This window comes from Grampus griseus (assembly GCF_964374135.1).
Source record: "Grampus griseus genome assembly, chromosome: 15".
Lineage (NCBI taxonomy): Eukaryota > Metazoa > Chordata > Mammalia > Artiodactyla > Delphinidae > Grampus > Grampus griseus.
Genome location: NC_139009.1, coordinates 37,819,959 through 37,891,413, shown reverse-complemented (window position 1 = coordinate 37,891,413; position 71,455 = coordinate 37,819,959). Strand labels below are relative to the sequence as shown.

The 71,455-nt window shown below is 48.9% G+C and overlaps 1 long non-coding RNA gene across 1 annotated transcript; it reads left to right on the top strand.

Annotated features, from left to right (window-relative positions):
* Positions 1-18,470: 18,470 nt before the first annotated feature.
* LOC309833605 lies at positions 18,471-26,740 on the top strand. The gene is made up of 5 exons (XR_014297785.1): positions 18,471-18,527; positions 19,064-19,168; positions 19,841-20,067; positions 20,735-20,839; positions 26,554-26,740. It is a non-coding gene; the product is annotated as an uncharacterized lncRNA (long non-coding RNA).
* The last annotated feature ends 44,715 nt before the right edge of the window (positions 26,741-71,455 follow it).

Genomic DNA, 71,455 nt, shown 5'->3' with positions numbered 1-71,455 from the left:
CTGCCCACTAGGCCTTTCGCTTTGCCCCCACTCACAGCCTCACCCTCATCCCTGGTGTTTCCCTCCGCTTCACATTCATCCCATTTTAGACCCTTGCAGTTCTCCCCTATGCCACGCTGTTTCATAGCCTGTGCATTTGCACATTCTATTCCTTCTGCCTAGAGTATTTTTTTTAGAGGTTTTTTTTTTTTTTTTGCGGTACGCAGGCCTCTCACTGTTGTGGCCTCTCCCGTTGCGGAGCACAGGCTCCGGACGCGCAGGCTCAGTGGCCATGGCTCCCGGGCCCAGCCGCTCCGCAGCATGTGGGATCTTCCCGGACCTGGGCACGAACTCGTGTCCCCTGCATCGGCAGGCGGACTCTCAACCACTGCGCCACAAGGGAAGCCTTTAGAGTATTTTTGTGCTTTAGTTTATTGAACTCCTATTCACCCTTTAAAACCCAGTTTAAGACCCGTCTCCTCTGTGAAACTTTCCCTGACCTCCCTGACTGAGCTATTTGTTTCCTTCCCTGACCTGCTCTCTTACCCTATGTCAGCGAGCTTTTATTGACCGTCTCCCCTACTAGACTAAGAACTCCTGGAGGGGAGTTCCTGAAGCTCAATGATGCCCAGCCCCGAGACAGGCACATGGCATGGCCCAGTCAATGTTTGTTGAGTGCAATTTAATTCGGAGGCAGAGGGAGATTCAGCCCCTGTTAGCAAGGCAGAAGCCTCTCCCCTAGAAGGTCCAGACATGCCAAGAGAGAAAGGCTGCCTTTCTTCCCATGGGAGCTTTGAGGACACCCAAATATAAACCAATTTAGGAATACACGGCAAGCCATTAATGTGGCACCCCTGGTTCCGAAAGAGGAATCTAGAACCTTGAAGTTGAAAGGTGGCTCCGAGATCTAGCATTCTTGTTTACAGGCAAGGAAACGGAGGCGCAAAGAAGTGACGTCCCTCTTCCGTAGCACATCAACTGGGATGAGAATGCAGTCCCTGCAGTCCCAGTTTGGGGACTGTGACCGCTCTGAGTAGCCCTGAGTGACTCGCTGTGGGGTGAGGCTCAGCCTCTGCACAGTGGGAACGGCCCCCGCCCCCCAGGGAGTCAGGGTGGGCGTCCTGCAGCCCGTGCCACACGGCAGACCTTCACAGGGGCCAGTCTCCCCTCCTGCTCCGTGTGGGGAAGGTGCCAGCGCAGAGGCCAGGCAGTTCAGAATCGGGAAGTCTGTGGGAGGCGACGGGCCAGGATTTACAACAGGAACTGCTGTTTCCTGAGAACACTGTGTTCCCAGGGGCCTCCCCTCTGCTCCCTTCAGAGCCCTATCCACTCCACCCCACCTCAGCCAGTCGCCCATTACTGCAGGTTCAGCCTCTGCTTCCGAACCTGCAGCCTCCCTCCTGAGGACCCCACCCACCCACCTTCCCACTGGCCGGCTGGACCTTGGCCTTGGCTATCCCATCGTCACCCCAAAGGCCTGAAACCTGCTCTGGTGTGAGTGACACAGGGCAGTTTGTCAGAGCTGCCTTGGTGTCGTGAGAGCTTGTATTATGGGACCAGAACAGGGCACAAGACACAGGCTCCCTCCCCAGCTCTCGGTCACCGCTGCTCCCCGTCTCCCCCCTCATTTACTCCCCTACCCCCAGTGTCTTCATTTCTCTTGCACTTGTCCCCCTTGCTAAGTTAAATGCCACTGGGTTGTGGGTCGCATGTCAGGGAAGTACATGGGCTTTTAGGCTGCCAGACTTCCAGGAGCCGGGGACACGGCTTTTTATCTGCAGAGGCTCAGGGACATAGCCCACCTTCCTGTTTCTTTCTCGCTTTCTTTTTTCAGTATAGCTGCCACCTCCCGCTGTCGATGTCACAGTGAGACTGAGGTGGCCATAAGATGGAGGTCAGATCAGAGGACCCAGAAGTACCCAGACCTTTCCCATCCTCCCAGCCCCTCTCAGAAAAAGGTCAAGCAAAGTAACAGGATACTTTGTTACCAGCTGGGACCTTGACCCTAAACCTAGGAACCAACACAGGACTACCTTTTTCCTCAGAATCGGGGCCCAGAGCCTTGGACCAAAGGGCCTCTTAACCCCACAAGGCCACACCTGGGTCTCAGGGAAGCAGAGGCCAGCACAGAAGCAGCAGGGGCCGGACATGTGGGCCTGCACGGCCCAGGTGGCCTTCCTGGGATCAGACTCGGGCTCACATTTTCTGAATGGAGCAGGCTTGGGGTGGGGCCGGAAGAACCGTCTAGGGCTACTTGCAACAAGTGGGGAGAGGGAGACGCATGGAGAGACATCTGTTCTGAGGGAAAGCGACCCCTGGGCCTTTCGTCTCTAGACTCAGCCCCCCGCGGGGCACCGTTCTGGCTTGGCCTGCAAGGGGCCACACCCTAGTGCACAGTGACCCCACCCACTAGCCCATAGGCCCTATCGACATCCTTGAATTGGCCCAGGAGGGCGGTGGGAAGGGACAGAGAGAATTTTTTTCCTCTCCAGGCTGAGGGCCACACCTGCACCTCCCTGCCCTGACATGCCTGGCTTTCTCTTTCTTTTTTTTTTTTTTCCAGCCTCCTTCCATGCAGTGACCCTGGACCATTCTCCTTTTATCAGGTTTCCCAGGATCGCTGTGGAGCATCGGGTGGCAGACAACAAAAGTCACAGACGTGGGAGGTTGTGAGTGTTTTCCAGACCCTGCCTTCTTTTCTCAGGAGCCCCAGGATGCCTGGTGATCTCTGGGATTGTGGCATTGTTTCCTAATTGGGTGACGTCCCTTTCCCACATCTCAGATTTCTCCAGTTGCCCCCAAATCCTCCAAAAACATCCCTTGGATAAAATGGAGTTGCAAGGCAGTTGCTGTAGTGAAAAAGTGGACCCGGCCAGATCTGGGATGCAATCTCCGTTTTCCCACTTTCTGGCTGTGAGAACCTGGACCAGTTCCTAGCCCCTCGGACTTGGGTTTGCTCAACTGCAGGATGGGGGAGCTGTCTTCCAGGGAGGCTGTGAGGACCACTGGGATCCCACTCAGAGACAACCTGCATCGTGCCCGGTGGGATGAGATGCTTAGTGAGTGGTACCCAACAGTCGCTCTGGATTAGCAAATAAACACCCATGATGGTAAGGATAAAAAAAGAACATTGAGAGGACACTGACTACATGCCAGATACTACGCTAAGGACTTAAATCTAATCCTGTTTAATCCAAGAATAGCTCTATGGGGTAGGTACTATCATTATTCCCATTTCACAGAAGGAACTTGGGATACAGAGAGGTAAGTAACTTGCTGAAGAAGAGACCTGGACTCAGAGTGGTTACTTTAGGAAGAGGCAGCAAAAGGGGCAGAAGTGAGGCTGGGGTACTGATCAAACATGGCCCAGGGTTTTTTCTGTTCTTAAAGATGGGAACCCTCTGAAACATATGGTAAAGATCTCATTAGGGAGGTACCAGCCCCCTTGACTGCAGACGCTGCTCTCTGAGCCATCCCAGGTGGCTGTTTGGTGGGGAGAGCCGCCTTTCCTGTCTTTTCGGGTCTCTGTTGAAAGACATCACCTAAGCTCTTGCCCCACCTCTGATATATCTGGGGATGGCGGGGGGTGGGGCGGGTGGGGAGCAGGGCCTGGTATCTCAGAATGTGGAGGGAAGGGTCCTCCGCAGCACTCATGCTGGGGATTTGAGCCAGGAGCTGGGAGGGCAACGCTGCTGACTTGCAAAAGATATCTTCTGGCATGCGGACTGCGTGAAGGAAAGCTTGTAATTGTAGCCATAAATCAAGTGCAGACAGAGGAAAAACTGTCAGACTTTGGGGAGTTGTTTTGTACGGAAGAGGTGGGAAAATGCAGCTGTGGTGTGAGAGCTGGGCTGGCTGGATGTTGGCAGAGGTGGGACTCACGGGGTCACCATGGAGTGGAGGGGGGACCCCTGCTCCAGAAAGCTATTGCTGCAGCCCTCACTTGCAGGATGACGAGAGAACGAGGCCTTTCGTCATGGGAGCTGTCCTGGGGGACAGCTGTGAACAAGCCCAGCGTATCTTTAGCCCTCTTGTTCTCCTCTCTGTGGATCTGTGTTCTGGCCGGGCCACTTATAGCTCTGTGCCCTTTGGCAAGATGCTTAAAGGGAAATGACTGTAAGTATTTGGTGCCTGCTATGTGCCAACTCCTGGAATTGGCCTCAGCTGGCGTGTAGCTTCTTCCTCAGTAATAGCACCTGACTTAATCCAAGCACCCGCTCTCCGCCAGCCAGCCTTGTGCCTCAGCCCAGGCTGGGCCTATCTTTAGCTTCACAAGTTGGGTCCCGATTGGTTCAAGCCAATCATGAAGGTTCCATTCCTCTTGTCTGTGATTGGCTCAGGCATGGACATGTGACCCCATTCTGGCCAATGAGATATAAGGGGGAAGTCTATTAGGGGTGCTTCAGAAGAAGGTTTCTCATTCTCATAGGAGGAGATCTCTCTTACACCTCTGGATATCGTGCCTGGAACCGCTGTAAGCATGTAGTTACCAGCCCGAGGCTCACAAGAGCACCAAGGATAGCCGAGCAGAAATGTGGAAAGAACCTGGGTCCTTTGTGATGACATTGAGCTGCTAAATTAACCCTTGCCGGAGCCAGCCTAACGTGAGATTTCTTGTTATGTGAGATGGTTTAAGCCACTTGGAGTTGGGTTTCCTGCTAAAGGTAGTTATGTGTCCCTACCACTTCTTGCTTCACTGAAAAATGGGTAGAAGTATGTTCTCTTCCTCGTGTTGGAGGGTCCCTAGCTGGGTCGTTTGGTCCCTGTGGTGTCATTCTTTTAGCTTTTCACGTGACAAGTCACTCCCTCAGGTGCAAACATATCCCTAGGGTGTCAAGTTGGGTGGCTTCAAGTAACAACCACTTTGCCCCTGCAACTCTCAAGCCATTTTGCTAGACAGTGCTCATTACGGCAGGTGTATTCTCTTAGGCAGACATAAACTGATCTTAGGAAGTGCCTGTTCCATAAACGTCCCTCCCATAATACGTGCTATTAATTAGAATTATGAGATATCTTATATTGCAAGCTTGCGTTGGGCGATCTTGGTGATTATTAAGCACCCACTGTCTAGTATTAGTATCGGAATGTCTTGCGTTTTCTGAATGTATATGAAATGGGGACTGAAAACTCCACAGATGCCTGTTGGAGATCTCTGGCTTTCTAACAAGGGATAATGTCAGAACTGCCCCCACCTGCGTCTCCCTGCTCAGCGCTTTGCCTGGAGGGAGAAGCTGATGAATGTAGGACCATCAATTCTTTCTGGTGTCAAGAAGAGGAAGATTAAAGGCCTACGTCTCCCCCTCCCCCAACACCTCTAAGCCAGACAGCTGGGGCCATTCTAGTGCTGGGGGTGGCCAGGCAGTGGTTAGGGAGGAGTCCACTTCCCCCCGAGAGGACTCCCAGCCCGTGTCCCATATTTGACTAATGCGTCCTAAACATGTAGACCTCTGCTTAATATCTTGGGGGTCAAGTACTCAAGTCAAGCAAACCCCAGGTTGGACTCAGAAGACTGGAGCTGTTCCTCCTGTTACCCAGAGTTCATCCCTCCTGTGGAGATCTGTAAATTCCTGGTTGAATCTGGGGGTCGATACTGAGGAGGGGAAGGGATGGGGAGTGGGGGGAGGGGCAGGGCTGCAGGACCTCTGAGCCCAGCTGAGCCCCAGTGAGGTAAGAAAGAGCTGGTCTCTCCAGGGACAACCTCCACAGGCTGGGGACAGAGGTGGACCTCAGCCAGTAGGAGGCAGGGAGCTCCTTTGGACTTCACAGAACCAGTTGTGTCGTCTTCAGGTGGGCCTTTTCTTATTCTTTTGGAAGCGGTGAGTACATTTCCGGCTACCTTCAGCTACAAGGAAACTGAGCCAGTGACTCAGAGAGCAGCCCCTGAATCTACTGGGGTTCAAATCCTGGCTGTGTCATTGCTGTATGCCTGACTGCATGCTGGGTACACGACCACTCTGTCCCGCTTGTCTCAGACTCACAACGGGGAGAACCACAGCCTCCCTCTCCCCCTCACCCACCCCCAGGGAATGATCAGGAGTGTTATACGAGGTGGGACGCGGAGAGCTCTCAGGTCAGCACGTGGTGGTGCCCTGCAGATGGGAGGGCACCGTGAACTCCGGCCATCCAGAAATGGAGCCGTCCAGCTGTGTTCCCTCCCAGAGGCCTCTGTAATCTGGTTGTAATCTCCCCGTTTGTCAGAAACGTCTGTACGCCACACACTCTGAGCCCCAGTCCTGATTTTCATGCGGCCCTCACGTTGGCTTGGTGAGGTAGGTGATCCTGTGTTATTGGTTTCCTCTTATCGATTCCTGTAACTTAAGGAGACTCGGGGAGCAGCTGAGTACATGTCAGCTCTGGGTAAGACAGGTATATTCTCAGAACCCCTCCACCTGGCCCAGCCTGAGGTCCCCAGGAGGAGAACCTATAAGGACAGTCGGCATCTTCTAATCTGAAAAACCCAGGCTTGCGGGGCTAGGGGCTGAGCCAGGGAAGGGGCTGGCAGGGAGGGCAGGCTGGTGAGCTGTCCTGGGACTCTGACACGAGGGCTCCAGTGTGGAGAGGGAGAAGGGCTGGGGTGGGCAGCTGGCAGCCTGGCCTGTCCCACCCAGTAGGGAGGACACACACGGTGCTCAGAGACCTAAGGTGGGGACACCGGACCAAGTCTAGAATGACAGCTCCTCAGGGACTCTGGGGGCAGAAGTGAGGGGTGAGGGGCATTTAGTGCAGCTCCTCTCTGAACTGTGCCCTGGGTGTGCCCCATGTTGAGATGGAGTCCAGGGCTGGGGAATCAACTGTCCTATGCAAGAAGGGGGCTCTCATGCACAAAATACCTGGACACCTTTCTTCCAGTGGCGCTTGTAATATTTCAAGGGAGTTGCCTGCCCTCATCCACTATACACCTGCCCCTGCAGCCTCCCTGCCCCCTAATAGCTGTCCCCCAAGCTAGACTGAGCTGCTTCTTCTGAAAAGTCTGCCTCTGGATTTTCTCTTTTTAGGCTAAAAAACCTAACCATATTGGTAAAGAAAAGTTTGACAAAAAAGTCAGCCACCATCTTGCCAAACATCATTTTTTTCTGTTTTCTCCCAATCTTGGTCCAAGTGGTGGCCTACTTTCCCCACACCATCCTGTGTCCTACCTGTAAACTTGGTGTCAGATGCCTGGTCGCCCATCCTTTGATACATTAAGTTGGCTCAACGCCCCTCCCAAGTAGATGGACACCCTCTGTCTGTAGTTCCAGGTCCAGGCTCCATCTTCTCCCCCCTGGGGCCTGACCTGTATGGACCATGCCCACTTGCTCTCATGCCCCCCTGCTTTTGGTGGGGTTTGGCCAGTAGGGGTGAGGCACCAGCCAGAGCTTGTAAAGAGGGAGGAGGGTAAATTTGGGGTATTCATCTATATTCCTTTGCAAGGGCTGCCATAACAGAGTACCATAGGCTGGGTAGCTTAAACAACAGAAACTTATTTCTCCCAGTTCTGGAGGTTAGAAGTCCAAGGTCAAGGTTTCAGCAGGTTGGGTTTCTTCTGAGGCCTCTCCCTTTCGCTTGTAGATGGCCACTTTTCCACTGTCTTCTCACTCAGTCTTTCCTCTCTGTACTTCTGTTCCTGGTGTCACTTTGTGTGACCAAACTTCCTCTTCTTGTAAGGATCCCAGCCAGATTGGATTAAGGCCCATCCTAACGACTTTGTCTAAAGTTAAGCACTTCTGTGAAGGCCTTGTCTCCAAATACAGTCACATTCTGAGACACTGGGGTTTATGGCTTCAACAGGAATTTGGGGGGATGAAATTCAACCCATAACATCATTGCCCCTACTCCCTCCCTGTGGGGTCACTGAGAGCTGTCTGTGCCCCTCAAACAGAAGATCACAACTCTCGGCATGCGGCCCACAGCCTGTTCTGTCCCCATCCCCGCAGGCCTAGTGGAGTTAATGGTGCTGGGCTGTTACCAGCTCCATGGTGTCCACACACACACAAAGCTTCCCACGGCTCTGTAAACAGTCCCTTCTTTCAACTCTCTCACGTTATCCGTTTTGAGCGTGTCATCTGTTTCCTGCTGGGCCCCTGCCTGATACACCAGGTACGGTGGTAGACCCGGCAGCACTCCTGGCAGCTCTGAGGGCGCCTGTGCGGTGGTGTGGGAACCGGCCTGGAACAGTTGTCCTGTCTCCTTGGCATTGGAATACTCTGTCCTGTCACTTACTAAAGGCACGAGGGTGGAGAGGGAGGTGACCCCATGCCATGACATAGCAAAGACCTTAAAACAGAATGTCACACTTTTTTTTTTTTTGGCCACACAACATGAAGGACCAGGGATCGAACCCGTGCCCCCTGCAGTGGAAGCGCCTGGTCTTAACCACTGGACCACCAGGGAAGTCCCTGTCACACACTCCTAAGACTGTCGATGGCTATTCCTTCACACACATACCAGTTGAATGCCTGAATGTTCTCCCTGGCAGTGCCTCTCTCCTCCAGCTGCCAGCCCCAACTCTCCAATTTCTGGTATTTCTTTCGCATGAGACAATTCGGTAGCCCTCCTCCACACTTTCAGCCCATGCAGGCCGTTCCCTGGGGGCTGCACGCTTCACACCCAAAGACACCTCCTAGTCCTGGCCAAACAGAGGCTCTAGTTCTCTGGGGGAAGTCGCCACCACCTGTAAACTAAATTCCCCCTTGTGCCTTAGGGCCTCATTAGGCGTCAAGGACTGGAATTATCCACCTGGTGTAAAAGGGCCCCAGGCCCTCCCACAAGCAGGGTCTCCTCGTGGGCTTCATGTTGCGATCACCTGGGAAACCTACAAAAAATACTGATGCCTGGGCCCCATCTCCAGAGGTCCTGATCGAGTTGGTCTGGGGTGTGACTGGGTGTAGGGATTTTAAAAAGCTCCCCAGAGGATTCTAGTGTGCGGCAATAGCTGGGAACCCCTGCCCTGCAGCGTTCTGCAGCTTTTTAGGCAGCAGTGACGCTGAAGTTGTTCAAACCTCCCTAAATCAAAGTACTTCCTGGAGACCCCAGGGGCTGACTCTTGCCATTTGAGGTGATTGTAACACTAAGTATCTTGAAATGCCCTGAGGTCCTGAGAGGAAGCATCCTCCTTTCTCACCAGAACCTTCTGAATCCTGACACTTCGAGGGCCCTGTCCGCAGGCCCAGTCCCCTCCTGTCCATCACAACTATCCTTTCCTGCCCTGAGGCGGGATTCTCCTCCCAATCTGACTCCCACACCAAATTGTTTCTTTTTGACAACCATTAAAGATAAAATTTAAAAAATCATCTAGGAAGACATGTGTAACCCACTGGAAATTTCAAGGCAGTGAGTCACACTCCTGGGCCCCCTCAGATCTTATGTAAGGTTGAGTCACTTTTTGTGAAGTCCGTGCATAGCAGAAGAAAATTGGAAGGCTCTCAAGATATGTGAGTGTGTGTGTATGTGTGCGTTTGTGTGAAAGAGAGAGAGGAGAGAGATGTCCCTTGCAGCTTTAAGAGACTGGCAGTAACTCTGACTTAACTTCAGAGATTCCTCATCCCGTCTCCACCACCAGGAGACACAGATGAAAGATAATCAGGAGAGACCCAGAACATGGAGTGGGTGGAGTCATTGGGGAAATGCCACTCCTGGCCCTCCCCCGACCCCAACCTCCCCAGGGACATCCCCTGCATCACCATAGGCCTCACTCTTTTTTTCTAATTTCTTGAGCCGCGCTGTCCAACAAGGTACCGCTAGCCACCCGCGGCTGTGGAGCACTTGAAACGTGGCCCGTCTGGATTGAGATGTGCTGTAAGCGTCACATACATGATATTGAAGACTTAGTATGAAGAAAAGAATGTAAAATATCTCGTTGATCCTTTTCCGTATTGATTAGGTATTGAGATAATATTTTGGAGATACTGGGTTAAAGTTAATTAATCTTATTAAAATTAATCTCACTTGTTTCTTTTTACCTGGGGTCCTGCCCCAAGCACCACCAGAGTGAAAACAAAGGGACAAAGACAACAGGACAGAAACTTAGGAGCCAAACATCAGATGGGGGAGGAGTCATGGACTTTATTGACCAGGTCAAGTTGAATCGGACATTGCACTGGGTTGAATGGCGCGCCCTCTAAAATTCACGTCCACCTGGAACTTCAGAATGTGACCTTAACTGGAAATAGAATCTTTGTAATTGTTTAAGTTAAAATGACACTTTACTGGATTAAGGTGAGCCCTAAATCCAGTGAATGCTTATAAGGAGGCCATGTGCAGATCAAGACACAGAAGGGAAGGTGGTGTGGTGAGGGCAACAGAGACTGGAGGGAGACAGCCGAACACCCAGGAACACCAAGGACTAACGAACAGAAGTTAACAAGAGGCAAGGAAGGATTCTTCCCCAGAGCCTTCAGAGGGAGCACGGCCCTGCCCACACCTTGATTTTAGACTTCCAACCTCCAGAATTATGAGAGAATAAATTTTTATTATTTTAACACACCCTGTTTGTGGCACTTTTTTCTAGCTGCCCTAGGAAGCGAATACACTTAGCATGGAAAAAAAGAATGTAAGCTATCTCATCGATAATTTTTTATGTTAATTAAAGGTTGAAATGATAAGTTTCATTTGAGTTAATATAAATATATTGGGTTAAATGAAACGTAACATTCAAACAAATGTCACCTTTCTTTTTTTTTAATGTGGCTATTAGAAAACATTAAATTACAGATACAACTCTCATTTATGGCTTGCGTTTTATTTCTGTGTTCCAGAGTGAAGGAAACACTGTCCGATGCTGGGGGTCTTTATCTGGAGAAGAGAAAGCGGTGAAGCTTTGGAACCCGGAGTCACAAAGGTAGGAAAGGTTTTTTCACAAAGCCCAGCGGACGGGGACATGTCAGCATTTCAGCATGAGGTTAGGCCTGGAGGAGCGTGGGGGACCTTGGATGGGATGGCAAGAGAGATCAGGGAATTTCTTCCTTTACCTGTAGAATAGGGACTCTGGGCTGCATCTGGCAGGGGGCAGGGAGTGGACCCCTGCTCAGAGGACCATCACCCCTCCCCAAAAGGGGTTCCTGCTCAGGGAAGGCCAAGCAGGCAGGAGGCAGGCCGGTTGAGGTAGTCTCTCTCCTGAGAACCAGAGCCCCGTACTTCTCACCCTTTCAAAGGCAGCGACCCACAGCCAGGCCACAGTTCTGGAATGCTGCCGGAACACCGGTGCTGGCTGTAGACAGTGTGGAGGGGGATCTTGGGGTTACCCAAACACCTCACTGGCTCCAGAGGATGGTAGTGAGGGCGACTGAAGGTGGGGAGAAAGAAGCCACCTGGCTTAGCCAGTCCCGACTCCTCTGTTTACCTTGGCCGGAGCTGAGATTCCTCTCAAGGTTTCTGCCCTGAGGCAGCAGCGCGCTGAGCTGGGTAGTGGCGAGAGGCTCTATTTCACCCTGTCCAGGCTGGAGGGGAACCAAAGGTCATCCGTGGGATGTGTGAGGTGTGCAGATCTCCCTTGAAGCGCTGGCTGCGTGACTGTCTTTGGAGGTGAGAGTTTAAGGGGGTAGGGATTCAATGAGCGGCCAGCCCGGAACCCCAAACAGCCCACTTTTCAGGGGTTCTCGGGTTACAGGGCAGCAGGCTGAGCTGCTCCAGTTATTCTGAAGGTTTCAAGGGGGGCCGGAAGTGACCTTGAAACTACACTCTGGAGCCCATCAGAAGATTCCCCCCCAACCCCGCCACCTCTGCGCTGTAGCACCCATCATTACTCTTATTGTTGTTGTTGTTGGATGACTTTCCTACAAACACCTAAAAACACCCCAGATGGGTCAAGAGCTCGGGTCATCCAGATTCCCCCACGCAGGCCACCTACACTTAACCAAGCCCCTCCGTGTTTGCTTTAAGGGACGCCGGTTATCCTTTCTGCCTCTGAAATTCCATCCCTGGGGAATTTGTCCCAGCTAAAACGCCAGCTCCCTCCAGGTGGAGTAATACAGCAAGTCATTCTTTCCCCAGATATATATTGAGCGCCACAAGGCCATGAGCCAGGCCTGGTCCTGTAACTGAAGCACAGAGGGAACAGTGCTTCGTTCAAACCCGCTGATAGGATTAGCTCTGCCATCGCCCCTCTGGGCAGCTCTGCAGGAGCTCCTGGGGCACGGGGTGCTGGTGGGGGCAGTGCCTGTGCTCGGGCTGCTCAGGGGAGCACGAGTTATGACCACAGAACTACTGGCCAGGCCAAGGGCTCTGGCTCCCGCCGCTGTGTGGCTCCCACTCAGCGTGGTGTCAGAGCCAGGGTGAGAGCCGTGCTCCGGCCTCGTCCAGTCCCCTGTGGAATCTGGGTGCCTCGACCTTTCTCAGCAGGGAGCCTGCTTTCCTCCTGGGGCCGTCTCCAGCTCCCAGGCCTCTCCTCCCGTCTGCTTCTTTCTCCAGTGTTTAGAAAATGCCATCTTGAGTGGCCAGGGCTGTGAGGGGCTCTGGGAGCAAGGAGAGGTTGGCTGCGGGGTGATGGGCATCCCCCAGGGCCTGGTTTCAGAGCTCAAAGCTTGTCAGAGTTGGAGGAGCTGCCAGAGCACGGCCGCTCCTGCCAGATGCCTGCTCCCTGGGCCCCGTCAGCCCACTTCTACCTCACCTTGGGGAAGTCGAGATTTGTAGATTTGATGGATGAGGGAGAGGATGAGATGCTTTCACTCTCCCCCAACTTCCCCCTACCCACCAGCACATCTTCAAACAGGAAATCAAGGGCCACCCCCTCTGTTCTTCTTGGTCAGCGCAAGATGCCATCTGCTTAGGAGGATGCCGCCCTGGCCATGCGGTTCAGACAGTTGTCCTACTGAGGCAGTCCTGGATCTGGGGCTTGCCCTTTCATGGGACGGTAGAGATTTTAAGAACTAGGTGCCCTGGGGTGACAGAGACCCCCCCAGCCTGCTTTCCCTCAGAGCCTAGAAGGACTCAAATCACCAGCTCTTCTAGTCTCTTGGTCATTGTCTAGTTCTCACGACAATTGAAAGGAAAGAAATGGACTTTAATTCCAGCAATGGGGATGTGACTAGAATGGGGGTGGGGTGTCTTGAGACTGGGGGCCCTGGGGCTGCTGATGGAGCTCTCCCCACCCCTGGCAAGGTGTTCACAGAGCAGCACCTCCCTGTGGGCCTCGCTGGTACCTGGTGGAGGCAGAACCAGGAGACAGAAGTTTCCTCCATATCTTTCCAGACTTACGGTTTTTATAATTAGACCTGGAAAAACTTCTTTTTCTTTCTTCATTTCTTTGAAAAAGCAAGATTGGCTTAAATACAAAGTGATCACGGGGGCTTTATGAAAGCAGAAAAAAGAGAGAGATGGCCTTTTGAGAATAATGCTTCATTTCTGTGCTCCGTTTCCCCAACCCACCCCCATGGCTCCCACCCCTGCCTCATCAGGAAAAAATGCCCCTGCTGAGACCTCGCCTCTGGAGGAGATGGAAGACCAGGTAACCTCCCCCCCACCCCGCCATGTGTCCAAGACATTTCCCCCAAGGGCCCAACTGCTTGCAAAGCCTCTAAGAAAACCTTGGCCAACCTCCTGGCCCAGCTGCTGGCCTCAAACCCAAGCTGCTTGGCCCATCCAGGAAGCCCGTAAATCCCCCAGTCGGCAAGAAGCCGCACTGGAGCTTGCTCGCCCCTTCACTCAGATGCCTGGCTGCAGGCCCTGGGCTGTCCTCAGCCAGTCTAGAAGTCAGTGTAAATAAGCACATTTCTCTGAGGCAGACCTCATTTTCTGAGGAATGGTATTCCCTCAGAGGCATCACTAATCAAAAAGTCCATTGTTCCCTTTGGGGGCCACAGCTCTTCCCCACCTGACAGTTGATATTTAATTGATGGCTGCTGTCCTCCGTAGAGTTTTTAGCATATCACATGGTGTTAGTACGGTTCCAGCAAAGTGTTAACTCCTTTGCCCCCAGGGCAGAGAGTGGTGGTTCTCCTAATATCTATTGAACCTGTTATAAGCCCCCCAAAGGGTAGATGCACATATATCATAGGTGAAAAACTCAAATGTCCTGCTTCTCTGAGGCCAGAACCCAGCACAGCTTGCAGATGGGTGTTCTGGGAGTTGAGGTAGACTGGGAGAAGCGTGCTGCTCACGATGGCTTCAAGTCTGAGCGGAAAGGAGGAACTTTAGTCTCGAGGGTGGAAGGGCTGCAGAAAGAGTGTAGAAGCCTCAAGGATGTGAGACGTCATTATTAGGGGGGCAAAAGCTGGCAGCTAGGGTGGAATTTGGGACCCCACCAGGGCCATGCCGCTGAGGTAGGGCAGATGAACACGACAGTTCATGGAGTAAGTCTTCAGATGCTGGGCATGGCGCTGGGCAGGAGAAAGCAGGGGAGTCCCAGGCACAGCCCAGGCTGCCCCGGGGCAGCTCAGGAGCATCTGAGGGAGGCTGTGGGCCAGCCTGGCCTGTGTCCTAGCCCATCCCAACTCCTCTGGCTACCCGGCCTCGGGCCATCCTTCATCCTTGCACCTCAGTTTCTTTATCTGTGGCAGGGGATGGTGATGTTGAAGGAAAGATAGAAACACAAAGGCTGTGGAAAATTCTTACTGCAAGAAAGGAGCCTACAGAGGAGGGGTGACTGCTATGGGGACCCCCGGCCAAGTCTTACCAGCTGAGTTCCATCTTGGACCCAGGAGCCGGCAGGGTTTATAACCACAAACAATCCTGAGATGGCTCTTGAACCATCATGCCCAACAGGTGGGCAGTCCTGGTCCCCTAGCAGGCACACAGCCTGTTTTTTCTCTGTTGGCCAGGGGCATTCTGTCTCCTCAGGAGCTATTGGTGGACTGACATTGCCCGAGAAATCCTGGCTGGCCTCTCCCTCTCACCCCACTCCTTCCCACTCGTGTGTTTGAGATTAACATGTATCCCTTGAACCTATTCATTTTTCTACTGAGATGGAAACTTGGCCAGCGACCAGGCCTGGATGTGCTTGTGGTGTGGCTGGGCTCAGGCCAAGCCCACGGTAATTGTAATCACATGTGAGGCTCTTGCTGGCTCACTGGCCGCTGGGGTCCTGGGAGCTGCCAGAGGGAAGGGCGCTGGGCTGGGTGTCGGGGCTGTGAGCAGTGTGCAGACAGTGTGGCCTTGGGCTCCTCCCCTTACCTCTCTGACCCTCAGTTTGCCCACTGATAAAATGAAAGGACTGGCTCACAGGACCTCTGAGACTCTAGGATCTCAGGAGATATGGACCAGCTCTCAAGTGCCCTCTTTGGTCTTCCCAGCCCTGGACTGGCCTTACATGTACACAGAGAGGGACCATGGCCAGGGTGTGGCTGGAGGGCTCCAGGAAGACCTGCCACTGCCCTGCCTCCTCAGCCTAGATGCCTTCTCACAGGACACACAGCAAGGACGGGCTTGCTGAGTCATTGGGGGCTGAGGATGTCATTATCTCATGATGGTAAGCCCAGGGGTAGCTGGGGGTATAGGATACCAGGGTGGGATTGAGGGTGCTTAGAGAAGGGCCCGGAAGGAGAGGCAGAAGAGTGTCCAAGACAGTCTTCATGAGCCACCCTACGGCACAAGGGCAAACCTGCTTCCCATCCCCTGTTAGCCCAGAAGCTGGGGCTGCCGCTCTGCTGGATTTAATCTACCCTCTGGTGTAACATTATTCTGAGCCCTGATGGGGCAGCCCAAAGAATTCTTTACCCAGTGGATTGTTGTGGCTTTTTCCATTCACACTGGAGGCTCAGAAAGCCTGAGAATAAGGAGCAGATGAAGGGCTGTGAACAGCGGCTACCTGGCTAACCAGTACAGCTGAGAGCAGAGGTGACATTCTGAAGAACACGGTCTGAGTAGAGGTGCTGAGGAGATGAGTTTCTCCACCTTCGTACAATCCCTGGGCCTTCTCTCCCCTTTCTTCTTTTTTTTTTTTTTGCAGTACGCGAGCCTCTCACTGTCATGGCCTCTCCCGTTGCGGGGCTCTGGACGCGCAGGCTCAGCGGCCATGACTCACGGGTGCAGCCGCTCCGCGGCATGTGGGATCATCCCGGACCGGGGCGCGAACCCGTGTCCCCTGCATCGGCAGGCGGACTCTCAACCACTGCGCCACCAGGGAAGCCCTCCCCTTTCTTCTTATACACGTGTCTCCCCTCACTTCTCCCTTTGTCCGTCTCTCTCGTTTCCTCTTCCTGCTGCCTTTCTCTTTCCCTCTTGTTCTTCCTTCCTCCTTTCTAGTAAAAGAAGCCGACTGACTCAGGGAAAGGGGATGGCTCAGGAGTCAGGCAGTTTTGACCTGTTTGAGCCTCAGGCTTCTGTGAACCTGGGCAAATGCTGTCCTCACTTTGACATTGTTGGGAAGATTAAATAGGATAATATATAAAACAGCTTCAGGCAGTACAGAGAAAAGTGTCAATAAAAGGCAGCAAATACTATGATTTAGCCCAAATATCAACGGCAGTGTGTCTTAAAAGATTAGCTGTACTTGATTAACTTTTATTCCCATTCTTCATGGAAATCGGGTAATGTAAACTTGTTGTTCTCCTTGCTCTTATGAAATAGAATGGCCATACTCAAAGAGATTGCTCTGGACTTCCTTGTGGCTTCTGGTTTTTTCCCTATGTGTCATCAGTTCTGGAGGGAAGGAAGACTCACCCTTGATCTGGCCATGTTGACCATGATTCTCTTGGATCTTGTGATGGGTGAGGGTGGGACAGAGGGGCTCTCCTGCCTGGAACACGTCTCAAAGGAGAGCTTTGATGTTAACCTCGTGGTTCCAATGTCACGCACCCACGATGGCTCCTACCAAACAAACAAAAACAAACCTAGGAGAACATTTGTCACTTTATATAAAAAATTTCACTTTCTAGGAGGAACCTTTTACATTCCAGAGGGATCCTCCCCCCGCCTCCCACATCCTTTTACACAGCTTCGTTACTTGTGCCAATTGGGGTTTGGTCAGAGAAACAGAAGCTACTCTGTATACCCCAAATACACAAGGTTTAATACTGGGGATTTAGAGGTTTTCCTAACTGATGGGAGGGCTGGATGAGGGCAGGTCAGGGAAGCTACCGTCAGACTGCACAAAATCGGGAAGTACCAGGACTGCAGAGAAGATGCCGGGATCGCCCCAGCACCAATGTGGGCAGCTTGCAGGGGCTCGTCTGGAGGCCACGGTCAACCTCACGCCTTTCCATGCCAATTCAGAGAAGGTGGGCTCTCCTATCTTTGGTTTATCGAATCTTGTGCAAGTGACTCTATTGCCAGGATCTTACTTAGAACCATGCTGGCAAGGAATGCCGGGAACTGAAGACCCCAGGGCTCTCCACTGGAGGCAGAGGAATGTGCAGAGTTAGGTGGAGATGCTGCGGCCCCGGCCAGGCTGGAGGACCAGCACCCCTTCGGCGCATCCTTTCCTGTCTGCTCAGCCAAGCGGCCGCTCCTATTTCCTCAGCTGCACTTGGCAGGAGCAAGGGGTTCATGAGCCACTGTGTCCAGGGAAGCAGGGAAAGGGCACAGGAATAGAGAAGTAGAAGAGGCGTTTTACAACGGGTAGAGACATGAATAAAGTCAGTTAAAAAAATAGTCGTCTTTGCCAAGGGCACACTGGGAAGTCCTAGCCGCACAGGAAGAGGAAGGGATTGGATGTTGGGAGCAAACAGCTGTGGGCCCTGGGTAAGTCACTCTTCTCTTGGACCTCTGCTTTTTTTGTTTGTTTGTTTGTTTGTTTTTGCGGTACGCGGGGCTCTCACTGTTGTGGCCTCTCCTGTTGCGGAGCACAGACTCTGGACACGCAGGCTTAGCGGCCATGGCTCACGGGCCCAGCTGCTCCGCGGCATGTGGGATCTTCCCGGACTGGGGCACGAACCCATGTCCCCTGCATCGGCAGGCGGACTCTCAACCACTGCGCCACCAGGGAAGCCCGGAAAAAAATTTTTAATTGAAGTAAAGTTGACCTACAACACTATGTTAGTCCCAGGTGCACAATGTAGTAATTCAATATTTCTATGCATAACAAAATGATCATGATGATAAATCTAGTTACCATCTGTCAACATACAAAGATATTACAATATCATTGACTATATTCCCCATGCTATAGATTTCGTCCCTGTGACTCAGTTATTTTATAACTGGAAGTTTGTACCTCTTAATCTCCCTCACCTATTTCATTCATTTCCCCCAATCCCTCTCCCCTCTGGCAACCACCTGTTTCTCCTCTGTATCTATGAATCTGTTTCTGTTTTGTTGTATTTGTTCATTTGTTTTTTAGATTCCACACATAAGTGAAGTCATACGGTATTTGTTTTTCTCTGTTTGACTTATTTCACTTAGCATAATACCCTCTAGGTCCACCCATGTTGTCACAAATGGCAATATTTCATTCTTTTTTATGACTGAGTAATATTCCAATGTATGTGTTGTGTGTGTGTGTGTATAGTAATATTCCAATATATTTGTATGTCTCTCTATATATCTCTCTCACATCCTTTTATGCTTGAGACCTCTTGAAAGCATCATCTTTGTGGGCGCTGAGGAGTAGAACACTGGGGTATGAGCTGTCTTGACTTGCAGGTCTCAGGCCTTGGAAGGATAGAGCAGAAGTGTTCGCTCACTGGTCGGGGAATGAGGTATGTGCTCCTGTGGCCTATATGTCTGTGCCGGGAAGTTGCCTTACCAATGGGTCCTGCTGCTTAGGAGGCTCTATTTTGAGCACTGTCTATATTAGTTTCCTAGAGCTGCTGTAATAAATGACCACAAACTTGGTGGCTTGAAATAACAGAAATTTATTTTCTCATAGTTCTGGAGGCTGGAAGTCTGAGAAGGCGTTGTCAGGGCCACCCTCCCTCCAGATGCTCTAGGGAGAATCCTTCCTTGAGTCTTCTAGCTTCTGGTGGTGCCAGGTTTTTCCTGGTTTGTGGTTGAATAATGCCAACCTCTGCCTCCATCTTTGCACAGTCTCCTCTGTGTCTGTCTTTTCCTTGGTAGGACACTTGTTTTTAAATTTAGGGCCTATTTGCATAATCCAGGATAATTTCATCTCAATCACATCTACAAAGACCCTTTTTCCAAATGAAGTCACGTTCACAGCTTCTGAGAATTAGGACATGGAATATATTTTGGGGGCTGCCATTCAACCTACAATAGTGCTCCTCTACTTCTCCAGGTGATTGGAGGAAATGTGGACACCTGAGCTCCAGACAGCCTATCCATAGGCTGGCCTGCCCACCACAAAGTGGTCCAGATTGAGGATATGAGCCAGCCGGTCAAGGTGATGGTTTCTGGAACAGGAATGGGGGAAACATGGAGAGGCTGAGCCAGCTAGCCACAGGGCCGGAAGGTGAAAGGGTGCCACAGATCGATGCCCAGGGCAAGCAGAAATTGTGAGGGAGCAGGTGTTGGAAGTAAATAGAAATAAAACAATCAGCAGAGAGGAGAATGGGGCAGACAGAGGGGGAAGAGGCACCATGAGGAAGACCTCGCAGCTCAGCGGTGAGACAGAGGAAGAGCTTCTGCCTCCAGGGACTGCTTTGGTTCCTGGCAGCCCTTCAGATGCAGGGCAAGGCCATATGTACCCTGAAAAAGAGAACTCATTCCTTGGGGCATTGGGGGATTTTTTTTTTTCTTAGGGCCACAAGAGCCTGAACAAGGACAGACATTCCTTGTCTTATAGGTGGAAGCTGAGGTCACTATGGAAGGCTCTTTGTGAAGATGTTATGAAACATTCCTCCTGTGCTTCTCAGCAACGTTACTTTACTGCTCTTCCCATCAAGAAGTGATTTTCTCTCTTCCCCTTGAATTCAAGCTTGGCAATATGGCTTATTTTGGCCGATGGGCCGTTTGCAAATGTGACGCAAGCAGAGGCTTGAAGCACACCTGTGCATGAGGTTTGCGCTCTCTCTCTCTCTCTCTCTCTCTCTCTCTCTGGTTGTGGTTGGAACAGAGACCAGGACGTGAGTGAGCCTGAGCTTAGCCTGCTGAAGAGGCCACATGGAGAACCGAGGCACCCCAGCTTTAAGACTGCTGACTGCTGGATGCGTGTGTGAGGACATCTTAGCCCATCCAGCCCTAATCAAACCACCAGATGACAACAACTGCATGAGCGACCCCAGGCGAGACCACCGGCAGAACCACCAACTGAACCCAGACACATTGCTGACCGACAAAAACGTGAGCCAAGAACATGGTTGTTATTTTAAGCCACTAAATTTGGGGTGGTTTGCTGCAAAGCAGCAGATACCAATATAGTCCCCAAGTAGCCAAGCCTCCCGCACTCCCGAGCATAGAGTCAGGCCCTGGGGGCAGCCCCCTAGTGGCTCTCAGCAGCATGTGGCAAAAGCTGTGGTCTCCCATAATCGTCCTCCCCTTTTCTTTTTAGTCATGGAACTTTTTAGTAACAGCACAAGTCCACTCAACTAGAGGCTATCTTTTCCTGTCTTCCTTGCAAATAAGTGTGACCATGTTTTTCACCAGTGGAATGGAATGAAAGGGACGTGTGAAACTTCTATGTTACCACTTTTTTTTTAAATTGAAGTATAGTTGATTTACAATGTTGTGGTAATTTCTGCTGTACAGCAAAAGGATTCAGTTACACACATATATATGCATTCTTTTTTATATTATTTTCCATTAGGGGTTATCACAGGATATTGAATATAGTTCCTTGTGCTATACAGTAGAACCTTATTGTTTATCCATTCTATATATAATAGTTTGCATCTGCTAACCCCAAACTCCCACTCCGTCCCTCCCCCTCCCCACCTCCCCCTTGGGCAGCATTACTTCTTTAAAAAGAACTTGCTTGCCCTACAGTTCCTCTGTTTCCCCATTCCTTCAGGCTGGAATGCAGAGCTGGGGCCAGCAAGGGTGGACGAAGGCCTCTGGGGCAGGGCTACCCAAAGTGTGTGCCACTAACTGGCTGCTTGATATAGCCCGTGACGAGGTGAGCACAGAAATTAGGATCAAGTGTTGACAACTTTTTATAACAAATTGACAAATTAATGTTAGGTCTGTTGAATACAACAGTAAAAAAATAATGAGGTGTTAAAAAAATGTGTTTAGGGTATTTTTTTTAAAGTTTTTTTTATTGTGTAGTGATTTATAGTAGATTGGGAAAAAAATCTGGCCCTTCCCCACAGAGAGTCTGAGAAGCATTGTTCTACAGGACAGCAAGTTAACAAGTCGCCCTGGATCTTAGAAGTGACCAGAACCCTGTCAGGACCCTCCCCTCAGCCTGTCATTTTCATTTCTCTCTGAATGTCACCTTTTGCCACAAGGCAGGGCACCTGGCAGCAAGGAGCTCCACAATCTAGCTTTTCAGCCTCAACCAAAAAGGAAAGAGGCCATTTCTCCATAGCTCTGGTTAGGAAACTTTTGGGGACCAGACTGGTTGGGTCATCCACCTCACAGTGAACCCCTATGACAGGGAGGCAAGACCGTGTAAGGTGGCGGCTCCGACTGGACCACACACCTGCGTGTGGGGAGCAGCTCACAAAATGTGGGGAGAGGCGCTGCTGTTCCCAGGAGAAGGCAGGTGCCGGACAGACAAGGAATGTGTCCACCACAGGAAGCTCCCAGCACTCCCCCTACTCTTTTCTCTTGTCTCCCAGCCTCCTAAACACGTTTCCAACAGGAACAGCCCTCCAGCTCCTACACTAGGAACAAAGGAGGCGGGAGGGGAGTGTGGGGGAGAGCAGAGGAAGCAGCACATACAAGTGTCCAGAGGGGAAAGAGAACAGCAACATTTGGTGAGTTGAACGCAGCTCAGAATGGCTGGGGGTGCAGGAAGATGTGAGGCTGGAAACCACATCCTGAAAGGGCTTGGTCAGTGGGGAGTCCCCAGCTGGCTGTAATTTAAATAGATGACCCTGGCTGCTGTATGGAGGATTGAAAGGGCATAAGGCTGGAGGCCGGGAGGCCAGTTAAGAGGCTGTTGGAGGGGCTACCCTGGTGGCACAGTGGTTGAGAGTCCGCCTGCCGATGCAAGGGACACGGGTTCGTGCCCCGGTCTGGGAAGATCCCACATGCCGCGGAGCGGCTGGGCCCGTGAGCCATGGCCGCTAAGCCTGCGCGTCCGGAGCCTGTGCTCCGCAACGGGAGAGGCCACAACAGTAAGAGGCCCGCGTACCACAGAAAAAAAAAAAAAAAAAGAGGCTGTTGGAGCCATCCAAGAAACAGATGATGACGGCCTGAGGAGTAAGGTGGTGCAGAGGAACAAGACAAGTACATTCAAGAAACAGGAGGAAAAATGGACCGGATTTGTGGATGAGTTTGTTGCGGGGGACATGGGAGAGGTGGGAGTCCGGGATGACTCATGGGGATGCTGACGCCATTCATCAGGACAGAAAACACAGGTAGAGAAGTGGCGTGGGGAAACGAAGCTGGCTGGCTTTTGTCTCAGACATGCTGGGTTGGAGGTGCAAATGGGACATTCAGATTCTCTTTGCTTTTTGCTTAGACCATATCTGGAGGCTCTAAACTGGTTGCTCTCCCTTTCTAAGTTAAATTATCTGAGCAGGTTCATGTCCCAGGTGATATCACTGCCATGATCACAACCTTCAGTGGTTTCCTGCTTTCTCTAGACTGTCTTCTAAGCTCTTTATCCCGGCCCCTGAGGCCCCCTAAGATCTGATCCCTGCTTCCACCTCCTCCCTCAGAGGCTACACCACCTCTTCCTGGGCCTGTGTTCTGGCCACACCGAATCGCTCAATTCCCCCATTTATAGTCTGCATCCCCCATACCTTAGGTCACACAGTCCTCCCAGCCTGGAGTGCCCTCTCTCATGGATACATATGACTAATTCCACTCATCCTTCAAAGTCAAGTTCATATGGTACCTCCTGCATGAGGTGGTCCTTGATTTCTGAATTTCCGCAGCATCTTATCTAAACCCGTCACCTCTCTCTCATGTCCTATGTTCATTACATATGTAAGGCAGTAATTGACAGGCCTGGTACCAAAGTATGTGGGGTCACGGGTTATTTTTGTTTGTTTACGAAGCATCTGTTCTCCAGCTTCTGGTAACAGCATCCCAGTTTTCCTTTGGGAGCCACCCCCTCCCCTGCTCTCAGCCCTTGTGCTTCGGACAGGGCTGACGGCTCCTGCCCTTGGCAAATGCCCAGGACCTGATGAGCTAGGAATTAGCTCATTTCACTCTCTGACTACAGTGATTAGTTCAAGCCTGAACTCAATTCAATAGGGGCCCAGGCAGGACTTTTGTGGAAAAGGGCAGAGGGAGCCTTAGAAAGGGAAGTTAGGACGGGAGAGGAAGAGCTCCCTATCCTTGGGGTCTGGAACTGGAAGATGAGATTCTGGAACAATCTGCAGCCATTTTGCCTCCACCAAGGGAGCACTAGCTCAGGAATGGAGCCAATCAGAGGAGAACTGGGCTGAGAGGTGTTCTTGATGATGCTGTGCGCACACCAGGATCAAACCACCCTGGTACTTTTTTAGTTACTTTAGCCAACAAATTCCCTTTTATGCTTAAGCCAGTTTAAATCAGGTTTCTATTACTGGCAGACAAAATGATTTAACCACTATAAGATGCTCAAACCACTTGTATGAATGAATGAATGAATGAGTTGGTGACTAAAGTTCTATCCCCTCCTACTATAGGAATACTCCTTTGGGAATCGAATCTCACAGTGTTATTTGGGCAGATTTATTCAAGGAATTATCCAGTTAAAGCACCAAGTCTAGTTACAATCTATAGGTGCCTCCCTGTATGAGGCTGAGATAGCCTTAGCAGAAGGAGAACCCAGGCATGTTTCTGTCCTCGAGGAGCCAGACACACATGCTTTCTGTAATGTATTTGCAGAATTAATGTACCTGTTTGTACTCCCTCCTCCCACCTGCTCCAGGAGGGCAGCAACTTTGGTTCACAGCTGTATCTGTAGCACCTAGAACAGTGCCTGGGACACAGTGAACTCTCAGCAAATGTTTGCTCTGATGAATGAGTGAAACGTCTGTTGAATGAATGAGAAAACAAATCAATATAGAGAGTCATGGAAACTGGACCCCAAAGAGGATACGGGAGTTTCCCAAGCCAGGCTACTAGAGTTGGGACTCATACCTGTCTACTGACTCTTTGCTAGGGGAAGGCTGAAAAAAGGGCCAAAGGGCCGTTCTGGGAAGAACTGTGGAGACACCAAGGAAACAATGACACGAGGATTCTGGGAACATAGCAGTGATATTAGCGACAGTAGCATACACTGTTGGGTTTTTTTTTTTTTTTTTTTTTGCGGTACGCGGGCCTCTCACTGTTGTGGCCTCTCCCGTTGCGGAGCACAGGCTCCGGACGTGCAGGCGCAGTGGCCATGGCTCACGGGCCCAGTTGCTCCGCGGCATGTGGGATCTTCCCGGACCAGGGCACGAACCTGCGTCCCCTGCATTGGCAGGCGGACTCTCAACCACTGCGCCACCAGGGAAGCCCTACACTGTTGTTTTGTTTTTACACTTCTACTGAGATATAATTCACATACCATATAATCCACTTGAAGTGTACAATTCAACAGTTTTCACTATGTCCACAAAGTTCTGCAACCATCACCACAATCAGTTTTAGAACATTTTACTCACCCTCAAAAGAAACACTGTTCCCATTAGTACTCATTCCCCATTTTCCTCCAAACCCCCGCAGTCCAAGGCAACTACTAGGCTACTTTCCCTCTCTATACATTTGCCTAATCAATATGTGGTCCTTGGTGATTGGCTGCTTGCAGTTAGCATAATATATTCAAGGTTCATCCATGTTGTAGCGTGAGTCAGTACTTCAATCCTTTTTATTGATGAATAATAGTCCACTCTATGGGTGTACCACATTTAATTTATTCATTTATCCGTTGACAGACATTTGGGTTGTTTCCATTTTGGGGATGTTGTGAATACTGCAGTTATGAACATTCATGTACCACTTGGTATGTGGACATGTGTTATCATTTCTCTTGAGTATTATACTGAAGTGGAATTTCTGGATCATAAGGGAACTTCATGTTAAAAATTTGAGGCACTGCTGAACAGTTTTCTGAAGTGACTGCACCATTTTACATTCTCTCCAGCTGTATAGGGTTCCACACCTTTGCTAACACTTGTTTATCCACCTTTTTGATTATACCCTTCCTAGTGGGTATGAAGTAGTAGCTCATGTGGTTTAGTGGCTTTGACTTGCATTTCCCTAATACCTAAGGATACTGAGCGTCTTTTCATGCAGTCACTGTCCACTTGCATATCTTCTTTGGAGAAATGTCTGTTTTGATCCTTTGCCCATTTTTATGTTGGGTTACTTTATCTTTTTTATTATTGAATTGTAAGAGTTCTTTATATATTCTGGATACAAGTCCCTTATCAGATATATGATTTGCACGTATTGTATCCCATTCTGTGGGTGGTCTTTTTATTTTCTTGTTCTTTTTTTGTTTTTTTTTGCGGTACGCGGGCCTCTCACTGTTGTGGCCTCTCCCGTTGCGGAGCAACAGGCTCCGCACGCGCAGGCTCAGCGGCCATGGCTCACGGGCGCAGCTGCTCCGCGGCATGTGGGATCTTCCCGGACCGGGACACGAACCCATGTCCCCTGCATTGGCAGGTGGACTCTCAACCACTGCGCCACCAGGGAAGCCCCATTTTCTTGATGGTATCATTTGCAGCACAATTTTTAAAATGTTAGCATATTTTTTAAAATAGCTTTATTGAGGTATAATTTACATATCATAAATTTCACCCATTTTAAGTACACAATTAAATGATTTTTAGTAAATTTACAGAGTTGTGCATCTTCATAACCATCATCATAATTTAGTGTTAGAACACTTCTATCACCCCCCAAAAAGCCCTTGGGCCATTTGCAGTTAATTGCTGTTAAACTGCCAACCCTAGCTATAGCCACTGTAGATTTGCCTGTTTTGGATATGTCAGTGTAAATGGAATCATGCAATATCTGTTCTTTTGTGTCTGGCTTCTTTCAATCAGCATAAAGGTTTTGAGGTTTATTCATGTTATAATGTGTGTCAGTAGCTCATTTCTTTTTAATTGCTGACTAGTATTCCATTGTTTACCCATTCATTAGTTGATGGACATTTGAGTTATTTCTAGTTTGGAGTTGCTGAATTATTTTCTTAGTGGTTGCTTTAAGGATTACCACAGTCATCTTAGCTTATCACAAGGTAGCAGAATATTTGACATTTTATTTGACAATTTGTCAGCATGAATTATTTAATAGTTTAATATGTAATAAGTAATTTTATTTAAATATTTAATATTTTAATATTTAATGTATAGTAATTTAAATGTCTAATTATTAATTTAATAGTTATTTAATACATAATTATTGCATTGTTAATTATTAAATTGATTGAATAAATATTTAATAAATAATAATTATTTAATATTTAGGCATTCGGCATGTGGTCTCCATTTGTATCCCTGCCCCAGGCCCCACACCTGCTGGGTGCACACCTGTCTCATATCTGTATGCATACATAACTGTATTCATACTATGAATTATATATTATGAATGCTCCAAGTCCATATCCTGCTTTTTAAACTTAACATTTTGTTGTAGGCGTTTTTATTTACCATAAGACTCTATGAACTTCTTTTATAAAAGCTGCATTGCCGTACTTCCCTGGTGGTCCAGTAGTAAAGAATCCTTCTCCCAATGCAGGGGACACAGGTTCGATCCCTTGTTGGGGAACTAAGATCCCACATGCCGCGGGGGCAACAAAGGCCATGTGCCGCAAACTACAGAGCCCACGCTCTGGAGCCCGTGCGCCACAACTAGAGAGAAGCCCACACGCCACAGCGAAAGATCCCACATGCTGCAATGAAGATGCCACGTGTTGCAACTAAGACCCGACACGGCGAAAAATAAATAAATAAATAATTTTTTTAAAAAAAAGCTGCATTGTATTTCGTTGAGTGGATGGGGCAAGCTTTAGTTAAGCATTTCTCGCCTTTAGGACATTTAGGTCATTTTCAACTTTCAGCTTTTTGTGGTTTGTTTTTTTATTCTGCAGTGAGCATCTTCATGTACCTCTTTCCACATTTTAGAATCTTTGGCATAAGTCCCTAGTAGTAAGATTACTCTGTTGAAGAGAACAAATATTTTTATAGTTCTCAGTATCTATCACTATATTTTCTTTAAGAATTGTAAGGTGTAATTGTTATCACCCATGTATGAGCACTGGATGTTAGTTGAAATTTTTTTCTATTTAACTTTGTATTTCCTTGACGGTTAACTAGGTTGGATGTTTTTCTACACATCCGTTTACTAGTCATAATTTGTTTTACGTAAATTGCTTCTTCACGCTCCTTGCCTATTTGTATATAAGACCCTTTGTTTATTTTTAAACTATCAGTTTGTATGTGCTTTTTATGAAATATTCCCTCCTCAAAACTCTTTAGGAAGGAGGCAGAGTATATATAAATAAAAAGAGACATTTTGTCTCCCTTATTTGCTGTCAGTATTTCTCCCCACTTGTCCCTTCTCAGTCTTTTTTTTAAGTGCAGAAAAGGCAATTTTTCTGTAGTCAAACCTGCTAATCTTTCCTTTGCGATTTCATCGATGATTCCAAGTATAAAAAAGACACTCTCCCTCCAGAGATTTGTTGAATGTTTGTTTCTCTTCTAGTTATTCTAGATTTTTAAAAAAGTATGTAACTCTTTAATCCTGTAAAATTTCTCTGTAAAAACTCCTGCTGGCCTGAAGAAAGGGATGATCTCAAAGCACAAGTTTCTCAGACTCCGACAGTTTCGCTTCCTGGTTTCCTGGGCTGCCTCTGCCTGGGGCCATCTGTCTGGCGGGAAGGAGGGGATAAATCAGAATCAGCCCTTGCCTCTTGAGCTAAACCCACCTCCAAGGGAGCAGCACAGGGTGGTGGAAAAACAGGACTTGCAACCTGAGTTTGACCCCTGGCTGTGTGTGGACCCTCAGCCTCTCCTCTCTCTGCGAAATGAGGCAAAGGATGCCTGACTGACAGGGCAGCTGTGAGGATGATAGGAGATGAAGTTGGGAAAGTTCTAGAACACCACCTGGCCCATCATAGATCTCTGGGTCCTGCCTTTGCATTGATTTGGCTCTTGGGCCCCACCTCCTGCCCAAAGGTGACCTGGAGCTTCCCTCACCACAGAGCATGGGCAGGTCTACCAGAACAGTTACGAGTATTTACTTTCTTGGGGGAGAAAATTGAGGCTTAGAAGATCAAGTGGTAGTGTAGCAGATACTCTTGACTGCTCCAATGTACTGCGTCCTCCAGCATCACTGCACCTCAGCTCCTCAGCTTCCTCAGCTGTGAAATGCAGCTAATTGTCCTTATTGGTTTCTCCTGCTGCGGGGTTATTTGATGATCAAATGAAAGGTCCTGAAAAAGGCCACGGAAAAATCCAGAGGCAAGGTAGAGTCCCTGTGGGCCGCTCAGTCCACCCTCCTTCGGCTTGCACACAGACGAAGCCTTGTGTTAGTTCTGCAAGGCTCCCCGCCTCCTTGCCCCGCTCCCCAGGAAAACCACGCGGAGTCTCTGTGAAGGCCCCTTGTGCCCGCGGCTCACCAGGCAGGAAACCCGGGGCTTGGCTGAGGCCCCAGGAAGCAGAGCCCGGAGGTGGCTGCGCTCAGGCCCAGCTGTATTCAGCTTGGAGCAGCTTCTGAGGTCTCAGAGGGCCTGGGTGAGGAGGGCCCTCAGGGTCACCGGGGCCACCCCCATTTCACAGAGGTGGAAGTTGAGACTCAGAGGGAGGAGTCACTTAGTGGCAGTGTCAGAACTTGGTTGGGGGGAATCCTGGCTCCCCAATCCAGCACCCTTTGCACTTGTCCTCTGCTGCGGCACTGGCCTCCTCGGGAAGGGCTCCTCCAACCCTTCTGGAAAATTCTGTATTATCTGATGACATCCGAGCAAAACCGCCTGATGTTGGGGGATCCGAGCACTCTGACAAGCACAGCGCAGTACTGAGAACAAGATGCCGCCACAGTCAGGAGGGAGTTTCCCGGGAATAGAATTTTCCAGGAAGGGAAAGAAGCATTTTGAGTAGGAGCTTGGCTTTATTGGAGCAGCTGCAAGAATAGGGGGGCAGTGGCTGGAGGAAGGCAAAGGTGGTGCGGAAATCTGGCACCCCCGCCCCGCGCTGTCAGTTTGGCATTTAAAAATAAAGTTGCTTTCTCTTTAAGCATTTTTTTTTTTTTTTTTTTTTTTAGCAGAAGCCATATCATTCCCGCTGAGATGTGAGAGGCTAGCAATGGTTCTCAACCCTGGCTGCAAATTAGAATCTCCTGGGATATTTTTGAAATCCCAGTGCCCAGACCAACCCCCAAACCAATTATATGGGAGTCTCTGGGGTTGGGCCGGGGCATTAGTAGTTCTTAAAGCCCCCCAGGTGATTCTGGTGAGCAGCCAAGGTTGGAAACCACCGGCCCCTGCATTACTTTGCCAGCTGATTTGTGAATCTAAAGTATATAAGCACGTGAGGCCTATGGGGAATTCTGTTTACCATGCACGCCTGTGGGGCCTTCTTCACAGGGAGACCGTGGGGAGAGATTTCACGCCTCTTCCCCATCGCCACCCCCAGTCCCATCTTCCTTCCTGTCAGGGTCCTTCCCGAGGCCTACCCCTCTAAGAGGCTGTCCCAAATCAGCCTTCTGTATTTCCTCCAAATTCCTACGGAGTCATACCGTGCTGCTGATTTGATTAGGGATCCACGGCCAGCCTCGAATCTTCCCTGCAGCTGGGACGTGATGTGGGCTGTTATTTCTGTCTTCAGTCCTGTGCCTATTCGCTGCTCAACTAGAAGGTAAGCTCTCTGAAAGCAAGACCCCCACACTCTCCCTCCCTGGAGTCCTGTGCTGCTCGGGAGGCTGCAATTACGACCTGTTGTCAGGAGCTGAATGAATCCACTGGGTCCACTTGGATCACACTCGACACATTTAATTCTGACAATGGCTCTGAGAAATTGGGACGGTGTTATTAGTATTTTCCTCTCCATTTTATGCTGAGGAAAATGCAGGTCAGTGAAGTAAATAGTTTGTATAAGTCACAGATGGAGGAAGGTCCACCGGGCTTCTTTTCTGACACACTGTTAGGGTTCTGCTAATAGTAGGGGTGGCCCCAGAGCAGGCAGGACCTGGCTGGGGGCGAAGCCTAGAGACCTCTCTCCTCTGCAGAAGGCCTGACTGGCCAGTGGGAGAGGTCTTCTGTGAAGGGCTGTCTGGTCTGCAATTCCTCAGGTTTCGGGAGGGGGTGAAACGGGATGTTGCAATGGAACTGTCTGCTGAGATCTGAAGATGATAGGTATGAGTTCCCAGAGTCACTGCAGCAAAATGCAAATTAAAAAGAGATATTTTAAAACTTTACAAATCTTACAGCTCTTCTTGTGGTTGAGGCTCAGTTTCTTGGAGATTAACGAGGAGAATTTGGGGGAAATGATTTGTTTATTGAATCCCACGTTCCTCGCGTTTCAGGGAAGAGGAGTGGAAGGTGCCTCTCTCTCATATCAACCGATAAGAGGGCTTTGTCAGAGCTTCTCAGGGAGGTGAGGATGGGATCCCTGCATGATGGGGTCAGCGGACTGACACTTGACTTGCACCTGAGAAACCTGAAGGGCTAGAGGTAGTTAGCCAGCATAGACGAGCTGAAGGAGAGGCGGCTGAGTTGAGATTAGCCTAAAGTCCCCGAGTCTTCTGGGAGAAAGGATGCATGGATGTATCCCATGGGACAGAGCAGAGAGGGCTGAATTGCGCTCTCCCCTCCCCGCCTCAAAAAAAGATATATTCAAGACCTAAACCCCAGTGCCTGTGAATGTGACCTTATTTAGAAACAGGGTCTTTGGAGATGTAATCAAGTTAAGACAAAGTCATGATGGAGTAGGGCAGGCCCTAAATCCAATGACCTTATGATCCTTATAAAGAGAGTGAGACTTTGAGACACAGAGATACAAGGACACAGGGGACGGGGAGACGGCCATGTCCTCGTGGAGGCAGAGATTGGAGGGATGCAGCTACCAGCCACGGAATGCCGGCAACCAACAGAAGCTGGGAAGAGGCAAGGAAGGATTCTTGCCTATGGGCCTCTGCCCCTCGTCTCACTCTGGAATCTAACCCCGGTATTTAGGGTGGTTGAGCACCTCAGGGAGCCTTTCCTGGTCCTCTCAGCCCTCCTCTGTGCATCACAGTTCCCTCTGGCCCTGCGTTGTGGCTATCTGGTTACTGACCATCTTTCCTACTGGAGAGCCGGTGTGCTTTGTCTCTGTGGCTTGGTTCAGTTGGGTGCAGTTTTCTGGGGTCACAGAACACAGGGCTCAGCAAACTTTTCTTAAAAATCCAGATGGTAAATACTTTCAGGTTTGCAATGCCGTATGGTCTCTGTTGAAATGATCCAACTCTACTGTTATGGTGTGGAGGCAGCCATAGACCAGACGTGAACAGATGAGTGTCCTGGGTCCAATAAAGCTTTATTTACAAAAACAAGCCACTGGCCGGAGGGCTGTGGTCGCCAACCCCGGACCTAGTGTTTCTCATGGATGAAATCGCACATGAGCAAAAGTGAAACTTGCATTACACTCACGTTGTTCCCTCATATCCCAGTCGTATGGGAACAGATTTGTATTTTCAAAACAAACATTATGGCAGAAGTGACTGAACTTTATAGGGTTGTTGTGAGGGGAAAGTGAACTGGTGCCTATAGGGGCCTGAGTCACTGGCCAGTCCATAGTCAATCGATGTTAGTGATTATTATTAGCTAAGGTAGAGGGTTGTTGCCAGGATTGCAGTTGCTTATGGCTGTAATTTACTGGGAACCATGCTTGGAACTTGGTAATTTTTAAACAAAAGCAACTACCATTTTCATCAAATCTAAGACATACTTTTTTTTATTGTGGTAAAATACACATAACATAAACCTTATCATTTTAATCCTTTAAAAATGCACCCATCCACTGGCATTTAGTCCATTCACAACATATGCAGCCGTCATCATTATCTATCTCTAGAACATTTTCATCACCCTGAAAGGAAACCCCATACAGAGTAAGTATCAATCCTCATTTCTCCCTCTTCCAGGCTCTGGAAGATATACATTTCCCCCCCCCCCACATCTTCACATCTCTGAGTTGGAGCTGTGCTTACAATCAAAAGCATCTTATGATCACTGTTTCTTAGGTGGCAGCCCCACATCATTGTCACTGCTTGCATGAGCATGAACTTGGCCAACATTCTTCAGTAGAGTTCTGTGCGTTCTTAAAATTTTATTTCTTGAGTTTAACTGCCATTCAAACTGCCTTCAAGAATGCTATGATTCAGCAAAGGAATAAAAAGTTAAGTAGGAGGAAAGACACAAAACAGAGTGGCAGGGCATAAATTTGATATTAATGAAACAAATATTCATCATCAGAGGAATCACCGTTCTGTGCTTCTTCCGAAGCAACAACCAAGTGCTTTATGGGACAGGAAAGGCAGATACAAATAGATGAAGCTGTGTTATATTTTGTTAATGAGGTATGTCTAAAAAGATGGCTTATCACATTTGAAGCAAGGCAACTGAGGGCTGAAGATGTTATGAAGTTCCTTGGCATAGATAATAAAGAAATTTCAAAGTAATGGGAGGTTAGTGCAACTGGTTCATGTGTCACGTGGGACAATTATTAAGGCATCCTGTCTCAGTTTAATGGCAGTATTATTTTTCTTGATGGTACAAGCAGTGTGTCTTACAAATGATGGTATCTTAAAATGATGATTCAGTATTATCATCATCACATTGCATTGTTATTTTCATTTACTTGTATGTTTTACATAAACAGAAACAGACTCACAGACTTAGAGAATGAACTTATGCTTACCAGAGGGGAAGGGTGGGGGGAAGGGATAGTTAGGGAAGTTGAGATTGACATGTACACGCTGCTATTTTTAATATAGATAACTAAAAAGGACCTACTGTGTAGCACAGGGAACTCTGCTCAATATTATGTAACAATCTAAATGGAAAAAGAATCTGAAAAAGAATAGATACATGTCTGTGTATAACTGAATCACTTTGCGGTATACCTGAAACTAACACAACATTGTTAATCAACTATACTCCAATATAAAATTAAAAGTTAAAAAAAATTCCTGTCTTGTCCTGTGCTCGAAAAGAAAACTCGTTGGTGGTTGTTTTGTACCAACAAGTAGGACTGTGTTTGGCTAAAGTGATAGAACACCCAAAATAATGATGGCTTAAACAAGATGGAAGCTGATTAACCCTGTAGATAAACAGTGTGGAAGTAGATATCCCAGGGACTGTAGTGCAGCTCCATGATCATCAGGGTCTTAGATTCCTTTGGTCATGTTGCTTTGCCATCCTCAAACATGGCATCCACCTTATGGCCCAAAACGGCTGCTCGAGCTCCAGCCATCATGTTCACATTTCAGCCTGCAGGAGGTAGGAAAGGAGGGAAGAAAAAGGGCATCTCTCCTTTTATGAATACTTCCCCAGGGTCATAAAGGACACCCTGCTTATATCTATTGGCTAGAATCTGACTACATCTAACCATATGGAGACTGGGAAATACAGGCTTTCATCTAGGCAGCCATGTACCCCACTAAAGTTCAGGGGTTCCATTACTGAGGAAGAAGGGGAAAATGAATGTTGAGGGACAAGGAGCAGGCTCTGCCACACTTATTAACCTCCATGGTGCTGATTACAAGTGCAACATAGGGTTCCAGGAAGGCTTGTTCTGTGACGGTAACGGAAGATTTTCAGGTGGAGTTGGGCAGGAGCTGGGCTGTGAAAGGAGAATATGATTAAATGATCAGAAAGGATGGGCAGGAGCATTTCCGGCAGAGGAATGACCAAACAAAGGCCCAAAGGCAGGAACGTACTAGGTGTGCCTGTAGGTTAATAGAGTTGTCTTGGCCAGAAGGGGCTTTGTGTCGGAGCCTGGCTAGTTAGCTGGGTCACAGCCCTGGGAGCAGGGGTCAACCCTGTGTTGACTATGTAATCAGCAGGGGGTCACTTAACCCCCAGAGTCTGGTTTCCTCCTCTGTAATTCACACACAAAGTCGATCCTGTTATGAGAACTCAGTGAAATGCAGCAGGAGGAAGCCCTTTGTAAACTGTAGGTTCCTGAACACTTTAGATGTTCAGAAAACAACAGCCGCTGTCATCATGACATGGGCCCAGGCTTGGACAGGGAGGGGCAGGAATCTGCACTCCACCCTCCAGGGGGCTCCCCACTTGTGATGCCCTTGTGCGGATGGGGGATGCGGGTGGTGAGTGGGGACATGTGGGCAGACAGGAGGACAGGAGTCTTTGGTGGGGCACGGACAAGGCACAGATGCTCCCAGGATGCAAGACAGTGATGGGTGAATGGCAGGGGTGGGGTGGGGCTGCACTGCCCTAGGGCCTTTTCCCTTTTCTCTCCCTCACAAAAGGAGCAGAGTGGGTCAATATCCCGTGCTGACCCGGGAGCTAGTCCTGGGCCTCCCATGCCCACTGTAGTCAAGCCAGAGAGATTTCCAGGCTCCTGGGTTGGAGGCCAGCCCTGGGGTCAGGGGCCTCATTCACATCCCTAAAGGAGCACCTGTGGCAGAAGCCAGAGGCTACAAACACCGAGGTGAGGGTGGAGAACGCAGGGTGGGGTTGGCCTTGGTCCAGGTAGGTCCTGGAGATCTGACCAGGCTGCTGCCTCCCGATAGAGGGCTCACCAGGATAGAGCAGTGTCTTAGTCGGCTCTGACTGCCATAGCAAAATACTGTAGACTAGTAGCACCAACAGACATTTATTTCTCACAGTTCTGGAGGCTGGGAAGTCCCAGATTCAGATGCTGGCTGATTCCATTCCTGGTGAGGGCTATCTCCCTGGCTTGCAGACAGCTATCTTCTTGCTGTATCCTCATGTGGCCGAGAGAAAGAACTCTGGTCGCCCTTCCTCTTCTTGTAAGGGCACTAGTCCCATCATAGGGGCCCACCCACATGACCCCACCTAAGCCTACTGACCTCCCAAAGGTACCCCCTCCAAATACTGTGGCAATAGGGTTAGGGCTTCAATATATGAATTTGGAGGGAACACAAATATTCAGTCTATAATGGACACCTAACTCCACTTGGAACTTGGAAACATGGCCTGGCTCCTGTGGAGTCCTGTTCTGTCCCTATACTTACCTGTGCCCTCAGGGTATGCATCGTGGCTGACATGTTTCTGCTGTAGCCCGATAAGGAGCCGTCAGGTAGGAGCTGCACTGGAGCTGGTGTCTCGGGCTGGTGCACAAGGTTGTTCCTCCAGCACAGGCGGTCCAGGAAGAAGTGAGGGAAAGCCATAGCGGGGAGGTGGGCAGGCCCTGTAGCCAAATTCTAAGGCCATCAGGGTTTCATTGCACTGAAGAAAACCAACTGGTGCCCCTTCTTCCATTTTTTCTTTTTTTTCATAAGATTGCTGCAAAGTGGGTTATAAAGCCCATAGCAATGAATGCAGATGGGAGGGCTGGGGAAGGGAAGGAGGGTCAGAGAAATGGTCAGAGGGAGACAGAACAGGACAGAGAGACACTGTGGGAGAGACAGCAGAGAACATTGTGAAGCCATCGGGAGAGATGGGGACAGGCAAAGACAGAGGAGAACAGGGAGCCAGAGACAGAGAGAAAACAGGGACAAAGTGACAAAGGTCCAGAGACACACACATGGGAGATGGGGTCAGTTAGCGGATACAGAGAGCACCTAAGGCAGGTGAGCTGGGGCGGGAGAAAAGCCTGAAGGAGGAAGGGGCCTGGGGGTGGGTGGCGGACAGAGGGGTCCTTCTCAGCCCTCACCCACCCCGTCCAGCACTGTGTAGCTCATTGGGCATCAGGGTGCCCCGTCAGTCTCACCAGGCTGCCCTCTCTCCTCTGGTCCAAGCCCTCACCTCCGAATGAGGAGGTCAGGCCTAGAGGGGGAGGTTTTAGGACCCTGGGGTCTGAGCTGACAGGGTGGCTGTTCTGATGGGTCGAGTGTGGCCAGGCCTAGAGGCTGGGGGTAGGGATATGACCTGGGAAGCCCCTCTTAGCCCCTGGGCCCACGGGACAACCGAGGGCCGTCACCAGCACTCTATGTTACTCCTTTCTCAGTCACCGTGTTGCTGTTGAGAGCAAGAGGAAGTCAAGACCCAGGGTTGACGGGGGTGGGGGGGAAGGGGGGGCGCAGGCGGGGAGGTGAAGAGAGAGAAAATCACACATTTGCATCATCGGCTGTGAGTCGCCTTCCTTTCCGGAGAGTGTGGTCTTCCTGAACCGTATGGCTGTGAGTCATGCTTGTCCCCAGAGCAGGTCCATGGCCAGACCCTTCCCTGACAACACATCCCCACAGGCCAGGCCTCAGTCTGACCTGGGCCGGGCGTGAGGAGGCAGCTTTCCTAGAACTGAGTTTCTAGTAGCTTCTCCCAGAACCCACTGGAGAGCCCCAGACTATAGGAGTTTGGTTCAGGACCCAAGACCAGGCTTGGCCAGAAGTGAGCTGCAGGGCAGGGGCCAGCCTGTGTGTGTGGGGAGATGGCTGTCAGGGGATCACAGAGACCAGGCAGGAAAACCCACCCAGGGAGCCAGAGGGTGTGGAGGGAAGGGAAGCAACAGATCATTCCCAGGCAGGAGAAGGGTAGGGCCTGTCTCCCTCACTCTGCCCTGGGCTCCCCCAACAAAACGTCCTCAGAAAGGTTGGTGTCCAGAACAAGGCCCTGGCCAGTGGCTCTGAGGTGTCATGAGGGACAACATGGAAACTGCCGGCAGCATCTCCTGGGAAAGGATCTCTTAAGAAGGGTGAAGATAAAGGTGTTATTCTTCATAAATGAAGATGAGAGGAGCCAAACTGCAGTTGAGATTGGCTGGTCAACCCTCTCAGTGCACAGAGAGGGGCAGCAACTTGCCCGAGGCCACACAGCCAGACTCATCTTTACACACCCTGTTCACTATTCTTCCACCTCCTCACGGTGTCCTGCGTCTAACTTGCCTGCACCTTTCAGGTCTTTTACTCAGTGGCGCACACAACAGCCCTGAGATGTAGGTAGGATTACTCCCATTTTACCAGTAGGGAAACTGAGGCCTGGTGAGTGACTTGTCCAAAGTCCCAAGGCTCATTCAGGGATCAGAACTGAGAGTGCCCTGGACTCCCAGCTCAGTGCTCTTTCCCCCTCTGTTGTAAGAAGGCAGCTTGTGTTCCAAGGTCAGGGGGAGGGGGGCAGCCTGTGTCACACTGACCACTAGGCTTCCCACCCCACCTTCTTGCCTCAAGCAAGGAAGTCCTGTGTTGGTGGAGAAGGCAAGCCCACACTCTGCGTCCCTGACCAAATGGGTCCATCCCAGTCTAAGAGGTTCATTTCTTTGATGGAGCCTTGTTTCCCAGGGACTTCTCTTTTTAATCTATCCACGTTCCTCACCCTCGGCCCCGGCCACCCCAGTTCCTCAGTGTGGGTGAGTGTGTCAGCCACTAATCTGGGCATGAGGCTTTGGGGCAGCCACAGCACAGTGACACACGCTCTGATGTGGGATGAGAATATTTTAAATCTGAGTTATCCTTCAGAGTCGGGAACATGTGGTTTCCAGAACCAGGAGGGCACTGGTTTCCCAAAGAGGGGGAGGGGAAGTGAGGAGAAAGTGATGAAAGGGTGGGGAGGTGGTGGGGAGGGACAAGACCAACCTAGCACAACGCCCAACCTACTAAGGGCTGGCCTGGGAAGGATGCTGCCTGCAGACAAGCAGGTCAACCCCTCCTAGACCCTGGAAGCCTCTCCTTCTTGTCCTCTGGGGACCCCTGCTCCCAGCACGCTTCCTGCAGCCTCAGCAACATGTTTCTATTTTTTACCCATCTCCCTGGTGCAGCTCATTCCACCGCACCAGAGTGAGCCTGTGGGCCAAATGCCTCCCCTCGCTCTGTCAAGAGAGAGTGTGTGGGAGGGAAGGGGGGTCACATTTTCCTCGGCCCCAGTGCCCCGGGCAGGGTGGAGGCTGGGGACACAGGACAGCAGAGCCCCGAAATCATCAAGCCATTGCAAACCTACCAGTCTGGATTTGGTCCAGCATGCATGCCAGCCATTCCCTGCACGTGGCCAGCTGGGCCAGGCCCCTGGAACAAGGAGCAACTCCCGGAACCCTGCCCAGCTCAAGAAGGAGGGGCACCCAGAGGAGTGGCCACAGGGTGGCCCATGAGCAGCCAGAGGGAGAGAGAGCGACAGCATGGCTGGCTGCCCTCTCCTGTGATACAGGCTCCAGTTTTTGTGGAAGAGACAGATGGAGATCCCTTCAGTTGTGAGGCATGGGAAAATGAAGCGGGCTCTGCCTCCAGGAGTTCCAGGCTGGGCTGGAGAGCATGAATGAAAGTCAGTGGCTTTGAGGGAAACGCTCCCGTGCCAACCACCCTCTTCCCAGGAAGCTATCTGATTGGCCAGCTAGCCACCATCTCCTGTAGGGTCACATACTGGGCAGAATCTCTGAGCAAACCGTCAGAGGGGAGTCCAGCCTCCCTCCCACCAGCCTCTGTGGTTGCCTTTGGCTGGGGTCCCACCCCCTGGTCTAATCCACTGGAGCAGGTCAAGGAGGTAGGTTTGCTGAGCACATGGAATGAACCATAACACCTTTATGCAGAAAGAACTATCTGGGGCCACTTTGTTCCAAGGGGCTCCGGGAGAGGCAGGTACTTACAGCAGCCTGGGGGATACAGGGTCCCAACACTCATGGAGTTAAAGGTCAGTGGGAAAGAGTAGAAGTAAGCCATGATGACAGTCAAAAGTGACACATCTGTCAGTAGGGGAGGACAGGGTGTTCGGGGTGCTCGTGGGGACCCTCACTCAGTACCGGGGTCAGGGAAGCGCTTCAGAGAACAAGGACACCTGAGATGATGCCTGGAGGGTGGTAGTTAAGTGAGGGGGGTGAGTTTAGGGAAGAGTCTTCCAGGTTGTGGAGGCAACAGGGGCCCAAGTCCTTGAGGCAAGAGTAATGATGGTGCTTTCTAGAAAAGACTCCCCAAGCAGGTGGTGGAGAGGTAGGGGGACACAGAGATAAGCAGAAGCCACTCGCAAAAGGCCTGCATGTCTTCTATTTTTATACCTATCTTGAGTCTTCAGCCAGAGTTTTTCTCAGCCTCCAACTCCAGCAGGAAACCCAGTGGGAAATAGTTACTTCCTGCCCTTAGAGAGGAGAAAACAAAACCCCAGCAGTTCCTGCTTCACTCCAGAATGTCAAAGTTGACCCCTGTGATTGTGGTGGTGTAGAGGATGGATGACTTTCTCTTTTAAAAACAGTGCTTATTGCTTTTCTACTTATAAAGGTATATGTGTTCCATAGAGAAAACTATAAAGGAAAATGAGATCACATATAATCCCTTCACGTGGAGCCATTGACACCAATATTTTGTGTTTGTCCTTCTGTCTTCCTTCTAGTTGTTACATAGTTGAGGTAAAACTATACATACAATTTTATTCCCTGCCTTGTTCCCTTAACATAAATATGTTCCTACATCGTTAAAAAGTTCCTTTTTAACCTCCCTACTAACTTTGTGTGTGAATGACTTCCTAACTTTACTGTACGTTTGCCTTTACTGGTGAGTTTTTCACTTTGTACTTTTCTTGTTTCTAGTTGTGACCTTTTCTTTTTTGCCTAGAGAAGTTCTTTAGCATGTGCTGTAAAGCTGGTTTGGTGGTGCTGAATTCTTTTAGCTTTTGCTTGTCTGTAAAGCTTTTGATTTCCATTTTCATTTAGATTAAATCTGAACGAGAGCCTTGATGGGTAGAGTATTCTTGGTTGTAGGTTTTTCCCTTTCATCACTTTAAATATATCATGCCACTCCCTCCTGGCCTGCAGAGTTTCTCCTGAAAAATCAGCTGACAGCCTTATGGGAGTTCCCTTGTATGTTATTTGTTGCTTTTCCTTTGTTGCCTTAATATTCTCTGTTTATCTTTAATTTTTGTCATTTTGATTACAGTGTGTATTGCTGTGTTCCTCTTTGGGTTAATCCTATATGGGACTCTGCGCTTCCTGTTTCCTTTCCCAGGTTAGGGAAGTTTCCAACTATTAGGTCTTCAAATATGTTCTCATGCCCTTTCTCTCTCTCTCTTCTCCTTTTGGAACCCCTGTAATGTGAACATCAGTGTGATTGATGTTGTCCCAGAGGTCTCTTAAACCATCCTCATTTCTTTTCATTCTTTTTTCTTTTTTCTGTTCATTGGCAATGATTTCCACTATTCTGTCTTCCAGTTCACTGATCCAGTCTTCCATATCATTTAGTCTACTATGGATTCCTTCTAGTGTGTTTTTCAATTCAATTATTGTATTCTTCATCCCTGTTTGGTTGTTCTTTATATTTTCTAACTCTTTGTAAAAACTTCTAACTTCTTGCTCTGTGCCTCCCTTTTCCCCCCGAGTTCTTTGATCATCTTTACAATCATTACTCTGAACTCTTCCTTGGGTAGATTGCCTCTCTCCACTTCACTTAGTTCTTCTGAGGTTTCATCGTGTTCCTTCATCTGGAACATATTCCTCTGCTGCCTCATTTTGTCGAAGTTGCTATTTGTATTTTTATGTCTGTGGTAGGTTTGTTATGTTTCTCAACCTTGGAGAAGCGGCACTCTGTAGGAGACATCCTATGTGTCTCAGCAATGCACTCCCCTCTTGTCACCCAAGGTATATGCTCTTGGGGTTCCCCCTAAGAAGGCTGCATGGGTCCTTCTCTTGTGGCGGGCTGACCATGTGGGTGGTCTGCTAGGCTTGGTTGGCCTCTAGTCTGGTTAGTTGCCAGGCCCTGCCTTGTGTGGGTGCTGCTGGCTGCTATTCAGTGGGACCTGGTCACAAGGTAGCTGGTTGCAGAACCCTAGGGGGCCTAAGGCTAGTGCTAGCCCACTGGTGGGTGGAGTCAGGGTCCCAAAGATTCTGGGGCTGTTGCCCCACCACTGGCAGGTGAAGCGAGATCCTGGGGTTAATGCCAGCCTACCGGCAGGCAGAGCTGATCCCTGGAGCCTGGCTGCAGGGCCCAGGGATCCTAGAGCCCGTTTCAGATGATTGATGGTGGTGGGGCCGGTTCCTGACACAACTGGGTATGCGATCTGGGGTGTCCTGAAGGTTGTGTTGGCCTGATAGTGGGCACGGTTGGGGCCCAGCTGATCCCAGGACAGGGCCTGGCCTGTGTTGGTGGACTCATTCCATAGGCTGCTGGATCATAGCTCTCTTGCTTCTGGTATCTTGCCCCCTGGGGGGTGAGCCTGGTCTAGAGGCTGTGTGGGCTTCCTTGTGGGAGGGGCCAGTGCCTGCCCACTGGTGGGTGGAGCTGGGTTTTGGCCCTCTGGTGGACAGGGCCATGTCTAGGGGAGGTGTCTAGGGGCGGCTGTGGGCTCGGGGAGCCTTTTGTTTTTAAGTTTTTATTTTATATTGGAGTATAGTTGATTTACAATGTGTTAGTTGCAGGTGTACAGCAAAGAGATTCAGTTATACATATGTCTATTGTTTTTCAGATTCTTTTCATATAGGCTATTACAGAGTATTGAGTAGAGTTCCCTGCGCTGTACAGTAGGTCCTTGTTGTTTACCTTTTTCATACATAGTAGTATGTATCTGCTAATCCCAAACTCTTAATTTATTCCCCCCGCCAACCTTTCCCCTTTGGTAACCATAAGTTTGTTTTCTAAGTCTGTGAGCCTGTTTCTGTTTCGTAAATAAGTTCATTTGTATCATTTTTTAGATTCCACATATAAGTGATACCATATGATGTTTGTCTTTGAATTGCTTCAGTTAGTATGGCTGTCTTCAGGCAGCCTGTCTGCTGATGGGTGGGGCTCTGGCCCCGCCCAGTTACTTGTTTGGCCTGAGGCTCCCAGCACTGGCACCTGCAGGCTGCTGGGCGGGGCCAGGTCAGGGCGCTAACGAGCGAGGAGGAGGAGCCTCCGCAATGGCGCCCGCCAGCCGGGGCTTCGTGCAGTAGAAGGAGCTCTCCTGTATGTGCTGCAGCTGCCCTCCGCCTCTCCAGGAGACTCTCCAAGGCCAGCAGGTAGGCCTCGCTCAGGCTCCTATCAAATGACTGCTTTTGTCCCGGTGCCGGTGAATGTGACATTTGGTGTGTGCCTTTTAAAAGTGAAGTCTCCATTTTCCCCAGTCCTGTGGGGCTCCTGCAGTCAAGCCCCACTGGCCTTCAAAGCCAAACGCTCTGGGGACTTGTCTTCCTGGTGCCGGACCCCCGGGCTGGGGAGCCCAACGTGGGGCTCAGAACTCTCATTCCTGTGGAAGAACTGTTGCAGGAGAGGGAAATGTCACATCCTGGGGCCCGCAGGAGTCCTTAGGCTGGACCGCCAAGTGACGGTCCTTGGCTTCACGAAGGAAAGAAGTCAAGAGCGAGCCAGAGAAAAGCCAAAGCCAGTTTATTTAGAGGGATACACATTCCATAGGCAGAATGTGGACTGGCTCAGAAAGTGAGAGTGGCCCCAGGGCATGGGAGGGGTCGTCGTTTTTTTTTATGGGCTGGCTAATTTCATACTAGTGGGAGGAATATTCTTGTTATTTCAGGGAAAGGTGGAGATTTCCCAGGAATTGGGCCACTGCCCATTTTGTGACCTTTTATGGTTCATCTCAGAACTGTCGTGGCATAAGGGGGAGTGATTTTTAGTATTGCAGTAAAGGTATAATGAGCTAAATTAGGTCAATGACCGGACTGTTCTCATAGCACCTTGGTTTCAGCTGGTTCCAATCGGTCTTTATTGAATCCCAACAGCTGCGCCCCTCTTCATTTATCTAGCGTTTGTGTCCTGCCGCTTTCCCTCCTGTCTCATTTCCCTCAGAGATTTTACTCCCATATTCTTGTGGGAAGCAGAAGGGCGATGGGTCGTCTTCTGTAGCGGCTTCAGGGCTGGGCAGGGGTGTTGACCCTGCCTGTCAGGGAGTAAAAATCTCTGGATGCCTGGTCTAGGGCTCCAGGGACAGGACAGCTTCTTGTTTGAAGTCAGAAGGTGGTATGGGTTGGAATCCCTGCACAGCCATCATTTTTTAAATTAAAAAATTTTTTTTTTTGCGGTACGCGGGCCTCTCACTGTTGTGGCCTCTCCCGTTGCGGAGCACAGGCTCCAGACGCGCAGGCTCAGCGGCCATGGCTCACGGGCCCAGCCACTCCGTGGCATGTGGGATCTTCCCGGACCGGGGCATGAACCCGTGTCCCCTGCATTGGCAGGCGGGCTCTCAACCACTGCGCCACCAGGGAAGCCCAACACAGCCATCATTTTGATGTGGAACTGTTGTAACCTGGAAGACATGAACTTTACCAAGAGGTTAAAGAGGCAGGGTCCAAAGAGGAGGAGTAGGAATATGGTCGTTACTGGGCCCAGGAGGGACGGAACCAAGTAAGGCTAGGGAAGGCGCCCTTAATGGTGGACCAGATGGCATTAGGATCTGACGCCTGGTTGTAGCAGTGTAACCATGATGCTTGCTCATGAATCTTGTTGATATCCACCTCGATCAGGCCCTAATTACTGAGATAGGTACAGCAGGTTTTGTTTATGACTGCACAGACGCCACCCTGCTTGGCCAGCAAGTAATCCAAGGCCAGTCTATTATCCATGACCACATTGGCCAGTGACTTTAAAGAAGCTGAAAGTCTATTTAGGGCATTTCCAGTGGTCAGGGCTAGGCTCTCAAAAGTGTTGGTTAGATTTTCTAGAGTTACCTCATGGTAGGCACAGCCTCCCCATGGAGATGCCAATCCCCCTGGCAGTCCTTTTCCTACCATTATTAATCCAGTGACCCTCCTGGGTTCATATTGAGTATTATTATGTACTGTGACTATGAATGGGGCCAAACGTCCTAATGTATAGGCCCCCTTGTGCCACACATTATCGATATAAGGATAAGCATTTACCCAGGGGCCAAATTTTATCTGGGGTGCCCTTGTCATTGGGCCCTCATTTGGGGGAGTGCCACATATCCAGACATATCCTGAGGGTGCAATAAGAGATCTGGGAACAGAAGAATTTAGCAAGGAAGCAGCCGTCGGATCCATGGAAGGGACAAGTTATGAAAACAATGCGGGTCAAGGGCCCATTAGTGTATTCAAAATAGTTAAGTCTGGGAGTGTTCCAGGCCCTCGGCTTGGATGAGATGGTGGTGTAAGAGGGTTTTACCCGACACTTCCATAGATCCCATCAATTTTTAGCCCAGTTTTTAGTCCATTCCCTCCCTATCCCATAGGCACCTTGGACCTGGGCTTCATTATAAGCACACAGAATGGAGGCATTCATGAGAATGCAGTTTGGGTCTGGGTTCCAAAACGTTGTGGTGATTTTCCCATCTGGCGGCCAGGGATTCTTCCAAGAGGCTCACCATAGCCAAGAGAACCATTAGAGGTGTAGTGGCATTGGAAGCATGACTGGTTTTCTGGATGACAAAAGTAGCGATGATTGATGGAAAAGTTATGTCACATTTTTTAAAAGAGTTAAACATAGGCAAGGTATCAGGCCTGACGGGGGTATTGCCCATCAAGCTCGTATTGGCGTGTGTGTGTGTGTGTGTGTGTGTGTGTGTGTGTGTGTGAGGGGGGTTGTTTCCATGTGTTTGAATTGATAAAGCTCTTGGTTTTTGTTTGTTTTTTAATTTTATTGGGGTATAGTTGATTTACAATGTTGTGTTAGTTTCAGGTATACAGCAAAGTGATTGTTATACATATTTTCATTCTTTTTCAGATTCTTTACCCATATAAGTTATTACAGAATATTGAGTAGAGTTCCCTGTGCTATACCGTAGGTCCATGTTGGTTATCTATTTTATATATAGTCGTCTGTGTATGTTCATCCCAAGCTCCTAATTTATCCCTCCCCCGTACATTTCCCCTTTGGTGACCATAGGTTTGTTTTTGAAATCTGTGAGTCTGTGGTATAGCTCTTGTGGTATGTACCTATTTGTACCTGTAACAATTGTTGTAAGCCAGGATTTTTATGGCAGACCCAACACTTAACTAGTTTTTCTCCCCGGGTGACTATTTTAGATATGTTTACTAAAGCATTGTTTTCCCATTCCCTGTGAGGCGAGACCATCGTCAGATACTATGGCTTTTGACATTATATTACTATATATATATATATTTTTTTTTTTTTTTTGCGGTACGCGGGCCTCTCACTGTTGTGGCCTCTCCCGTTGCGGAGCACAGGCTCCGGATGCACAGGCTCAGCGGCCATGGCTCACGGGCCCAGCCACTCCGCGGCATGTGGGATCTTCCCGGACCGGGGCACGAACCCGCGTCCCCTGCATCGGCAGGCGGACTCTCAACCACTGCGCCACCAGGGAAGCCCTATGTTACTATATTTTTTCTTTCAGACCCAGCAGGGGCAAAGAAGATGTTTACCGGGGGAGGGGGTTCAGAAAAACAGCAGAATAAGAGCATGATATTCAGAAACACAAGGATGACTAGGCCAACCCACGTGAAGCCACATGACAGCCACATGAAGTCACGTATCTGTTCTCTTGAACAGATATCTGAGGTCTTCCACTGGCTCACAGGAGTAGGTCTCTTCTGGTTCCTGTTGGGACTTATAAGATACAGGTTTCATTCTAGACAGAGGTACCCCAACTAGTAACTCCCCATAGCTTGCCAGCAGTTGGGATACTTAGTAACCCTTGATATGGTCCCTTCCATTGTGATTGTAGCTGGTCCTCAGGGGACTCTTCCTTCCAAGATTTTAGTAGGACAAAGTCCCCTGACTGGATGGAGACCTTGACCTTTCTTTCGTGGGGGTGAACAGGACTTCATTTCCATATTCTTGAGCCCTTTTTTTTGTTTGTTTTGTTTTGTTTTTTTGCGGTACGCGGGCCTCTCACTGTTGTGGCCTCTCCCGTTGTGGAGCACGGGCTCCGGATGCGCAGGCTCAGCGGCCATGGCTCACGGGCCCAGCTGCTCCGCGGCATGTGGGATCTTCCCAGACCGGGGCACGAACCCGTGTACCCTGCATCGGCAGGCGGACTCTCAACCACTGCGCCACCAGGGAAGCCCTCTTGAGCCCTTTGAACTTGACTTAAGCTAAACAATGTGGGCAACCAATGGGGATTTCCTCATCAAACAAGAGATCTGAAGTCAAAAAGGGCCTCCCATAGGTCATTTCAAATGGGCTAAGTTTCTCAATTCCCTTTGGGGACATCCTGGTCCATAGAAGGGCTACAGGCAGGAGGGAGAGCCTGAAGACTCTTGGCATAGCTTAGCAAGGGTTCTTTTTAGAACATGACTTGCTTTTTTTTTTTTTTTACCTTGCCTGAGGACTGGGTCCTCCAGGAAGAGAGGAGGCGGTAGTTAATACCCAAAGCTGAGGAAAGCTGTTGGGTCACCTTGGCAGTGAAGGAAGGTCCGTTATCACTCTGTAGGCTTTTTAGTAACCCGAATCTTGAAATTATCTCTATAAGCAGAAATTTGGATACTTCTATTGTCTTTTCAGTTCTAGAAGGGAAAGCTTCTAACCATCCTGTAAAGGTGTCTGTGAATACCAATAAGTATTTCCATCCCCTACATGAGGGAATTTGGGTCAAGTCCACTTGCCAGTCTTTCCCTGGATAGGTTCCCCGATGTTATACGGGCCGAGTTAGGGGTGGAGGTATGGAGTGGCTTCTTACAAAGCTCACAAGCCCTGGTGACATTTTTAACGGTTTGGGACAGTCCCTTGCCCAGGAACACCTGAGTACTAGTTTGAATATGAAGTCCCATCCTAAGTGGGGGCGTTCATGGAAGTGCTTAATTATTTTCCATTGCTTGGCCCCAGGAATGAGAAGCTTGTTATCTTCTGTCAGCCACCCTGAGAGGTCTCTTTTCAGTCCCCTATACTTAGCCCACTCAGTTTCTTCAGGTGTATAAGATGGTACCATCGGGAAGGGTGGACTGTCGGGTCTGAGAGCTACAGCTTGTAGGATTGGGTGTTCTTGGGCTGCAGTCTTTGTGGCCTTGTCGGCCAGGACATTTCCCCTCAACAGGGAGGTGTGGCTCCTTTGGTGACCCCTGCAGTGAATGACTGCAACCTCCTTAGGAAGCTGGACCTCTTTTAGGAGTCCTAGAATTTCTGCCTGGTGTTTTATAGGAGACCCTTTTACTATTAGTAGTCCCCTTTCTTTCCATATGGCAGCATGGGCATATAGCACTAGGAATCCATACTTGGAATCAGTATTTATATTGATTCTTAATCCCTTTCCTAGTTGGAGTGCTCTGGTCAAGACAGTCAACTCTGTCTTTTGGGTGGAAGTGTGAGAGGGTAGAGCTCCAGACTCGAGAGTTGTCCACAGGCTGACTATGACATTGCTGGCCTTTCTAACCCTTTCATGTATGAAACTGCTTCCATTGGTAAACCATTCTGCGTTGGGATTGGTCAGGGGCTCATCCTTGAGGTCGGGCCTACTTAGTAAACTTGTTCAGTAGTCTCCACACAGGAGTGAACAAGAACCCTTGGGGTAGGGGGTTTGGCATGAGAGTAGCTGGGTTCAGGACTTGGCAAACCTTAAGAGTTACACGTCAGGGGGCTTCCCTGGTGGCACAGTGTTAAGAATCCGCCAGCCAGTGCAGGGGACATGGGTTCAAGCCCTGGTCCGGGAAGATCCCACATGCTGTGGGGCAACTAAGCCCGTGTGCCACAACTACTGAGCCTGCGCTCTAGGGCCTGCGAGCTACAGCTACTGAGCCCACATGCTGCAACTACTGAAGCCCGCGCACCTAGAGCCTGTGCTCCACAAGAGAAGCCACTGCAATGAGAAGCCCGCGCACTGCAACGAAGAGTAGCTCCTTCTCGCTGCAACTAGAGAAAGCCCGCAAGCAGCAACAAAGACCCAATGCAGCAAAAAATAAATAAATAAATTTTTAAAAAAGTTATGCGTGGGGTGTCAAGTAGGAGGGCTTGGTTTCTTTATTTTTTATTGAAGTATAGTTGGTTTACAATGTTGTGTTAGTTTCTGGTGTACAGCAAAGTGATTCATATGTACAGTCATTTCATACGTGTATATTCTTTTTCATATTCTTTTCCATTATGATTTATTATAAGATATTGAACATAGTTCCCTGTGCTAACAACAGTAGGACCTTGTTGTTTGTCTATTTTATATACGGTAGGTTGTATCTGCTAATCTCAAACTCCTAATTTATGCCCCCCCATGCCCCCCACCTTTTCCCTTTGGTAACCGTAAGTTTGTTTTCTATGTCTGTGAGTCTGTTTTATAAATAAGTTCGTATGTATTGTAGTTTAGACTTCACATATAAGGGGTATCATACTTGTCTTTGTCTGACTTAATATGATAATCTCTAGGTCCATCCATGTTGCTGAAAATGGCATTATTTCATTCTTTTCTATGGCTGAGTAGTATTCCATTGTGTATGTATGCCACATCTTCTTTATTTGTTCATCTGTTGATGGACATTTAGGTGGCTTCCAAGTCTTAACTATTGTAAATAGTGCTGCTATGAACATAGGGGTGCATGTATCTTTTTGAATTGTAGTTTTCTCCAGATATATGCCCAGGAGTGGGATTGCTGGATCATATGGTAGTTTCTATTTTCAGTTTTCTGAGGGACCTCCATACTGTTCTCTATAGTGGCTGCACCAATTTACGTTCCTACCAACAGTGTAGGAGGGTTCCCTTTTCTCCACACTCTCTCCAACATTTATTGTTTGTAGGCTTTTTAATGATGGCCATTCTGACTGGTGTGAGGTGATACCTCACTGTAGCTTTGATTTGCAGGAGGGCTTGGTATTTAAGGAGTCATCCATCTGCCAGCCACTGGTGTCCTTTTGCTCCTAGGACTCCTTGTGCCTGGTGAGGTGGCACTTCCAGTGATTGTCCCAGGGTGAACTTGTTGGCTTCTTCTACCAGCAGAGCAGTGGTAGCCACTGCCCTAAGACATCCTGGCCGTCCAGTGGCCCCCTGATCAAACTGTTTTGAGAAATAAGCTATTGGTCTAGGGAGGTCCCCCAGTTTTTGGGTGAGGACACCTAGGGCTACCGTTGTCTCTCAGCTATATAAAGGGTAAGGGGTTTTTCTAAATTTGGGAGACCTAACGCAGGGGCAGTCCCTAGTTTTTATTTTAGAGCTAGGAACACCTGTTGGCAGTTTTCATCCCAGTTGAGGGGCTTGTGTTCACCTCCTTTTAGGGCCTCATAGAGAGGCTTTGCTATGAGCCCAAATCCAGGTGTCCAGATCGTGTAAAATCCTGCCATCCCCAGAAAGGCCCTCAGGTGCCTCTTAGTCTGGGAGAGTTGAGGGGTCATAAGGCTTCCTTTTGGTCCTGGGCTAGAGTCCCTGTCCCAGGGTTGAGCATGTATCCCAGGTACTTAACTTGTTGGGTGGAATCTGGGCCTTGTGAGGAGAGACTCAGAATTCTCGTTCCCTTAGGAAGCTAAGGATCTGAATGATGGTTTTTTTTTAATAAATGTATTTATATTTTATTTATTTATTTTTGGCTGCGTTGGGTCTTCATTGCTGCGCACGGGCTTTTTCTAGTTGCGGTGAGTAGGGGCTATTCTTCGTTGCAGTGTGCGGGTTTCTCATTTCAATGGCTTCTCTTGTTGTGGAGCACGGGCTCTAGGCACGTGGGCTTCAGTAGTTGTGGTACACGAGCTCAGTAGTCGTGGCTTGCAGGCTCTAGAGCGCAGGCTCAGTAGTTGTGGCGCACGGGCTTAGTTGCTCCACGGCATGTGGGATCTTCCCGGACCAGGGCTTGAACCCATGTCCCCTGCACTGGCAGGTGGATTCTTAACCACTGTGCCACCAGAGAAGTCCCTGAATGATGTTTTTATCTGTCTTCCCTAGTGGGACTGGAAATTAGGAGGTCATCCACATACTGTAGGAGAGAGCCATTCACCAACTGTAATTCTCTTAATTCCTTTGCTAATGCTTTTCCAAACAGGTGGCATCTACCCCTGAAGCCTTGGGGCAGCACAGTGTGGGTTCACTGGGAAGTGTTATGAGTGTCTGGATCTGTCCACTCAAAGGCAAAGAGATGTTAGGAGTCTGGTTGCAGGAGAATGCAAAAGGAGGCGTCCTTTAGGGCTCACACTGTGAACCAGTTTGCATTTTTCTGGAACCTAGGTCAGTATGGTGAATGGATTAGGGACCATCAGGTGAACTGAGATCACTGCCTCATTAACTGCCCTCAGGTCTTGAACAAACCTGTATTCTCCACTTTCCCTTTGTATGGGCAGAATGGGGGTAGTACACAGAGACTGGCAGGGTAGTAACAGCCCATGTTTTAAAAACTTGGTTATTAAAGGCTGGATACCTCACTGGGCCTTGGGCCTCAAGGGGTACTGTTTCTTCCACAGGTCATCAGCATTGGGTTTTAATGAAATCTGAACTGGGGGCACGTTAGTAGCTTTGCCAGAACTTCAGTGTCCCAGGCAGAGGGGTTTACTTGAGAAACAATATGGGGTAGAGGGGAGACCTCCTCTGACTTGTGACTGAGGCAGGCTTCCATGGCCAAGAGCAATTGTTTCTCCTGGTGGGTGTCTTCTCTGAGGGGGTCTCTGAATTGAACTATTATATGGAATTTAGTGAGCAAATCCCTTCCCAACAAGGGGACGGGGCACTCAGGCATGAGCAGGAACTGATGTGCAAAGGTAAAACTTCCTAATAAGCAGCTGAGGGCGGGTTGTGAATTGTTTGGCTTTGGGCTGTCCATCGATCCCCATTACTATACAGGATGGGGAGGAAGTAACTTTCCTACCTGCCACAACAAGGGTTACCTGAGGCTCCTTCAGGGAAATGACCGGGTGTCCTTTGGGAGCCAAGGAGGGTCCCGGGCCTCATAACTCTTCAGTCCTCTTGGCCATCATCGGTTTGGGAGCCCCAATTCCTCTTCAGGACTGGGGGCGGTCCCGCTTCCAGTGGTCCTCTCGTTTGCCTATCAGGCAGGGTCTCGGTGGACTTTTCCCATACAGAGGGCATTCGTCCTTCCAGTGGCCCTCCTGGCCACATTTAAAACAGGACCCTTCTTGGTGAGGCAGGGGCTCTGATCCAGATTTTCCAGATCCTGCCCCTGCCATGGGCTGTTACAAGGGAGGGTAACCCTGGTGGAGCAGGGGCTATAGGGCTGCCACCGATAACTGTGCCTTTTGTTGTTGTCCCTGAATCCTTTTTGCTTCTTCAACCCTATCTCTATTGTTAAGTACCACAAAGGTGAAGTTCATGAGCTGATTCATGGGGGTTTAGGGTCCCCTAGCTGCCTTCTGTAATTTTCTCCTTATGTCTGGGGCAGATTGAGTGATAAAATGGGTGTTTACTAGGACTTGCCCTTCGGGGTGTCAGGATTAATATTGGTATACCCTCAGACGGCCCTGGAAGAGGGCTGGATTCTCATCTTTTCTCTGTGTTAATTCTCTGACTTCATTCATCATTAACAGCCTTAACAACACACCTTTTCATCCCTTCTATGAGGCAGTTTATCATGTGGTTCTTGTGTTCAAGCCCTCTACCTTCCTGTTGGTAGTCCCAGTGGGGGTCCTGGTTGGGGATTGCATCGCCTCCTGTAAGGTAGGTTATATGTCCTTGATTTGGGGCTTCCGGTTCATCAGCACGTGCCTGGGCTGCGACAGGGATCTGGCTTTTCTCTTCAGAGATGCAGCAGGTAAACAGGAGGACCTGTAGGTCCCCCAAGTAAGTTCTCAAGACATTGTCAGCTTGGTGAATTCTTCCACGAACCGACTGGGGTCCTCAGAAAAATGTCCAGGTTTCTCTTTGCATGTAGTTAGGTCACCCATAGGAAAAGGGACGTGGACTCTGATTGTTCCTGGGACTTCCCTTAAGGGACAGAGTTTGATAGTAGGAGGCCGGTAGGTAACCCTGTTTCGTGTAGTATGGCACTGGTAACAGAGGTTATAGGACAGGGCTGGATAAGGTGGTGGGGTTTCCAGCAGCCCACATGTGGCGCTAGCGGTAGACTCCAGAAGACTGTCCTTCCTCAGAATTGTGGGGGTGGTAGGAGTTCCTGGCTGTGGACCTCAAGGAGGTGAACTCATAAGGGGATCATCTAAAACACTGGGCTCCTGTGGGGCAAGAAGTTTGAAGGGTTGTGAGCCAGGCACACTCAGCAAGAGTTTTTTAGATCTGGATCTTGGAATAGGGTCATGCACATTTGGACATATGGGACTTCCCCTCATTTACTTTCCCTTTTGCAAAATAGGTCCAGCTGCAAGATGGTATTTTAATCCAGTAACCCATTTTCTGGCCAGATCTCTTGGTCCCCTAGTTTGTATTGGGGCCATGCAGTGTTGCAAAAGAAAATTAATTTCTTTTCTCTTAAGCCATCCTGTCTAAATTTACCCCAGTTAGCTAACATGCATCCTAACAGGGAGTCCTTTGGGGTGCTTGTGGTCACCCCCATTTTTGGTTTGGATGTCACAATGAGACAGGGGTCTGAAGTGTGAGGATTTTCCAGGAATTGGGCCACTGCCCACTTTTTGGCGTTTTATGGTCTGTCTCAGAACTGTCATGGCATAAGGGGAAGTGATTTTTAGTATTACAATGAAGGTATAATGAGCTAACAGTCAATGACCCGGCTGTTCTTGAAGCCACCTTTGTCTCAGCTGGTTCCAGCCAGTCTTTATTGCATCCCAGCAGCTGCTCCCCCTCTTCATTTATCTCGCGTTTGTGTCCTGCCGCTTTCCCTCCAGTCTCAGAATCTCTGCAATATATTCTCCAGCTTGTGGTTTGCCCATCAGAGTAGGGGAGGGAGTTCGGGATTTGATTATATCTCGAGTCTACCCCTCCTCCTACCCGTCTCATTGTGGTTCCTTCTTTATGTCTTTAGTTGTAGAAGATCTTTCCTGGTAGGTTCCAGTCTTTTTCATCGACGGTTGTTCTGCAGATAGTTGTGATTTTGGTGTGCTTGTGAGAGGAGGTGAGCTCAGGGTCTTTCTACCCTGCCATCTTGGCCCAAAAGGTCTTCACTTTTGAGGACTGCATCGTATGGGCTCTCTCAGGTTGCCTCCAGGCCTGAGCAGCAGTGAGAACAGTGATGCCAGAGCAGGCCCATCCTCAGAATCACTTGGACATTGTGGGTGCCACGCAGGCTTCTGGCGTCAGAACCTAGGGTGTGGGGCTGGAGAATCTGCATTTTTAAGAAGCCCCTTCAGGATCAGCATTGGGGAGGGGCTGTTCTGAAACCCTCTGGGCTGCCGTAAAGCGCCTACATAGCTCCTTCTAGGAACTCACAGAGTTGTAACCTGTTAAGTCAGACAAAATAATGTCTACCTTGTAGAATCTCTGGGAAAGACAAATAGATTGCTGGTGGAGCTCAGGGTCTGGCATATTTTAGGTGCTCAAAAAATAGTAACTTCTAGATCCCAGGGGAAGCCTTTGCACTATATCCTGACAGACGGACACTCTGTTTCTACACTCACCCCTGGGAAGGGCTTTCTGCCTTGGGACCCAGTTCTCCACATCCTGCTTTGCATAAATACAGAATTTCTGCTCATCCTTTCAGGAACATGTCTGTTGTATGGCAGACATCAAAAAAAGTCGGAACACATTTCCACGAGACAGGATATATATAATTAGGACTGTCCCAGAAAAACAGAGGCTATATGGCCATAGATGACGACCAGGGGAAGCCGGGGGAGATGGTGGTTTCTGAACACATGGTGAGTGGCTCTCAGAACCCTTTTGCCCATCCAATCAAGGAGGTGGTAAGACTGTGTGAAGGAGAAGAGGGAAATGACCGTTTATGGGGTGTCTGCACCAAGTGTAGTGCGGTTGTTGTGTGGTATAAACCATTTGTCACCAGCTGATGAGAAGTCCGGAAATTGAGATTAAACACACATTTTTAGAGCCATTTGCTATTGCCACAGTATTCAACAGTGTGATCATTTTTTTCTAGTACTTTATCAAAGCATTGGTCTGTGACTGACTGGATTTTTTCAAAATTGGTCATTTACAGAAAATTACAGAGGCCTCGGTTTAGAGACTGATGTATGACCTCTTACTTAGTCTTCACACAGCCTCTGCACAATATTGGATTAGGGGTTCCTTTCTCTTCCCCTTGTCCCCCCTCGCAGGAAGCCAGCATCCCGGTGCTTGCCTCCTTCAACCAGAGGAGGGCGGCTCTGTCCCTGAGTCTCCTGTCCCACCCCAATCAGGAGGCAGGGGCCAAGACTCCCCGGGAAGATCCCAGGGAGAGTCTAGGGGCTCCTGATTTGCCCAGGATTTGGGGGTGTGAGACGCTCAGGGCGGACTGACTTGGGGACTGCCATGTTCCTGAGGCCTCGAAGGAAGGAAATTCCCCAGATACCCTCCGTCCTGCATTTGGAATCATGGGTCCGTGTCAGAAAGCTTTCCCTCCTATCCGATCCCAGCCCTCAGTGCTGTAGCTAGTCAACTAATTGTCAAGTTATATACTACTAGATACTGAGTCTGTGCTAGCTGCCCTGGGGTACACCAAATGAAGATATTTTTGGTAAGCATGTACTCTGATTAGCTCATTTAATTTTCACTGTGACCTTGTGAGATAGGTCCTATTTTTACCTTCATTGCACAAGAGAATCTCAAGGAGGTTAAGGGACAGGCTTAAAATCACACAGCTGATAAGTGGCAGGACTGGAGCCTCACCCGCCCACGAAGGCGCTGCCCTATGCCAGGCCCTGAGCTCTTGACATGTGTGAGGCTGTGGAGCTGCCACTGATGGACTGACAGTCTAGTTGGGGCTGCGAGACCCTTGAAGAATCCTAGAAGGGTCAGATAGTCCTGACTCTGGCCCAGGAACCTGGAGGAGGGAGGAAGACTGGAGGCTGTGGAGGACTTCAGGGAGGGAGGCTGCTGCTCTCAAGGCCCGCCTCCCCCGGGAGCTCGCTCACATCCTGTGTCCCTGCCCCCTCCCTCCCCAGATGTGATCTCACTCCTTGTCCCTGGGGCCTCAGAGAAGAGGCTATTGTTCCCTCCCACACACCAGCACTTGGGGACCTGAAAGGCCCTTCTCCCCTGTCAGGGCAGCTCATGCTCCCCACAGTGACAGGGCTGGTAGGCTGTCACTACCGCATTCTCAGCCCCTGACACAGTACCCCCCTCCTCAGTTTCCCCCGTGATCTCTCAGCCTCCAAATGGCGCCTTCTGTGCATTTTCTTCCTTCGAGAAGGATATGCGTTAGGAATCCCAGAGGGAAGAGCCCTGCTGGGAGACCTTCCGCCTTCCCCCTCTCCTGGATTTCCCCTCGCTTATCTCTGGTGTTCTCCGCTCTCCGGGGGGGGGGGTGGGGGGGGTGGGGGGGCAGAGTGCACCAGGCTATTGGTGTCAGGAGTTCCAAGCCAGTATCAGGCTGCCCAGATCTCTCAGTGGCCAGTCGTTTAAAATGGGGGTGATCATGAAGAGTAAATGGGAAATGGCCGAGGAAGTTCTTTGCCAGCTCTCAGTGGCTCTCTACCTAGTTTAGCTTCCCTCCCACTCTCAGTTTATTCCAGTCTTGCTCAGCCTTCAAAATTCAGCTCCAGCCCACTGCCTCCCAGAAGACCTCCTTGACTACACCACTGTGGACTGAGTCCTCAGCCTGGAAGGGTCATCATCCGCACTTGGTGATCCTCTGTGTGTTCCTACAGCCCCAGAGCGCAATGTGAACATGAGGCGTCACTCTTATGACCATGTGTTGGAATCCACCATGCTGCCCTCACATCACCAGACCCAGTACAAACTCAAGCTTGCTTTACTCGTAACTTCTATGCCGTAGAACTTCTCATTTTCCAAGTGCTTTGACCAGGATGGTCAGATGTGGGGCATCTCTTAACCACCCAGGCAGATGGTTTGGGAGACATTTTTGGAATTCCCATCATACTGGTGAGGATGGTGATGCTGAGAAAGCCCAAGAGACCCAGCCAAGGTCCCAGGACTGGGTAGTCGATTGCCGGATCAGGATTCAAATCCAGGTTATGATGTTCTCATCGCTCCCCAGGTGGCCGCATTTGCTCAGGGCCCACATAAAACCAACAAAGAACCAAAAGTGTGTGCACTTGGGGCTCATATGACCTCTGAAGTGGGCTCTTGCCTTTTCTTGGCTTCCCCCTGCTCCCTTCCCCGGTATCTCTGACCCCTCCCAGAAGCCATCCCTGAGCCCCACCAGAGAGCCAGTCCAGGCCTGGGCTGGCAAAGACAGCCCCAACAGAAGGCCGTCGGGGCACAGAGCCGCAGGGGCCCCAGCCGCTAGAGCAGGTCCTGCACGCTACATGCGTCCAGATCTGGATCCCCATCCGGAACGAGGCAGGCAGAGCTTTGCTCTTGGCAGGACAAACAGTCCCGGTTCCTCAGGGCCTCAGAGGCCAGGAGAGGGTTTTAAATAGCCAGGGACAGGCCGATTGTGAGGCCCGGTTTAAATTGATTGAATCAGGTTTAATTGTTGGTTGGTGCTGAAATGAGGAATGAGGTATGGCTTTAAATAGGAACCATAAGTGTTTTAGCCTCGCCCTGGCAAGAACTGCAAGCACAGATCTGGTCTCCTATTCAGAGGGGGGAGGCAGCAGAGAGGGTGGACCGAGTGGGGCTGGCCTGGGCTGGGGGCGCTCAGGAAGATGAGGTCTTGCTGATTCAATCAGCCAATCCATCTGTCCCTCTCCTCACTGCCCTTTGACCGAGCGTACTTATTCCCATCTGCGTCTTTGCGGCTGTGCCCGGACCCGTCTTCCTAGAGTCGACAGAGGAAGAGGGGGGCACAGCAGAGCAGAAAAGGAACTCGAGGTCCTGCATTCGGGCCTACTCTGCCCCTCACTGGCTGTGTGGCCTTGCGAAGCCATCTGAGTTCTCTGGGGCTCATCTTCCACATCTGGAAACCAAGATGAAGCTTGCCCTACCAGCCTCCTTCCATGAGCTCTGAAAGCTGTCAGCTGGGCCGTTACTGGGGCAGATCAGCACCTCCCCTACCTGGCCCTGGGCCAAGCTGGGTGTGTGGGGTGTGGAGTGTGTGCCCTCTAGGGCCCGAGGGCTCTCCCCCCACCACGGGTCACAGCCCACTCCGCGGTGCCTTCCTCGGTGTTGCTGAACATTTCCGATTCTCTGGGCCAGGGCAGGAGTCCCCGTCCATTCCTCTCACCTGGGGCCTTCCTGGCAGGCTCACCTGCTTGCACCTTTCGCTTCAAGCTTCCCTTAACTCCCACCCAGAGCCAGGTGGGGCAGTCAGAAGAGAAAGCCAGAGAAGGCCCGCAGAGCCAGTGTTCCGAGGGCCAGTCTCCTTGGGAGGGTTCCCAGCCCCACCCACGCCCAGTCCTGGGACAGGATGAGGGACCGTCTGGAGCCATTTTCCCATCTCTGAAGACTGGGTATGGCCAAGGGCAGAGATCTGGATTTCCCCTTTTTTCCTGGAGTTAGATTTAGGACTTCGGGGACCTGTGAGAGACAGTGACAAGGAGGCAGATTTTAACTCACCTGCAAGACCGTTTAGATGAGGCTTTCTCAGGGAACACCAGAGGAGCTCAGACAAAGCCTGGATGAAGCTTCCATTGAGAGGGTTGCAGAAGGGATGCCTCCTGGGCTGGGACAGCTGAGGCTGGTGTCCGAGTTGGAAGACCCCATCCTGGTTCAGCCTCTGACCCACTCGCTCCATGACCTTCAGCCAGCTGCTTCACCTCCCTGAGCCACAGGCTCTGCTTTTGTGAAAACGGGGAAAGAAGACTTTTCTGAAAAAGGGCAGTATGAGGATTCTGAAATATGAACGCACAGATGCAAGAGTACTCCTTGCTTGGCCCAGGATTGGCATTGGATAAGCGCTGGCTGACTGTGAACCTGAGCCAGCTAGGGGTTTGGAGCAGGCGATCCCCTGCAGCTCTGAGTGTCGATGACTTTAATCAGCACAGGTAGCCAGATGCCCCGGTGAGGACACTGCCAGATGAAGGGCCCACAGGGTTGAGATAAGAGCGGGATAGGATAAGAGTGGGCGGTTAACCGCAGCACCGTGCCCTCAGCTTGACTTCTTTTTGGAGGGGGAACATGGAAGGGGCGGGCAAATCTTATCTGTATGAAGTGGAAATAAAGCTCTTATCTCATTTCCTTCTCCAAGCTGCATGTGATGGCTATGCCTGTGCCACGGACGTGCTGGGAGGATAACGGGAACTAACGGGGTCTGGGCCACATTCTCTGGGTCCTCTTCCCACACAGCCATCCAGAGCGGGAGAATCAGACTCCCTTTGCGCTGCCAAAATAAACTTGCATTGTTTCCAGCAACACAAGAGGCCCTGAGTGAAGCAGCTTTTGCCAAACCCTATAAGGAAGCGGGGGGGAGGGGAGGGGAGCCTGGAATGAGAGATCCCCCCTTGTCCCCCCACCTCCAGCTTTCTCCTGACTTCCAGAGAACTCTGTGTAGGCAAGCCCAAAAGCAGGTCCCGGAGGGCACTGTGGGAATCTGGGCTTTTAGGGGAAAAAGAAGGGACTGGAACTCCCATTTCTTGAGTGTCTTCTGTGTGCTCAGTACTTTGCTCATAGTCATGTCAGTGGGCTGGGGGTGCACACAGACCTTGGTTCAAAGGCTGATCCTGTCACTTGCTAACTCTATGGTCTGGGCAAGCAAGTAACTTTCTCTGCACTTTCGTTTCCTCATAGGTAAAATGGAGCTAATAATAGTACACTTCACAGGGTTGTATTGAAGGTTAACTCAGGTAGCATAGTAAAATGCTCCGTCTAGTGCGTGGCACATAAAGTGCCCTCAATACATATCAGTTGTCATGACTATTAAATAGTTGCTGTTAATAATAATACTAATTTTCAGTACAATGCCCAGAGGCAGGTATTGTTATGTAACCACTGAAGCACTTTTTCAGGGTCTGACAGTTACTGAGTGGCGGGCTTAGGATTCAAACTCGGGTCTGCCTGGCTCCAAGGCCCACACTTGTACCTGTATCTGAGATGGGGCCCTGGCTGGGTTTCTTGATGCAGATGCCAGACTGCTCCGAGGCTGGGGAATGGGCAAGCAGAGCCCGTCAGGCACCATTTGCACGGCCCCACTGCCCCCTAGACTTCATAGTCTTGGCCAGTGTCCAGCTGGGCCTGACTGAACACTGAAGCCCAGGATCCCCTCACCAGGACCCAGGGCCCCTTTGTCTTTGAAGCATCCATCTGGAGTGAATGTCTGCAGTTTGGGCACGATTAGACCGCAGGCCCTGCCCAGGAGCCTCCCATTCCTGCCTGGACAGCTTATTGAAGCTGATCAAAGCCTCCTGGGATGTAAATCTGACTCTGTCCCTCCCTAGCTGGGTGACGGCTTGTTACCCGCTCTCTCTGAGCCGCAGTTTTCTCCTTTCTAACACTAGAGCAATATTGCCTAGCTTTCCGTGTCTCTGTGAGAGTTACAAGAGATAATGAATGTGACAGTCAATGTTTGTGTTTTGAGACAAGTGCTCCGTGGGACCATGGGACCTATTTTTCATCCTTAGATATGGACTCTCTGCATGTCATCCTTAATGAAAAATGAATAACTCATGTGTTCGTTTCATTAAATGCTGCCCCGCAGAAGTGTGGGCTTATACAGTTCTCCAGACTGTCAACTGGAAGATATCTCAGAATTCCTTGTAAATCAAAAGGTTTCATTTTGCTGCCAAGACAGTCAGCTTTTTTTGCCTTGAGTCAGGCGATGCTGGGCTGGGATTAGAGTCAGGAGACCTGCCGGCTGGTCCAGACTCTGCCAATTACCGATGTGGGAAAGGGTGGAAGCAGACTGCTTCTTGTCTTCTCGGTTTCCTCCTCTGCAGAATGGCTGGTGTGTGTGTTGGGACAGTCCTACTGGATGACCATCCTTCTCCTCCTCCAGTTCTAAAATTCTGGAATTTGATCTTTCTTTCTCTCTGCTTCTGTGTACTCTCTCCAGCCCCCTTCCCAGCCTCCTTCTATCCTCATCCCATGATCTCTCTCTCTCCTGTCAATCAGGCCAAATCAGCCCAGGGCAGAGACTGTGGAGAAAAAACATCTACGTGTTCCTGGCAGACGACAATTTTCTAATGCCCCTTATTGCAAAAGCAGCCCTTCTTTAGGGTGAAGAGAAGGACAGCCAAAATCTGTTTCTATTATGGGGTCCAGAAACCGGGGCATTTGCTCATGGAGCTGAGGATGGATACATTTAGAAGTAACAAATGGCCCCTTCTCTGGCTGTGGTTGGGAGGGGGTCCCAGGCCAGCCCAAGAGGGCTTCGTGGCCACCTGGTGGAGCAGATTCCAGGCCACCCAGAGGGGTCAATGAACTGTGGGCATGGATGGAGAATAGATGGGGTGAAGAGCTCAGAGGGAATTCAGTCTCCTGAAAACCACAGGCAGTATTGTCCCTCGGGGAGGGGAGGGGAGGGAAGGATAGGTAAAATGTTTGGGTTTCTTTACACTGGGTCCAGCTGACTGACAGTAGGAGAGAGAAATAGAGGACTGGAAAGAGTGCCGCGTGCAGGGGTGGGGAAGGAAAGGGGGAGTGAGAGAGAGAGAGACAGGGACAAGGGCAAGGATGGAGAGAGGCAGAGGGGACAAAGAGAATCAAGGAAGGGAAAGGGAAGAGAGAAAAAGAGAGGAAGAGAGAAAAGAGAGAAGGACAGGAGGAGGGGAGAAAGGGAGGAAAGCAGGCAAGAAGGAAGGGAACAGGAAGGGGAGAGAGTGAAGAAGGAAGCTGTCTCCCTGCACTGTGTCTTCGGAGTGCAGCCTCCAAGACTGAGGATGCATCAGGGAACCAGCCTGCACACGGGGTGACCTTCCGACAACCCCCTTCCTGGGTCATCCCTGTGCCCCTTGCTCTACAGTTCCCCCAACAAAGGCAGGTTTTGAGAAGCTCCTCATTGCACAACTCAGGGAGTGCTATTTACATAAACACGAAGTGAGTAGGTGCCCTGCAGCTGTGCAAGGAAATAGCAGGCCTGTGTGGCTGGCAAGTCCTAGAAGCAAGTCTTAGCGGCATAATTAGACGGGGGCATCGCTGAGTATTCAAAACACAGCGTGTGTTGTCCCAGTCCCTAAATCATTAAACATAGTTTATACTATACTCCGTTTATACTATACTTTTGCACATATAAAGCCACTCTATTCATAGTGTTTAGCTGTAAAACTCTCTTCACTAGTTCGGAAAATAAAATCCCCTATTCAATAAAGACCTGCAACCATTAAGCTCTCTATCCATCCCTCTGTCCATCCATCCATTCCTCTGGAATTTATCCTCTCAGCCCATTTTTCATCGAGTATCTACAGTGTGCCAGGTACTCAGCTTCACTGGGCCATCCATGGAAACTTCTCAGTCCTTGCCCTCAATGGGCTCACCCTTTATTGGGGAAACACACATAACTAATTTAGTATATATCAATATACATTATAGGTGGGATAATAAAAGTATTACCAATTGTTATCTGGGATAAACAAAACAAGACAAATCAACGGTGCCAGGCAACTGTTGCAGGTAACTGCAATGTGGGCCCCCCTGGCTTCCAGCAGGAGGTACCCTGCTCTCTCTGCCACTCAACCGTAGAAGACTTGTTTGGCTAGTGTGCCCTGAGTTCAGAATCGGCATCTATATTTTTCTTATTTTCCTTTTAAAAAATGCATAAAACTTATTTATAGCTTAAGGAAGGACTATAAAGCAAATATCTTTGTAAACACCCATGAGGTCAAGAAATAGAGTGGAATTTCTCCAGTATCTGTGAAGTCTCCCCTCCCCCACCTCCACCTCTTTCAGTCAAATCTCCCTCCCTCCTCCCCAGAGGGGTAACACTATCCTGACCTTTCAGTTCATCATTACCTTGCGTTCCTTATGATTTCACCATCTGTGTATGCACCCTAAACAATACTAGGGTAAACTGTAGGAAGTTGCCATTTTGTCTTAACAAAAATGGTTGAATAACAGCATTTCATATACACTCATCCCTCAGTATTGATTGGTTCCAGGAGCCCCACAGATACCAAAATCCTAGGATGCTCAACTTCCTCATATAAAATAGTGTAATATTTGCAAATAACTTATGCAATCCTTCTATTATACTTTAAGTCATCTCTAGATTCTTGTAATATCTAATACAATGTAAATACCATGTAAATAGTTGCTGGAGCACAGCCAATTCAAGTTTTGCTTTTTAGAACTTTCTGGAATTTTTTTCCCTGAATAGTTTTGATATCCAATTGGTTGAATCCACGGATGCAGAACATATGGATACAGAGGGCCAACTGTAGTTTAAGGTAGTAGTTTAGTCTATTTTTAGGCTTGGTAAATAAGTAATATACTATATGCATTCTTTTTCTTTTTTCCTTTGGCTGCATTGGGTCTTCGTTGCTGTGCGCAGGCTTTCTCTGGTTGTGGCGAGTGGGGGCTACTCTTCGTTGCAGTGCGCGGTAATCTCATTGCAGTGGCTTCTCTTGTTGCAGAGCACAGGCTCTAGGTGTGTGGGCTTCAGTAGTTGCAGCACGTGGGCTCAGTAGTTGCTACGTGTGGGCCCTAGAGCGCTTGGGCTTCAGTAGTTGCGGCGCGTGGGCTCAGTAGTTGTGGCTCGCGGGCTCTAGAGCACAGGCTTGGTAGTTGTGGTGCACGGGCTTAGTTGCTCCACAGCATGTGGGATCTTCCTGGACCAGGGATTAGCAGGTGGATTCTTAACCACCATGCCACCAGGGAAGTCCTTGCATTCCTTTTATTTATTTTTTATTATTATTTTATTATTATTATTATTTTTGCGGTACGCGGGCCTCTCACTGTTGTGGCCTCTCCCGTTGTGGAGTACAGGCTCCGGACGCACAGGCTCAGTGGCCATGGCTCACGGGCCCAGCCGCTCCGCGGCATGTGGGATCTTCCCGGACTGGGGCACGAACCCGTGTCCCCTGCATCGGCAGGTGGACTCTCAACCACTGCGCCACCAGGGAAGCCCTCTTTTTTAAAAAATTGAGATATAACTGACCTTGCGTAGCCTGCCATGCCTCCCTCTTCTAGGACCTGTGAGTATAATAAATCCTTTTATTTCATATGCCTCTCTAAGTGTAATTTATGTTGGAGTGATCCGTAAAGACCCTACAAGGGACTTACTCCTCCCTTACAACACATTTCCCCATAACTCATTTTTCAGTATCATTTTTTAAGTCTTTTTCCCACTGCTCTGTAATCCTACCTCTGTCATATATCAAGTATCCATATATGTGTGGATCTGTTCATGGGCTCTTTATTCTGTTTCATTGACCTATTTCTCTATGTCTGTGCCAATGCCACACTGTCTTAATTACTATGGCTTTGTAGTAAGTCATGATACCTGATAGGACAATTCCTTCACCTTGTTTTTCTTCTTCTTATACTTTCATATGAATTTTACAATAAGCTTGCCAGATTCCACACGTAATAATATGTTGGGATTTTGATTGAGATGTATTGAATCTATATATAAATTTGGGAAAAATGACATCTTTACAATACCAACTCATCTATCCATGAATATAGTATACGTCTGCATTTCTTAGCACATCCTTTAAAATGTCTCTTAATAAAGTTTAATAATGTTTTATAGAAGTTCAGCATAAAGTTTGTTAGACTCATTCATAAATACTTCATTTTTGTGGTAAATGTAAGTGATCACTTTAAAAATTTTTCATTTTTTCATGTTTATTGTTATATATTGAAATAGAATCATTTTTTGTGTGTGTTAATTTTATACCCAACAATCTTGCTAAACTTTCTTACTAGGCCTAATACTATTTGTAGACTCTTGGATGTTCTATTTACACAATAATATTATCTGTACATATTTAAAGTTTTATTTCTTTTTTCCTCAATTTTAGCTGTTACATTTTTTCTTTCTTTATTGAAATGAGTAGGAATTCCAGTACTATGTTGATAGAAGTAGTGATAGTGACCATCCTTGTCTTGTTCTCCATCTCGAAGGCAGTGATTGGGCAAGTTGATCTCTTGAGTCCCTTCCAGTGCAAAGATCTTGATTTTCCTCATGATATATTCTTTCTGGCTAAGGCAGGTACTCACAGTCTTTTAGAGCAGGGGTCCCCAACCCCTGGGCCACGGACCTGTGTCAGTCCGTGGCCTGTTAGGAACCAGGCCGCACAGCAGGAGGTGAGCAGTGGGTGAACGAGCGAAGCCTCCTCTGTATTTACAGCCGCTCCCCATTGCTTGCATTACCGCCTGAGCTCCGCCTCCTGTCAGATCAGTGACAGCATTAGATTCTCATAGGAGCATGAACCCTACTGTGAACTGCACATGCAAGGGATCTAGGCTGCAGGTTTCTTATGAGACTCTAATGCCTGATAATCTGAGGTGGAGCTGAGGCGGTGATGCTAGCGCTGGGGAGCAGCTGCAGATACAGATAATCATTAGCAGAGAGGTTTGACTGCGCAGAGACCGTAATAAATCAATTGCTTGCAGACTCATATCAAAGCCCTATCCGTGAGTGGCAAGTGACAATTAAACTGCATCTGGTGGCAGGCTTTAAGTCAGAATTCGACACTTATTTCAGTCTGTGCGTGGCCTGCTCATTATTCTATTTACCACTTCTGTCTGCGCCTCTTTCCCTCACTGCTCACTTGTCTCAGTCACAGTTTTGGTAAGCCCACAAGCTAACCCTAACCAAAATGAGTAAAAAACAAACGTCACTGGAGCTTCTTTGAAAAGAGGGAAAGACCCAATGATGAGACAGCAGAAGACTAAGACTGCCAACAGAAAGAAAGCTGCATTTAAAAGAAAATTCCAAGAGTCCTACTTAAATTATGGGTTCATTGCAACAGGTGATTCACGTTCTCCAAGCCCGCTTTGTAGAACGTGTGGCGACTGACTATCCAGCGAAGCCATGAAACCTTCAAAACTGCTTCATCACATGGAGATGAAGCACCCTGCATTAAAAGACAAGCCTTTGGAGTTTTTCAAAAGAAAAAAATGTGAACACAAAGAACAGAAGCAATTATTGAAGGGCATACTTCATCAAATGTGCCTGCACTGAGAGCATCATTCTTAGTGGCTAACTGCATTGCTAAAGCTAAGAAGCCCTTTACTGTTGGTGAAGAGTTGATCCTGCCTGCTGCTAAGGACATTTGTCATGAACTTTTAGGAGAGGCTGCAGTTCAAAAGGTGGCACGCGTTCCGCTTTTGGCTAGCACCATAACTAGACGAATTGATGAAGTAGCAGAGGATATCGAGGCATGATTGTTAGAGAGGATTAATGAGTCACCGTGGTGTGCAATCCAGGTTGACAACTCTACAGATGTTGACAACAAGGCAACAATGCTTGTTTTTGTGCGATATATTTTTCAGGAGGATGTGCATGAGGATATGTTATGTGCACTTCTGTTGCCAATCAACGCCACAGCTGCAGAACTATTCAAGTCTTTGTATGATTACATATCAAGAAAACTGAACTGGTCATTTTGTGTTGGTATATGCATGGATGGAGTGGCTGCCATGACTGGACGGCTTTCTGGTTTTACTACTCAGGTCAAAGAGGTTGCTTCTGAATGAGAGTCTATGTACTGTGTCATCCATAGAGAAATGCTGCCTAGCCAAAAAGTGTCACCTGAACTTAATAATGTTTTGCAGGATGTTATTAAGATTATCAACCACATTGAAGTACATGCCTTAACCCACGTCTGTTCATGCAGCTCTGTGAGGATGCAGAGCACACACGTCTTCTCTTATACACAGAAGTGAGATGGTTTCTAAAGGTAGATCACTGGCCAGCGTTTCTGAGTTATGAGAGCTGCTCCAGAGATTACGTTTAGAAAAACAGTCACCACTGGCAGCACCTTTCAGTGACACAGAATGGTTCACAAAACTTCCTTACTTTTGTGACATCTTCAACCTGCTCAGCGAACTCAATCTGTCCTTTCAGGGGAGAACGACAGCTGTGTTCAAGTCGGCAAATAAAGTGGCTGCCTTCAAAGCCAAACGAATTATGGGGGCGATGAGTGAACATTGGGATTTCTGACATGTTTCAAACGTTAGCAGAGATTTTGAAAGAGACTGAGCCAGGGCCTTCTTTCTCCCAGCTGGTGCATGACCACCAATCTCAGCTGTCAGAAGAGTTTGAGCATTACTTCCCAACCACAAAAGACCCCCAGACGGGGAAGGGATGGATCCGCGACCCGTTCATGAATAAGCCAGGTGAATCGACTTTGTCTATGCTAGAAGAGGATCAACTGCTTGAGATCACAAATGACAGTGGCCTTCAAAGTGTGTTTGAGACAACTTCAAATCTCCATACGTTCTGGATTAAAGTCAAGGTGGGATATCCTGAGATTGCCACAAAAGCACTGTAAAGCCTGCTTCCATTTCCAGCATCCTATCTTTGTGAAGCAGGGTTTTCTGCAGTGACAGCAACCAAAACGAGATTACGGAGTAGACTGGACATAAGCCACACACTTCGGCTGTCACTGTCTCGCATCACCCCCAGATGGGACCATCTAGTTGCAGGATAACAAGTTCAGGGCTCCCACCGGTTCTGCATTATGGTGAGTTGTATAATTATTTCATTATATATTACAAGGTATTGGGTGGGCCAAAAGGTTCTTTCATTTTTTTCTGTAAGATGGCTCTAGTAGCACTTAGTTGTCTCTAACTTCATTTGAAACAATTTTGTTAAATTGCATGTGACAGCTGTCATATCAATGTGCATTTAAAACAAGACTTATCAAAATTGGTGCATTTTTGTGTGGCCATTTTAATATTGAAGATGGAAGAAAAAAGCAACCATTTCTGCATATTATGCTTTATCATTTCGAGAAAGGTAAAAACGCAACTGAAACGCACAAAAAGATTTGTGCTGTGTATGGAGAAGGTGCCGTCGAACATGTCAAAAGTGGCTTGCAAAGTTTCATGCTGGAGATTTCTTGCTGGACGATGCTCCACAGTTGGGTAGACCAGCTGAAGTTGATAGAAATCAAATCAAAACAATAATTGAGAACGATCAACGTTACACCACGCGGGAGATAGCTGACATACTGAAAATATCCAAATCGGGCTGAAAATCATTTGCACCAGCTTGGTTACGTGTGTCGCTTTGATGTTTGGGTTCCACATAAGTTAAGTGAAGAAAACCTTCTTGGCCATATTTCCACATGCGATTCTCTACTGAAACATAATGAAAACGTTTCGTTTTTAAAACAAATCGTGACGGGCGATGAAAAGTGGTTACTGTACAACAACGTGATGGAAGAGATCGTGGGGCAAGCGAAATGAACCACCACCAACCACACCAAAGGCCGGTCTTCATCCAAAGATGGTGATGTTGTGTATATGGTGGGATTGGAAGGGAGTCCTCTATTATGAGCTCCTTCCGGAAAACCAAATGATTAATTCCAACGTGTACTGCTCCCAATTAGACCAATTCGACGAGAAGCGTTCAGAATTAGTCAACAGAAAACGCATAGTCTTCCATCAGGATAACGCAAGACCACACGTTTCTTTGACGACCAGGCAAAAGCTGTTACAGCTTGGCTGGGAAGTTCTGATTCATCCGCCGTATTCACCAGGCACTGCACCTTGGGATTTCCATTTATTTCGGTCTTTACAAAATTCTCTTAGTGGGAAAAATTTCATTTCCCTGGAAGACTGTAAAAGGCACCTGGTACAGGTCTTTGCTCAAAAAGATAAAAAGTTTTGGGAAGATGGAATTATGAAGTTGCCTGAAAAATGGCAGAAGGTAGTGGAACAAAAGGGTGAATACGTTGTTCAATAAAGTTCTTGCTGAAAATGAAAAATGTGTGTTTTATTTTTACTTAAAACACCAGGACTTTCCTGGTGGCACAGTGGTTAAGAATCCATCTGCCAGTGCAGGGGACACAGGTTCGATCCCTGGTCCAGGAAGATCCTACATGCTGTGGACAACTAAGCCCACGCACCGCAACTACTGAAGCCCGCGTGCCTAGAGCTCGTCCTTAGCAACAAGAGAAGCCACCACAATGAGAAGCCCATGCACCGCAAAGAAGTGTAGCCCCTGCTCGCCACAACTAGAGGAAGCCCCCAAGCACTTTTTGGCCCACGCAGTAATAATAATAGAAATAAAGTGCACAATAAATGTAATGTGCTTGAATCATCCCAAAACCATCCCCTCGCCTCCCTGGTCCATGGAAAAATTGTCTTCCATGAAACCAGTCCCTGGTCCAAAAAGGTTGGGGACCGCTGTTCTAGAGTCTTTCTCCTGATCCAGAATAAGAGTCATATTTGTATTGGGTGACCTTTAGTAGTTGCATATCTCTAGCCTGAATCTAAAAGATCCTGGAGTCTGATCTCTTATTCTCCAACATTTCATACTTGTAGGGTCATTTCCTCCCCAAACACAATTCCTATCGAAACTCCCAAACCACTTCTGTCTCACATTTTGAATCATGACTAATCTTAAAAATACTGTCATGGCTGAGAGATTGGTTTTTTGAAACTCTCCCTGATCTCCTTCAAGTTGGGAGAGAAGGACAGTGACTGTGCTCCCCCATCTAAACCCTGCCCGAAAGACCTAGGTGTGCTGTGCTGTGCTGTCTTCTCTGGGTGTTTAAGCTGCATCCAGCTGTAAGAACACCAGGTATAGCACAACTGAACTCACCTAATGAGCTCCGTTTTATAGAGAAATGCCTAAGGTTCTAGTCTACTTTTTTTGACATTTGATATAACAAATATCTATTGGAAGAAGGTTTGCAAAACAAGCATTGAAGGTCCCACCCCTGTCCTCTGTGGAGGAGAGAGGGCTGGAGGTTGAATCAGTTGCCTATGACAAATGATTTAATTGATCGCATCTGTGTGATGAAGCCTCCATAAACACCCTTTTGGGACAGGGTTCAGAGAGCTTCTGGGTTGGTAAGCACAGGCAGATGTGGGGAGGGTGGTGTGCCTGGAGAGGACATGGAAGCTCTGTGTCCTTTCTGCCTACCTTATGCTATGCATCTCTTCCATCTGGCTATTTTGAGTTATATCCTTTTATAATAAACCTGTGATGTAGTAGGTTAAAAAAAAAAGCATTGAAGATGGTGTTCACTGTGTTGTTCAATATTCCTTGTATAGGGACCCAGAGAATAAATCATACAGCATAGTTGGTTTCTCCTGTTGAACGAACATGTTTCTGCAACACGGTTAACAGTCTTTGAAATTATTTTTAAATGAATTTTCATATCCTATAAATCTTATTGTTCTGGGATTTCTTGTCCACTGAAGCAATGTTTGGAGCAGGAGGTTAGGGGAAGGCAGATAGAATATTAGATCAGTATGTTCCGATTAGATTTTTCCTGGGTCTGTAGCAAGATTCGTGGATGGAATGTAATCATTGTTAAGAGAAAAGGTTTTCTGAATTCCTTTAACTCTCATTGAATGCATCAAGAGTTAGGCCTGCCTGACTAGTTCTCAGAAAACGAAGAGAGGAAATCCTGTTTCTTCTCCTCTGATAGATAGTGGGAAGGAAAAGGAGGATGGAGAGAGAACAGGTAGACCAGGCACCAGGGTTTTTCTCTGCCACTTTCTTTATTGCCTCCTCCTCTTTCCCTACCAGTATGTCAGGGCACAACCTATTGGAGTTTTTGAGCAATCCATAACAGTATGAAGGAGACAGTGAGTGTCTGGGCTAGTATTCCATCTGCCCCCAGGCACATGGGGAAGACGACAAGTCCTGAAGCACCCCACAGGACGGCATGGATGCGTAGCAGGAGTGGTAGGTAGGGAAGCCTGAGACAGCACCCGAGGAGGCGCTGGGAGAGCCAGCAGGCGGCAGAGGACAGGACCAAGTGCTCATTTGGGAAGCTGGTGGGGACCACAGACTTCACCGATGCATCCCAACACAACGCCCTGGGGAGTGAGATGGGGCCTGTCCCACCGCAGTGGTCCATCAGTTCAGGGAGAAGGCTGGTCCAGCCTCTGGCAGTGGAGAGCAGTGGGGATCCAGGCATGACCCAGGAACCCAAAGACCTTCTCCTGGGCTGCCACAGGGATCTTGTCAGAACCATTTGCCACACTGGGTTCAGGAGGCAGAGAAAACAGTCTCCCAAAGGTTGAGATTCAACGGAGTCATCCGTTACTTAGAAAGACAATTTTAGTACTGAATTAGATTGGAAGTTTATCAAATTGGACAAAATTTAGTCAACGCCCCCAGCCAGGTAGGGGTCAGCTCCCTGGTGGAACTGATAAGAAATTGTTGATTAGTTACAAAGAAAATGAGAAGACTACATTTTTTTTTTCCCACAATCGCATTGTAAAGTAAGTACATGTGCCTCACTCCACATCCTTCCTATGAAACTGAGAATTATTTATCTCATCATGCTCTCTCTTTAGTTTCAGAGCTGAGTTGCACTTGATACTCAATAACAGCAAATATTCTCACTCACAGGTTTGGAGCTAGGCAGGTCAAAGTTTGGGGCTGCATGATGACTTTTGGGGCATTTTACATTTGTAGGCCCCTTCCTCCATTAAAAAATAGTAAAAATTATATTTTATGATTATGTTGGTATAAAAAATCTATTTTGTGAGTATGTTGGTATATATTAACATTATATATTAAAACATTTTCTTCGACCTAAACTTATTTTTTCTTGTTCTGATTTTGAAAGAACCTTTTATACATTTTCACGGGCTCCTAAAGCCTCATGGCCCCGAGCCCATCGTGCTTGTACTTGCACTTGGCCTGGGCCCGCCTCTTTGCTCTTGCCTTTCTCATCTGTAAAATGGGGTCGTTGGATTAAATGACTGATGGCACTCAAGAATTTGGCACATGGTGATCATCAGTGTTGGTTTCCTTCCTTCATTTCCGTGGATTTGATTTTCAGTTTTAGTGATCGTGTTGCATATGTGGTTTTCACTGTGAGTCACCTTCAAATCCTTTTGGGAAGTAGGTGGAGTATAACTTATAAATAAAAATTCCTTTTTACTTCCTCAGCACTTAGCACAATGCCTTGCTTTATAGTCTCAATCCTTGTTTGTTGACTGTGCCGGTAAACAGCTCGTTCCTTTCCCAGCCTCCACCCACCACCCTGTCCCACCCCAGGCCTGACAGACCCTAAAAGCATCCTTCTTTCCTTTCTTCTCCCTCCTCTCTCTCCCTTGAAATTCTTTCCGTAGTAGCCTGTACTAGGTGGGCTCTTAGAGTGAGGAAAGCACCCACTAAACGGCAGATCTTTGAACTGGGTGATCTCCCCACAGCCCCAAGGGGTAGCCCGTGAGTTGTGCCCCTTCACTGAGGAAGCTGTGGCTCAGAGGGCATCAGGAATTTGCTCCAAAAATGACAGGACAAGGATGTGAACCCAAGCCTATCTGACCGTGACTTGGCGTGATGTGTTAAGCCTCCATGATTTGCAATTTCTAGAGAGTTACTTGGAAAAGCAATGCAAGGGAATGTCTTTCCATTGCTGAGGGAGATGCTTTTTGATGATTTGAGGGGTTTTCTTGGTGCTGCTCAAATCAAACCCTGTAGGAAAACATCTGTCCATTTAGGTGTGTGCTCACCTGTCACTCTCACCTGGGCCATTCATCAAGTTGAAAGTTTGCACTGAAACCCCCTCCCTAAATGTTAGAGAGGAGTGAGGCCAGAGGTAAGGGGGGACAGTAATGAGTCACTGAGACCGAGCTGGAGTGTAACATGGTGTGCCCATTAGGAGGGTAGAAACTGAACACCGTTCCTTGCTAGCCAGATGTCAGAGTGCTTGTTATCTGCCAGGCACGGGGACGTGAAGATGGTATCAGAACGTCAGTGAGCGAGTGTGTGAGGTCCTGAGAACAAACAGCACCCGACATAAACATTGG